This window comes from Ruditapes philippinarum, unplaced genomic scaffold (assembly GCF_026571515.1).
Source record: "Ruditapes philippinarum isolate M1 unplaced genomic scaffold, ASM2657151v2 ctg5582_1_1_1_1, whole genome shotgun sequence".
Lineage (NCBI taxonomy): Eukaryota > Metazoa > Mollusca > Bivalvia > Venerida > Veneridae > Ruditapes > Ruditapes philippinarum.
This window is the reverse complement of record NW_026867056.1, coordinates 2,734-74,822: the sequence shown is the minus strand read 5'-3', so window position 1 is coordinate 74,822 and position 72,089 is coordinate 2,734. Positions and strand designations below refer to the sequence as shown.

The 72,089-nt window shown below is 33.6% G+C and overlaps 4 protein-coding genes across 6 annotated transcripts in view; 2 read left to right on the top strand and 2 right to left on the bottom strand.

Moving 5' to 3' along the window:
* The window catches only part of LOC132734668 (uncharacterized), a 22,195-nt gene extending 11,965 nt beyond the window's left edge, over positions 1-10,230 (top strand). For all 3 annotated transcript variants that reach the window (XM_060721455.1, XM_060721457.1, XM_060721456.1), the window contains exons 3-7: positions 1-28; positions 1,929-2,086; positions 2,737-3,480; positions 5,968-7,359; positions 8,256-10,230. The exon at positions 1-28 is cut by the window's left edge and continues 80 nt beyond it. In XM_060721455.1, the coding sequence (XP_060577438.1) occupies positions 1-28; positions 1,929-2,086; positions 2,737-3,480; positions 5,968-7,359; positions 8,256-9,416 (3,483 nt within the window). In that variant the 3' untranslated portion in view covers positions 9,417-10,230. The remainder of the gene's footprint in view (positions 29-1,928; positions 2,087-2,736; positions 3,481-5,967; positions 7,360-8,255) is intronic.
* Positions 10,231-17,973: 7,743 nt separating this feature from the next.
* On the bottom strand, positions 17,974-39,099 carry LOC132734667 (traB domain-containing protein-like). Its single transcript, XM_060721454.1, has 10 exons — positions 39,081-39,099; positions 35,208-35,349; positions 31,314-31,455; positions 29,993-30,134; positions 29,457-29,597; positions 28,245-28,355; positions 23,492-23,631; positions 22,088-22,260; positions 20,432-20,534; positions 17,974-20,055 (listed from the first exon to the last, which is right to left on the bottom strand). Exons 2-10 carry the CDS (start codon positions 35,341-35,343, stop codon positions 19,935-19,937), a joined length of 1,209 nt encoding a protein of 402 aa, XP_060577437.1. The 5' UTR covers positions 35,344-35,349; positions 39,081-39,099; the 3' UTR covers positions 17,974-19,934.
* Positions 39,100-40,435: 1,336 nt separating this feature from the next.
* Positions 40,436-49,637, top strand: LOC132734665 (uncharacterized). The gene is made up of 7 exons (XM_060721453.1): positions 40,436-40,444; positions 41,162-41,875; positions 42,461-42,655; positions 43,316-43,459; positions 44,704-44,968; positions 45,574-45,719; positions 49,187-49,637. The coding sequence occupies exons 1-7, from the start codon at positions 40,436-40,438 to the stop codon at positions 49,481-49,483; spliced, it is 1,770 nt and encodes a 589-aa protein (XP_060577436.1). The 3' UTR covers positions 49,484-49,637.
* A 2,979-nt stretch (positions 49,638-52,616) lies between these two features.
* LOC132734664 (uncharacterized) lies at positions 52,617-62,269 on the bottom strand. Its single transcript, XM_060721452.1, has 8 exons — positions 62,195-62,269; positions 61,201-61,580; positions 60,316-60,484; positions 59,007-59,095; positions 56,513-56,580; positions 55,243-55,321; positions 53,921-54,022; positions 52,617-52,731 (listed from the first exon to the last, which is right to left on the bottom strand). The coding sequence occupies exons 1-8, from the start codon at positions 62,195-62,197 to the stop codon at positions 52,665-52,667; spliced, it is 957 nt and encodes a 318-aa protein (XP_060577435.1). The 5' UTR covers positions 62,198-62,269; the 3' UTR covers positions 52,617-52,664.
* Positions 62,270-72,089: the final 9,820 nt, after the last annotated feature.

The window sequence follows — 72,089 nt, the reverse complement described above, 5'->3', positions numbered from 1 at the left end:
CTTAAACAACCACTTCCTCCTGTATCAGGTATGTTCTATATTATAATAAATTATACTACAAGCGACAATGCTTGCTTTGTGAACATCTAATTTTTAAGATATATGAAGTAGTAATGCAAACGATGAATGAACAGTCTTGTTTCTTAAAGCATCGGTTGCTTCTCTGCCATACACAGTTTTTGTCACACGATGTAGCAACGATAGCTTGGTGAACATACGCTGTATTAACGTTAGCTTGGTGAACATAGTTCTTGTCAAACGCTGTAGCAACGTTAGCTTGGTGAAAATGGTTCTTGTCAAACGTTGTAGCAACGTAAGCTTGGTGAACATAGTTCTTGTCAAACGCTGTAGCAACGTTAGCTTGGTGAACATGGTTCTTGTCAAACGCTGTAGCAATGTTGCCTTGGTGAACATCTGTAACAACGTTAGCTTGGTGAACATAGTTCTTGTCAAACGCTGTAGCAACTTTAGCTTGGTGAACATAGTTTTTGTCAAACGCTGTAGCAATGTTAGCTTGGTGAACATCTGTAGCAACGTTTGTTTGGTGAACATAGTTCTTGTCAAACGCTGTAGCAACGTTAGCTTGGTGAACATGGTTCTTGTCAAACGCTGTAGCAATGTTGCCTTGGTGAACATCTGTAACAACGTTAGCTTGGTGAACATAGTTCTTGTCAAACGCTGTAGCAACTTTAGCTTGGTGAACATAGTTTTTGTCAAACGCTGAAGCAATGTAAGCTTGGTGAACATCTGTAGCAACGTTTGTTTGGTGAACATAGTTCTTGTCAATCGCTGTAGCAACGTTAGCTTGGTGAACATAATTTTTGTCTCAGCTGTAGCAACGTTAGCTTGGTGAACATAGTTTTTGTCTCAGCTGTAGCAACGTTAGCTTGGTGAACATAGTTTTTGTCTCAGCTGTAGCAACGTTAGCTTGGTGAACATAGTTTTTGTCTCAGCTGTAGCAACGTTAGCTTGGTGAACATAAAGGATCCGGCAAAGGATAATCATTTATTGATCCATACTGTGTTATGTTAAATCGGTCTATCTTTAAATGTATGAACACAGATAAACAGAAATTTATTAACATGATTCATTGTGTCTATAATAAATCATTAAAGGGTGACATTGAAGTATAGTCTACACCGACTGAACCCTTACCATTTCAGACAATCATTGCCACAAAGCTAATTGAAAAATTGTCCCCCTGAGAAATTATGATATATAGCTTTTGTCTATCTTGCATATGACATACCGATATTGCATTCACAAAATACTATTTCTTAGAAATATACATAGAATTTCTTAAAACATATAAATAATCCCAGTGTTTTCTTGAGATATATATATATATATTGTTTAAGACAATGAGAAGTATCGCTTTAAGTAAGAATGTCAGACAGTTTTCAGTCATTGAGGTTGTCAATAAGAGAGGCTGTATCGATGAGGTTGTCAATCAATCAATCAATCAATCAATCAATCAATCAATCAATCAATCAATCATTCAGCCATTCAGTCAATCAATCAGTGAGATTGTCATTCAGTGAGGCTGTTAACAAGAGTGTTTGATTGTGTGGTGTTTATAGCATGTTTAAGGACATTTCCATCAACATCATCGATATTCGATGTTTGACACACCTGAACTTGCGGCAGTAAGAAATTATCAAAAGAATACTACTCAACTCGTGACAAGCTATGAAAGGGTTACTGTCGTTGAAAAATAGCATTTAGATTTAATTGTTCAGTTTATATTACAAAATTAAAGTAGCTCAAAATCGGGAAAACTCACTACCAGAAACCCACACATTTAGCTGTATCTAAAGCTCATTTCGGTGATCATATAAGGTTGTTGTACTACAGGATGGAGCATACTAAATTACTCACTTTATGCCAGCTAGGCATTTGCTAATTTCAATATATCTTTCTTTTTACAGGGGTTATTTCACAGTCATCCCAAGTCATCAATGATATAATCAGACACAGTTTCGACTTAGTTCATGTTGTCATTGACAACGGTGCTGTGGTTACAGAAGATAGGGGAGAAACCGATGGACAGTTTTATATTGAGCTTGCATCCAAATATAATATTGAGGTAAGTTTGATAGTAATTTGATATGCTATACATGGTAAGTATGGAAAATCATAATAATAGGTCACTGCATGGATTTTGACTGAATTATAGCGTTTTTCATATTTGCATGCAAGATCGGTCTTAACATTTTCGTAAGTAATTCTGTTGAATATTCACACATTTCTTTAAATCTAGCATGGTTAAAGTTGTGCATGCAAGATCAATCTCCACAACTTCCAAACAAATTCATTTGAACTTCAAACGCATCTTTTGGAATAAAATTAAGCATAAGCATATAACTAAAACCGTAGTATAAATAAAACTGTGGTATAAGTCAATGTCAAAGACTCATAACTATAACATGATTTTTGTTTGTATTATAGCAATTTGTGTTCTTAGAATATTATTAGTTAGAGTTCTGCATGCAAAATTAAGTTCACAAATCAAATTTAGACGTGTCTTCAGGATCATAATTGAAAGATTGCAAGTTTCTAAGATTTATATATTATGTACTTTGAATAAAATCTTCCCCTTAGTGAATTTGTACAATATCCGACGCATTGTTTCACCATTAATTAAGCACTGAGACTAGTCGAGCCCTCTGTTCTACTGGCAGCTCTTGTTTTTTAATGATGTAGTCGCTTTATTCATTTTATTTTATTTTTTGACAGATACTGGCACACATTCTGAAATCACTGAATTGGACATATGTAACGACTTTGTCAGACAGTCACTCACAATCTCAAGTTGAACATGAAATGTTTACCGGTATGGCAGACGATATTAACATATGTATCCAGACCTCACAACTAGCAACGAACCTACCAATGGCCGGTATACTTAATCCTAAAACAAACGGTGTTGTTATCTTTACCAATGACATGAACAATCTGAAAACCATGATGCAAAAATTACCGAAATCCTCGCCCGTTGTCATAGTTACGCATGATAGAAGAACTAGTGAATTAAGTTTTGTCCATGAAGGGATTGTTTTGTCTGATGCCTTTCTCTACAATGTACAATTTACTGAGTACATGACTACAGTTTTGTGGAACCAGACAGCACTTGATGACCTTTCTATTGATTACTATGTTTCCCATCACAATTGCTCTTTCAAGAATCAGTCTGCTCCAGATCTTATATCATGCGAAAATATAAAAGAAATGGAATCATATTTTAGAAGTGTTTCATCAACAAGACTGATGCATGTGTATCAGGAAGCTTTCACATTTATTGCAAATATTGGAAACAAGATGGCGGAACATAACTGTACAAACTTCAACACAAGTTGTGTTCCTTTGATAGACATAGATGCAATGTCCTCCTATTTCAAGGCCGGCTACAATCAGACACTGGTTCCCAGACTCCCTTTTAGTACATCTATTTCCTTGTTAACGGCAGGAACTGTGCAAAAGGTAAACAATTGTTCACTGTATTTACTCATTGTTCGGTAATCTAGGGTAAGGGAATTATCATATGTGTCATAAAATAATTATGATATCATATACCGCGATAAAATTTAATTCAGCGGACACCATTGGACATGCGTTGTTGTTACTATGCTTTTTATTCTGTTTTTTCAGTGTTATTCTGAATTTTGTTATAGTTTTAAGCAGGGCAGCAGCCCCCAATAAGCATGCAAGTGTGCTAAATATTTATCATCTAGGATCCGCTAAACTATATGTGTTCCCATATACCGTATCATAACATGATTGTCATATCATATACCGTATCATAACATGATTATCATATCATATATGGTATCCTAACATAATTATCATATCATATCCTAACATAATTATCATATCATATACCATATCCTAACATAATTATCATATCATATACCGTATCCTAACATAATTATCATATCATATACCGTATCCTAACATAATTATCATATCATATACCGTATCATAACATAATTATCATATCATATACCGTATCCTAACATAATTATCATATCATATACTGTATCCTAACATAATTATCATATCATATACCATATCCTAACATAATTATAATATCATATACCATATCCTAACATAATTATCATATCATATACCGTATCCTAACATGATTTACATGACATCAGTTTACTGTTCTCATTTTATATATGTGATAAAAAGAATATTATATTCGTGTAGGTTCAATACTAAATTTATTGAACTCGTTGAGCCAGAGGCTCGCATAATATGATTTTATTCAACTCGTTCAATAAATTTACTATTAAACTACACTCATTCAATATCCTCTATATCATATCATATACCGTATCATAACATAATTATAATGTCATATACCATATACTAAATAATTATCATATCATATACCGTTTCATAACATATATTATCATATCATATCATATACCGTGTCGTAACATAATCATTGTATTAAATACCGGATCATCACATAATTATCATATCATACCGTATCATACATAATTATCATATCATACCGTATCATACAAAATTATCATATCATACCGTATTATAACATAATTATCATATCATAATTATTATAACGTATCTTAACATTATTATCATATCATATTGGAAAAAAGTATAATGTAGACATTCAACATTTTTTTTCTTTTGCTTATGGTAATATCTCTACTTTATCACTAAGTCAGCAATATTGTCTGTGATTCATAGATTCTGATATAAAATTTCTGTGTTTTTATACCCCCAAAAACGAAGTTGGGGGGGGGGGGGCTGGGTATATAAGAGTCACCCGGTGGTCGGTCGGTCGGTCGGTACAGAGGTCCGTTGCATTTTCCTTGTTCGGAGCATAACTTGAAGACTAATGGTTGGAATTCAATATAACTACATACAATGGTCAAGCACCTTGAGAGGACGTGCAGTGCACAAGAACCATAACTCTATCTTGACTAATTACAGAGTTATTGCCCTTTGTTGCTTTTCCATTGCTTTTTTTTGTCCGGACCATAACTTGAAGACTAATAGTTGGAATTCAATATAACTACATACAATGGTCAAGCACATTGAGAGGAAGTGCAGAGCATAAGAACCATAACTCTATCTTGACTAATTACAGAGTTATTGCCCTTTGTTACTTTTCCTTGTCCGGGGCATAACTTGAAAACAACTGGCTGGAATGCAAAACAACTTCATACAATTGTCAAACGCAATAAGGGGAAGTGCAGTGCACAAGAACCATAACTCTATCTAAAGTAATTACAGAGTTATTGCCCTTTGTTACTTTTCCATTGCCTTTTTTGTCCGGACCATAACTTGAAGACTATGGTTGGAATTCGATATAACTTCTTACAATGGTCAAGCACATTGAGAGAAAGTGCAGTGCATAAGAACCATAACTCCATCTTGACTAATTACAGAGTTATTGCCCTTTGTTACTTTTCCTTGTCCAGAGCATAACTTGAAAACTACTGTTTGGAATTCAATACAACTTCATACAGTTGTCAAGGACATTAAAAGGAAGTGTAGTGCACAAGAGCCATAACTCCCTTTTGCAAAATACAGAGTTACTGCCCTTTGATACTTTTCGTTGTCAGGAGCATAACTTAAAACGTACTGGTTGGAATTCAAAACAACTTCATACAATGGTCAAGCACAATAAGAGGAAGTTCAGTGCACAAGAACTATAACTCTATCTTCAGTATTTATAGAGTTATTGCCCTTTGTTCCTTTTCTTTGTCTTTCTGGACTTATTACAGAGTAATTCAATTAAACTTCATCAATGGCTAACCACATTGAAAGGAAATGCAACATATAAGAACCACAACTATCTTTAATTGCCCACAACCATGACTCTATATTTCAATTCTTTTACAAGGTATTCTGTTACTAGTAACATCCTCATTTCCAAAGCAGCCTTGTGGGGGTATTAATCACATTTAGTGATAGTTCTAGTTTTTTTTCCAGAGTGACGTTTATTCAACAACAGATTTTACTGACTTCACATCATTTGTAAGCAACTTCACAGACAATGCTTCATTTCCTTCAAGTACCTGTACAGAATGGTGCCCATCTTGCCAACAATCAACATGTAGCACGCATTCTAATACAATGAATTTTAAAGGAGATTATTTTTATGTTCCTGGAGATATTATAATAACAGGAATGTTACCATTTTCACAGCAGTGGAATAAAGTGCCGTCAACAGGAAATGTGTGTTCGGGAATGAGACTTGATAGTAATTTAGATACTCTGTCGGAAGCATTCCTGTACGCTGTAATGTCTGTACATGACCGATTTTCGGACCTGTTACAAAATGTAGAAATAGGTGCGCTTTTGCTTGATACCTGCAGTGATAGCGATAGAGCATCCCAGATTTTGTTAAATTTTGAATCCTGCATGTACAATTTTAAAACCGAAGGTAACAACTGGAAACCGTCTCCTGCTATAGTTCCAGCTTATATTGTAGTTGGAAATAATGAGAAATTCATTGGTGAATCGAAAGCAGTTGGAAAATTGGCTTTAGGAATACAGTATCAAGGAGACTTGTATAGAAATGAAAGAAAGATTTTTGATAGTTCTTCTTTTAACTTCGAAATTCTTGCAAACTTTCTGCATACCATGAATTTATCTTATGTTGGTTTAGTGACGTCTTTTGCGCCTGATGACGTTAATATAATCAATTTGTATGAAACGGCAAAATCTAAAAACATATGTATAGCTTATAATGCGGATATTTTACCCGAGAACACTGATCTACTCAATGCTGTCAGGAAATCTACCGCTGAAGTTGTCATCATATATGCCAGATCTGCAGACGTTGCAAATTTCTTCAGGATGCTTACCACTAAAAGTATTATCAAAACATGGATCCTGATTGAGACTCGTGAAAACTGGCTCGATACCTCAGCGTTTCCACTACCCCTTGGTTCAGTTATATTTAGGCCATATGGACAACAAAATTCATACTTTAACGAGCATATGAATAATCTTTTAAATAACCAACAGAACAATATCACTACAAATAACCCCTGGATTGATAGTTACAGACAAGCAAGGTCTGACGATAATATACAAATAAAGCCTTTCACTACAGATATAACAACACGTATGCAAGCGTCTGATGTGATTAGATCAGTGGACATTTCTCTGGAGGCTATTGCTCAAGCATTGAAGTCGGTTTGTGGTAATGAAACGAGGGGATTGTGTCCAAAATTTGTATCTAAAGGTGGAGAAGAAGTTCTGCGAGCGCTTGATCAACTTTGGTTCATAAATAAATCCAGTGAGCTGTTGTACCCATCAAACCCTAAACACCAACATTACGTGATCAAAAATCTGCAGCAGGAAGGGCTAGTTGAGGTAAAACAAATAAATCTTTACTAAATTGTCAAAAGAAATAATATATTCTTTGTTAATAATGAAACTCGGCATCAATGTACAATGTATATTATATTATATAAGGAAATGATGCTCATTATATACTGTCAAAATCATATTGTGCAAGAAGTAAAATCCAGCCTATTGAATGTCAAAATGACATTACCTAATGCCAAAGTAATATTTTTAATCTCAATATATCTTAAAAGAGTTACGTCACCTTTACTTTAAAAGCTATTTTGCTTGTCACTACTTGTTGTTTGTCCTTTATCTTATAAACGTAAATATAAGTAAATTTTATACATGTATAAGGTCATTTTCTTTCACATTCTGAGGTATTTAATACTTAGAAACTTCAGTCAAGATAGATGTATCATAATGTAGGGGATATTGATTAAACGAATGAACTTGTGTCATCCTTCATTCGCTGATATTTCAAGTAATTTACGTGGAAAAAGCAAATAAGTACATGTACTAGTATAGAAACATGTGTTGGCAACTTCTCGCCACTTGTCGCCGATATTTGACTGAAATAAAATGTTAAAAGTGTCACTTAACAAACAAAAACATTTACAGTACAACTACATGTGACAAAATTATTAAAGAAGTCTCAGTATCAAAGAGAAATGTCACTAAACAAAAATCGTGTAGAAAGAGCATTGATGCGCAATAGTTTAATTATCATGTACCTCATATATTTTACATCTTTTCATTATCATACCCATCTAAAAAGTGTGCATGAGTGGCAGTCGGTCGGCCGGTTTAGTTGGTCGATCTAATGAATAAAGATGAAACATTTCTTTTCGACACCTTCTGTAAATTTGGCGCGTGCGCAGCAGCGTGACTTAGAGAATAAATGCGTTTTGTTGTAATTGCAGGTTGGAAATTGGAGTGAGCGGGGATTAACACTGGAATCAACAAAGCTTCGGTCATATGACAGCAAGTTTAATCAGCTACCAGAATTCAGAAAGTCTTATTGCTTCGTAACACCTTGTTCCTGCTTTAATATTAACACGACGGCAAACGAGTCCGAAACGGCCAAAATAACAAGGCTCGATTATGAGATGGGTTTTAAGAACTCGTCTGCTAAATTCCAAAAGGATTTGTGGGTACTGATAGTAGTGATTATTTCGGGAACCGGAAGTCTGTTGACACTACTACTAATGATCTATATTATGTGTAAAGTTTGCTCAGGTGCACTTGTTCGGAGGTACCTAGCCCTCGGAATTCTTTTGCTCATTGCAATGATATTGTTATTTTTATCAGTACTGCCGTTTTTGTTTTCACCAAGTGAAAGCGTTTGCGGAATGAGATATTTTGCTCACGGATTTTCATACGCATTTTGCTTTGGAATTATATTGACAAAGATGATGACTCTTCGTAATTACAAATATATCGGCCTTGGTGGAGAAATATCTCGAATAAATCAGATGTTGACGGTGTTCTTCATTACATCAGTGCAAGTTGCTGTAGGGGTACAGTGGTGGGTTCTAAGGACACCAGTTGTTTTCACTGAACGTGTTCTTGAGGCGGGCGAAAACGATGCTTTACGAGAAACAACTTACTACGCATGTGATTTTGTCAGAAAGGATTTCGTTGCGTATCATTCATATGTGATTGTTCTACTGGTTCTTTGTTGCTTTTATTCTCTAAGTGTTAGAAAAGAAACAAAGAACATGAAAGAAGCAAGGTTATTGCTTATTTGTACTTGGTTTTGTTTAGTGCTGTGGATTGGAATCATTGTGACAATTATGGTGTTAGATAGGAAGTATTTGGAAGCTATCTGTGCTATAGGTATCCTCGGTAACGCACTCTCAATGGTTGTATTTATTTACTTACCAAAGCTTACAGCCATCTCGCGTCTGAAGTATGAAGTTTCAGAACAAAATGCACACAAAGAGAATGGATACAAAGTTGATTCCGATTTTCATTTTGAAAGACCCTATTCTCTGCCAGGTACACTGCACAGTTCGATCACTGATAAAGCTCTCACATACCCACGTAGCCTTGCCACGTTTGACACCAGTCTTAGCTATTGAGAGTTCCAATCACAATCTTGTTATACATTTGTCAAATCTTCCGAAAGCAGTGATATTATTTGAACACCTTTGCAAATCTATATTCAAGATATCTCATATGAAAACAGTACTCTTGGATATGTCTCTATGCAAGTTTTCTTCTAATCTTTAACTTGCTGAAATTTTGTAATGGATTTGTCCTGCTTTGAATTTGGAACAGTCCATTCTAAATTAAAGGGAATTCAAGACTTAATTAAGCTACCTAGAGTATAGAGTCTGGTCAGACTGCATGGTGTGCTTACAGGCCTAACTCTATACTGGTGAAAAAGGCAAATCACTTTTGGTTCCAGCAGATAAGGGTCATTGTAAAGGTCACATCAGCTGTATACATTTGTATTTACTTGTAGCTTAACACAAATTTGAATGAATTCCTTCAGTAACAAAAAAAGTATGATTCAGATTATATAAATGGAAACTTTAAGAAACAAAAACTTGAGCCCTTTTTGATTGTGAACACAGTTGATTTGAACATTACTTTGGTGATATATACCATATTAAAGCAACTGGGATGTTCGATTTATATCATCATATGCCTTTGTTTTGGAGTCTTTGTAAATGCTACATCATTCCATAATTTTATTGTTGATTTTGTTGTTGTTTTTACTAACATTGATATTATAATAGTTTAGTAATCAAGTTTTAGATTAATCACTGAAATCCACTGCTATTGTTTCAAAAAAAAATCTATTCCAGATATAATGTATTCATTTTATAACAATTATTATTGTTAAATATATATATACTTTCACATTATTAAAAATGATAGAGAACTTTACATGTTCACTGTGTTGTTGTTGTTAGCCTGTTGATAGTTTATGTTGTTATCTCTAATGTAACACTGTCCGATCGTACGTGTTACTATTGTGTCATGTTAATTTGATATATTTAGGGGCGTCCGTGGCTGAGTGGGTAAGGTCGTTGACTTCAAACCACTTGCCCCTCACCGCTGTGGGTTCGAATCCCGACAGGGACTTTGGATTCTTTCATGCGAGGAAGCTATCCAGCTAGCTTACGGAACGTCGGTGGTTCTACTTCAAGGTGCCCGTTCGTGCCTGAAATAATACACGGAAGGGCGACTGAAGTCTTCCTCCAACAGAAAAGCTGGAACGTCGCCATATGACATATACTGTGTCGGTGCGTCAAACAAACTATCGAGTTTCAGAGGAATAAAATCAAGAGAACCCCTAACGACTTATTCTAGAAAATTTCATGAAAAACATGGTGAAACGTAAAATTTAGGCAATTATACATGGATACGAGGGTGAGTCATATATATATATGTACTGAAATATGAAGTATATTTTCTGATTTAGCTCGTGATTCTTGTGTTTATGTAAGCTATGCTATGCTTTAAAGCATCTGCTTTCAAATGATGCCAAAATCATGTGTGAAGTCAGCTGATTAAGAATTTTATTCGCATTTAAAAATACCTTACACCAGTAATTTCATTTACAATATTTAAATAAGTGTTGACGGCAAGTCTCCATAGTAACTGAAAAACATAAAGTCAAGTTTATCATTGACAACGATGACAGACTTTCACTAACCCAGATAGCACATATCACAGGGATATCAAAAGGGTCAACTCATACAATTCTGGTGAAAGTTAAATAAATATCCCATTTGCTTACATCAGACCAGAAAAAGGATCGAGTTAAATGCACTTGAAAATGATTGAAAATAAATAAATTTCTAAATATGACAGTCGCCGTTTATCTAATATTGTCACTGGTGATGAAAGCTGGTGAACTATTGCACGCCAGTTCGCAATTGTAACAATAATAAGATTTGGGCCACCAAAAATGTTCGTCCACCATGCATTGTCAGGCGATTGACAAGCCCAAGTGTCAAGAAAGTTATGTACGTTATTTTTTCAAAACTTTTGGAACTGTTGTTTAAATTCCTGTTACAAGAGGCCGTTCTTTAACATCCAAGTAATATAGAAATGTCGTGTTAAGAAATGTTGAAAAAACACTCCTTCGACTGGTATGAAAAGTCTATATTTTCTACATTACAACGCTCCTGCTCACATAGGTGCTACTCTAATTGATGATTGTCCTTAAACATCCATCGTATTCTCTAGATGTTGGCACCCTGTAACCTGTTCCTCTTTCCTCAGACTGAAAGAACAACAACTTACAGGTCATCGCTACAAGAGTAGCAATAGACAACTTTTATTAAACTTTTGTATTTCTGTAGGGAGAGATTATTTTGAAGGGTTGAAATAGAAAATTGTAAAATATTTCCTCTTTTAAATGTATTTGCCACATGGCTTTACATATTGACCTACCCTCGTAAAAATGTAAGGTTGGAAGAAAAAATGTATTCATATGCTTTTCAAAAATCTTGTATCTCTAAGAAACCGTACCCTGTATCTACTTCTTAGTACGTTGAAAAAAAGAATTGGGATTCAGGACAGACCAACATAATGTGTTTATAAATGTGCATAATATCCATTCAACTACTTGTAGTGCTGCAAATCAGCTTATTTTACTCGCCAAATTAAAGGGGTAACTGGTCTATGTTAATAGCCAACACCAAAATGTTCGTCTGGATCTTTAGTTTCTGGAACAGATATATTCATTTCGCTCAACCCCGATGCGAAGTTGAGATATCCAAGATGGCGTCAAAGACGGCCACCAAATCCCTAAATATACAAATGCTCATACCGGGTTATTTCTGTTCTCTGTTTTGTATATTGGTTGAAATTTTACATTCAATTTAAAATTACTCCACATTTAGTGATAATTTCTTTAGGTAACAATCTTCTATCTTGTTCTAATAGCTGGGAAAAGTGATCACACAGAAGCATTAAAATCAGCAAAACTACATGAAAAATGCAATCTCGGTTTGATTGAGTCTGCACATTGGGGATAAAGAAAAGGTGCAACATCTGTCACGCCCCCTAGCATCGGCTTAAGCGGTACTCAATTTTCAACACTTAAAAGTGCTAGAATCAATGATTCCAAAGGACCAGAAAAATATAGCAACACTGGAGCGAAACCAGTTTTTAAACCTTAAAAATTCACGTCAACCATTTCTAAAGATTGAAATCAAAGTTTGTTCATTTCTGAGGCATAATTTATGTGCCTCTAAGATTGATTAATGGAAAATACTAGCATTTTTACATATCACCCTATACTTTTGTGCTAAAATACATTTTTTCCATATAAAAAACCCATTTTTGTTTCCTTGCGGTGGCTGAACTGTGCTCTGGTAAATTCAATGTGGCTTTCTGTCGTGATTCGGAGTGAAAACTATCAATACCACCACCACTGACTTTTTTAACTTCTCACTTCCCCTCGTTGCATGCACGTTGCTGAGAAGGCACAGTGCATCCACTGAAGATTTGAAGAACTTGGGATGGCTAAAAATAAACATGTCAAGAACTTGAACTGCGGAAGATGCTGTCGGTGTCCTTACTACAGGCCCGTCGTCACGATTTTGTGATTCGTGCGGCCAATTTGATGGTTCTAGGGTGAAGGGGGCATGCTCCCCGGGATTTTTTTTATTATAGGATGCTCTCTGGAGCGTTTCTCCTAGTATATGGCACAGTTTAAAGTCTGCCACTAGTACATATTATTTTGGCATATGTCACTGATTTTTAGCTCGACTATTCGAAGAATATGAGAGCTATTGTAGTCGCCCCGGCGTCGGCGTCGGCGTCGGCGTCGGCGTCAGCGTCCGCGTCGGCGTCTGCGTTGGTTAAAGTTTTTTGTAAAGTCAAATATCTCAATTATTACTTGTGATATTCAATTGAAACTTACAATAGTTATTTATAGTAACAAGGTACATCAGATTGACAAGTTGGATAACTCTGCCTACAATATTGACAGAATTATGCCCCTTTTTAACTTAGAAATTTTGGTTAAAGTTTTTTGTAAAGTCAAATATCTCAATTATTGCTTGAGATATTCAATTGAAACTTACAATACTTATTTATAGTAACAAGGTACATCAGATTGACAAGTTGGATAACTCTGCCTACAATATTGACAGAATTATGCCCCTTTTTAACTTAAAAATTTTGGTTTAAGTTTTTTGTAAAGTCAAATATCTCAATTATTGCTTGAGATATTCAATTGAAACTTACAATACTTATTTATAGTAACAAGGTACATCAGATTGACAAGTTGGATAACTCTGCCTACAATATTGACAGAATTATGCCCCTTTGGAACTTAGAAATTTTGGTTAAAGGTCTTCAAAGATATTTACTTTACACATGCACGTAGGGTCATAATTGGAGGGTCATAATTGTATGTCACTGACCAAGTTCCATAACTCTATCTTGCATTAAGGCTGATTCATATCCCCTTTTCTACTTAGTCTCTTGGTTAATGTTTACATGCAAGTTTACATATCTCAATAACTATTAAAGATATTTATTTAAAACTTCACATATGCATTTAGAGTCATAATTGTAGTTCACTGACAAAGATCCATAATTCTATCTTGCATTTAGGCTGATTTTTCTCCCCTGTTTTAACTTAGAAATTCATGGTAAAGTTTTGCTTGTAAGCTGTTATCTCAATAACTACTGAAGGGTTTGTGCCTTTTTTGGGACAATTTAAGCATTAATAATAATAAAGCTGTGATTTACTTAATAAAACATCTTAATAACAAGCCTTTGTACCTTTTCTGTCAAATTTATGTATTCATAGGTAATTAGTATTATTATACTCAATAAAACACCCTTGTGACATTACCTTCCGAATAGTCAAGCCAATACTGTATAATTAGACTCTCTCCAAGGCCTATAACTTGAATTTATAAAAAAAAATTAGCCCTTTTGTGAACTTAAAAAACTTAACATTATCAAGGCTCTTTTACTATCAAGCACTTAGAATAGTCGAGCGTGCTGTCCGTCCGACAGCTCTTATTACATAGATCTGATGTGTGCCGTAAGTGTAAAGAGTAAAAGGTTGACTACCGATCGCATAACAGACGGTACATAAAATATGAATAATTGATATTTGACACATTAATTGATGTTGTTATAATAATAATAATAATAATAATAATAATAATAATAACTTTATTTTGAGAAGGTGACATATTAAGAGTACATAATAAACATACAACTTATTTCCAATATGGCCTTCTATACATATATAAACAGAAAACAGAAATAATTCTTCATTTTTATCTGATAATTACAAATAAATTAATACAAGAAATACGAGCGTATTACAGTACGCAGATTGTGTTCACAACGGTTTTAGCTTAATTATCAATTGATCAGAGTCTGTTTTGGAAACGAAAATAATGGCATGACTTGTGACGAGTCCGTGGTCCGTAGGCTACTTTTCGTGCCTTACCGGCGGATGACCGTCATCAAACATAGAGTACATATATACATGCATACATGACAAGTTTTATTTTTCTGCGGTTAACTTGCCGATAGACAAAAGTAAAATGATATTGAAAAATCATATTCAGATGTCCGTTCATTGGTTCATTTATTTTGTGGTTTCATATCCGGACGACAGGGAAACTCGTACAAATTAGATAGCCTCGTGTTTCGATGCTCTGTCTATTGAAAACTAAGTCCCTTTAATATAACTATATGGATATGAAAATCCAGATTTCCAATGGATCGTCACCAGATCCTAGGTTAAGGATCTGGATTTTCATCCGACTTAAATATGTGTAACCACTACAATTATCTGTGCACCACGTTAGTTGATCAATGGGTAAACCTTAAAGTCACATTACGCCCATCCCAGAACATAATTGAGTCGCGTCATGACAAAACCAACATAGTGCGTTTGCGACCAGCATGAATCCAGACCAGCCTGCGCATCTGCGTAGTCTGATCAGGATCCATGCTGTTCGCTATCAGTTTCTCAACTTGTAATAGGATTGGTCAGAGGACAGCATGGATCCTGATCAGACTGCGCGGATGCAGACTGTGTTGGTTTTGTCATGACGCGGCTCATATAGTGATTGAACAGGTGATTATCATTTGCCACATGATTCCTTTCAATTTTATCATTTTCTTCGCATAAACAATAAATAAACCATGTGATCAAAGGAAATGCTTGCAAGTATCCATTGGGATATAACTGTAAAGTTCTTTTTATTACATTTTAGGCAGTTCTATATTTTATCCTTAATTACCATTTTCCAAAACCAAATGTTGGTCGATCACCATTGTAACCATCAGTCTTTATACATATATATATTCAAATTAGCTCAACTTGACAAAAATAACACAATTTCAGTATCAAATGTATTATATAATATTACACTCACATATCTCACTTTAAAGCTTCTTTTCCATGAGACATATAATTGAATATAAAAATCTTATTAGTAATAAAATGCAATTCTGAGATATAACAAAATGAATTAAAAATCGTTTTCTATTGTTACATGTATCTGACTTTATATATTTCACCTACATGTACTTCATTACTTATTTTTAGTTAACCATTCGTATTAAACTACGTGATATTATGTTAAAATATCACTAAAATTCATTTTAATGGAATTTATTTTAATGATCCTAAAGTGCAGTCGTTTGTCTGATGTTAAAGATTGCATATGTACAGGTGTAACGCACTTTGGGGTCGGTCGGACCCCAAAGTGCGTTGTTACAAACATGAAAACAGGCATGTCCTGTATCTGGCTGAACTGCCCCGTAAATATACTTAACTATGGAACTCTTCGATGAAAACGCAATAATTTTGGAGTATATTGCATTGATTGTAAGATAAAAGGTACAACTAGCTAGTATTTGGCCTTAAATAAATCGACGTTTAAACAACAACACGTACAGTTTTTCAAAATATTATTATTTAGTTATCGACGCGTTTTGGGTTGTTTGTTCTTCAATAAATAAATAAATTCTGAAAGTTTTGTAACATTTTCTTAGATTATTTAGTTATTTGCAAATAAAATAATTTACTTTATCTAGATGCGTTATATCTGTTTACACAAACATACTGTACAATGTTTTGCAGTTCATTTCTAAAATATAAGTAATAAGAATTATGTGTCCATTAAACGACCAAAGCTCAAAATAAATATAAAACAGTGATTTTCCCAATTGAAGTGATATTTCTATGAGAAAAATGACATCAACTTGCTTTGATTCGGACTACTGTTATTGTTAATTCTAACTTTAAAAAAATATATGCTTATCTAGGAATTTTGTTGAACTTTTAAGACCATATATACGCTGTATTAGTTAATTTTAACCATTTTCAGTTTAAACATTGTAAATATGGTCCAATTTGCCATAAGATTATCTGCTCCACTTAATAAACAAATATAAGCTAACCTTAGGAGTCCTTATCAAATTGTCAATATTATATGAGATGACGTAAATTATTTCACAGCTGAAATATAAATTAAAGTATTCGTCAGTAACAACACATTTTCTTACTTGTCTATTGTATAGATATGTAGTGTTTGTAAGATTATTCATTTTGAAAAAAAATTTCAGCTTATCCGGTATGAAATGCATTTCCACCCGTTTTAAACACAGATGTAGTTTGTGTAAGTTCAATAATCCCATTCCAAGATGTTCATACACTATTATAGTTACATGATAAAAAGGTAATTCTTAGAGACCAAATAAAAAAAGCCAAAAAATGCAAGAAAGGAGCGCAAGGCACTTCCTATCTGTTATTTTCCAAGACAAAATTAATGTATACTTTTAACATTACATGCATTGCCTCCCTTGGGTCATTTTCAACATGACTGTATATGCTGATGATAACATAAAAATTCTATTTATGTTTATGTAAACTGATAAAATCCTTCTAAAAATAGATAAAATATTTTTTCTTCACCAATTTGATTATTCAGCTAAAATAACTTTGCTAGCCCTTTACCACCCTTAATTTATTAAATTGATTTGCCCATCTTCAATCTGGACACAAAGCTTGGGAGAAATTCAAAACATGTACTGACTTGAACTACGATCGGACAGCACGGTTGTGTCAGATAATAATACATTTTGGACTGCACTGGTCACATGGATACATTCAGTCCCTGCCAGAAGGCTTAAAGTAATGAACTAAAGCCATGTATTTTATATCATTAGCTAAAGATTAAATCCACTTCCATATCTAGTCATTTTACATAGCAAAATGAACAAAAAAGCTGTCTCCTTCATCAAAGATGCTAAACAGTATTCATTTATAGAAGGTAGATAATTCAGGAAGCAAATTTGACAGCGTTATGGTTCTAGCTTACTCCAAGTCCTTTCGATGTATACTATTATAGTGAACACTTCGCCATTATGCCAAACGATGAGTGTGTTTATAAGCTAATAGCTTCCTACACAATCGAACTAAAATAAATTCTGTATACACCAAATGATGAAATTCGTTAAAAGGACATAGCTCTGCAAAATTTCAATAAACCAGAACATGTTGCTATAAGCATATCTCCTCTTGTATTGGTAGTGAAGGTTGATATAAAGTGTTGATAAATTCTCCAGTCAGTGCTTGCTGAGAAATTGTCTCAACAACATTTTGGACATCAAGATATGAAGCAAAATAAATAAGCAGAAATATACTTTTATTAGAGTCACTTTGTGTAGAATATAGCTTGTAAAATCAACAGATTAGCACTTATGTGGCTTGTTAAGTTTTATACATGTATTGTGTAGGCTGTAAAGTTTCTAGGAACTTATTAGACCATATTTTATAACAGGAATAGAAGATATTGAATGAGTGTAGATTTCAAACTATATTTATTGAAGGAGTTGCATAAAATAATATTATGCGAGCCTTTAGCGAGCATACTATTGTCTTACTCAATGGGTTCAATAAATTTAGTATTGAATCTACACGAAAACAATATTCTTTTTATCACATATTAAACAAGAGTTGGTTGAACCGGGTGATGCTCCCCGAATAGGTTTTGGACACATGGAAGGTATACCTCTTGTAGTGTCAGAGTTATGTCAAAGTCAAAGTTCAAAGTGTAAAAACAACCCAAATGTTGCGTGCGATACATTGTCTCAATATGGTGATCATTTCTGTGAAATAGTTGTAAAATCCGACTTCAAATAACAAAGTTATGGCCCAGACACGATTTTCTGTAAGGTCATGCTGTGACCTTGACCTTCAAGGTAGCGACCCAAATGTTGCGCATGACATGTCGTCTCAATATGGTGATCATTTCTATAAAATAGTTTTAAAACCCAACTTCAAATAATGAAGTTATGGACCGGACATGATTTTGCTGCAAGGTCATGCCGTGACCTTGACCTTCAAGGTAGCAACCCAAATGTTGTGCCCACCAGTTGTCTCAATATGGTGATCATTTCTGTAAAACAGTTTTAAAATCCAACTTCAATAACAAAGTTATGGACCGGACACGATTTTGCTGCAAGGTTATGCTGTGACCTTGACCTTCAAGGTAGCGACCCAAATGTTGCGCATGACACGTCGTCTCAATATGGTGATCATTTCTGTAAAATAGTTTTAAAATCTGACTTCAAATAATGAAGTTATGGACCAGAAACGATTTTGCTTCAAGGTCATGTTGTGACCTTGACCTTCAAGATAGTGACCCAAATGTTGCGCGCGACACATTGTCTCAATATGGTGATCATTTCTGTGAAATAGTTTTAAAATCCAACTTCAAATAACAAAGTTATGGACCGGACACGATTTTACTGCAAGGTCATGCTGTGACCTTGACCTTCAAGGTAGCGACCCAAATGTTGCCCGTGTCATGTCGTCTCAATATGGTGATCATTTCTGTGAAATATTTTTAAAATCCAACTTTAAATATTGAAGTTATGGACCGGACACGATTTTGCTGCAAGGTCATGCTGTGACCTTGACCTTCAAGGTAGCGACCCAGATGTTGGGCGTGACATGTTGTCTCAATATGGTGATCATTTCTGTGAAATAGTTTTAAAATCCGACTTCAAATAACGAAGTTATGGACCGGACACGAATTTGGGACGTACGTACGGACGGACGGACTGACGGACAACCCGACGACTATATGCTCCCCCGAAATTTTTCAGTGGGAACATAATAAGAACAGTTTACAGTTAAAAAGTTATTTTGTTGACAATGCCAACATTAGCACACTTTAAAGCTATATTTGTTATATATCGCAAATGACATCAAGTTGAAGTGATATTACACTAGTGTAATATCGCTTTTATTCAATAGATTGATAACACTCCTGCTCCATGGTTTATGTGATAAATGTGTAGTTTAATCAGATCCCAGTTTATATTTAAATACACCTCTATACTTGTCAATGAAGCATATATAACATACATACGATGATCATAAAACTAATAGAGCTCTCAATGTATGGCACTATAAATATATTAAATGTACCCCAAATATTTAACAATGAACAAAAAGACACCTGCACCTTAAATGATAAAGTCAAACAAATCCACAGTTTGTAATTTGAACGTTATTTTAAACCAAGACAGTATGTTGACACACACTTCACTGCAATGTTGATCCAACTTGTCCATTTCATACATCAAGTTATCATTGGTGTTGCCCATCTATATACTCGCCAACAAGCAAATGTCAATATACTTATCAAACTGAGTCTAACTCCAAAACGAAATATTTTTGACATAAACCCTTCTTCTGGCATTCTGAAAAATAAAGAAAACTTTATATAATTAACTTATGTTCCTATTTTACATGCAAAACATGGACCAAAAGGGTGCTGCTATATGCCAAATATCTAAACTCAGAGTAGTTTCAAAGAAAAAGATTTTTTTCAAAATTCCATTTCCTTTAAAAGTCAATGTAACAAAAGCGACCAATGGGTAGTGCCAAATTAACCCTAAAGGCATGATTTATATACCTATCTGTATATTTCCACATGGTGATGCTACATATTAAATATCTAAACTCTCAGACAAATTATTTCAGAGAGTAAAATTTTAATTATGTTTTCCAATAAAACTTGACAACAGCTTGATTATTTCTCTACACATTCAAAAACATAAATTGCTTTATACTTACGTCATAATATCTTTAATATCATACTGTAGTTCCTCCCAATTGTCCTTGATACCAGGAACATGGCCCATCCCAACAACACCTACAACTACACTCGGTAAGTAAGCTGAAAAAAAATGTTCAAAAACAATATAACAACTCATAAAGCACATAATGGACAGTCCAACCATCTGGGGAAGTGAACAAGAGGAATATGAAGGCATTTATATTACCCATTTGACTGAAAATTACAACTACTTTTTAAATAAGGCAAATGCCTGCATAAATTTCAAGCCAAAAAAAAACAACTTATTTTTTCTAGCTTTTCTGACCTTCATCCGAGCTTTCTACAATGTCATTTAAAGGTAGACATTCATGCAAAGTACTTAAACAAAACCTCAAAACATAATCAGTCAATAACGGATCTTTGCAAAAATAACCAACAAGCCTACTTTTAGGATGTTGAAGAAAATTATATCATACAGATGGGGACAGGTTGTTTTTTAAATGTTTATAAGTGCAACAAGCAGATACAGACTCACCAATGATTGACAACAACTTGTGTAACAAACTATGAAACAGATAGACCAGTCATGAACAGTAATTTGTGTGATAAACACAGTGACTCGAAAAATCAAATCTATGAAATTTTAACGTACTAAGTATTCTTTAAATTGACTTTGAAATAAATCAGCTCTGTGCTCAACAAATAAACTATTTCACAAACATAATCTGATTACTATATTTAAAAGAATGACAATAAGTTTTAAACTCACTATATTGTATGAATGAATGGGTGGATGTGATTTCAAGTATATGTTAGTGTCCATCTCTGCTGTTCTACAGAAATTAGAAACTTCGACGGTAGTGAAAGCAACCAGAGAATGTTTCTAATTTGTGTAGAACAGCTACAAATGAATACTAACATATACTTAGTGGCAAGCTTTATTTGACTTCATTAATATTCACTTTTTTAACGTCACTACCAATCAGCTGGATTCAACAATTACCTGAATGTGTGGTTTAAAATTGATCCTATAAATATGCATGATTTACATCACTGCATGCTAAGACATCTACCCTTGTGTTTCAGTTGATGGCAATGCGGCTCATTTGCTTGATATTGAAATAGTATTTTCGGTAACATTTTTGTCTTGTCCAGACAGTGGAACCACCATCAATAACACAGTTATTAACAATCAATAGAATATCTATATATTTATTATTAAGGTTGTAGAAACCGAAAGTACACAATGTCTACCTGTTGACATTCATTTGGATTTGTTTATCATTGTACATCAGTGGGCATTTTATTTTATGATTGTAATACATATTTTCAATCCTAATTTTACTGAATTAGACTTTATTTTCCTTTGGATCTCATAATTATACATTATCAAAGATTACACCCTCTGTTTTTGTTTAAATCTAAAATCTGAACTGCAAGTATATCCTTTATCCATGAATATAAAATTAATGTAGGTTGATCTTTTGATGTCATTTTAACTTAATATTCAAAAGCGGCCCACAAAAGCCCATGAGCAAATACGCAAATGACGATTTTTACAATAGCGTGTCTTTGAAAATTAACACACAGAATTTGTTTAAGAGATACAGTGTTTTCATTGGATGACAAATTAAGCTGGACCTTAATACATAAAATTGCATTATAAAACATACCTCCTGCTACAATTGGGTGTGGTAATGGCTGGGCTGCATGCTTCAATGAATGTGCTAGAAATGTGTCCCTCTCTTTCACAAACACTTCACTAAGACCAGGAAACTCTCCAGTCATTTCCTTTAACATCTCCTCCAATAAATCTTTCTGTTTACACTTTTCTACATCTTCTTTACTGTGATCAATAAACAACATGGAAAATTAAAGTTGACATGTTTGAAATAATTTGATGAATTTACAAGACAGATTATGTAAAGAAAAAATTATCTTATGCTTAACTTGCAGAATCTTTGTAACATACTTGCTCTGCTCTAAATTTTGTAGGCATTTCAATATCAAAATATAGAAAGTGAGCTTGTAGGCATTTCAATATCAAACTACAGAAAGTGAGCTTGTAGGCATTTCAATATCAAACTACAGAAAGTGAGCTTGTAGGCATTTCAATATCAAACTACAGAAAGTGAGCTATCAATGATATAGAGCCTGGGCAGACTGCATAGATGTGACTTTAGCTAATCACTTTAGGTTCAAACAAGTTAAGTGTTCAACAATGTTGAATCAATTTCAAAGTGAAATACTAACATTTAAGCAAACATGTATATTGCCATCTAAATTACTTAAAATCCAGATTTTTGCAAAGATTGATATGAGATTAAAAACAAACTAATGGACAGCACATTTCTTAATTATGATAAAGTTTTCAAGGGCATTCTTGTAAGGTAATAAATGTTTTGACATGTATATAATTTGTTAGATATTAGAGGGTAATGATGACTTTGCATCACTCACCACAATAAATGTTATATTTCAACATTAAAACTGATTGAGTACAGTCAATCATAAGACAGCATGCTCAACTATTTTCAGTGCTTGACAGTAAGAAAAGGGACATAACTCTGTAAAAAGGTAACATCATAGTTAAGGGACCTGTGCCCATCTAGTTAAATAACAACAGAGAACAAATGTTAACAGTTTCAACCCATTCCCTTCAGTAGTTTTGGAGATTTCAACTTGCACACAAAATTTAACCAAAGTGTGACACCGACACCAACGGTGGGTGAGATGAATAGCTGTTCCTATTCTTCAAATAGTCTCGTTAAAAATTTCAGATAATCCATGCACTGGTTCATGAAAAGAGGAGGTTAAAAGGTTACCAATATTCTAGCAATGTTTTATATACCCTGTGTGTATTAAAGTTTATAATCACAGTTAAAAAGATCCAACAATGCAGAGAAGACATCAAGACATTTGAGAATTTTTGAAATACATGTAGACCATTTCAGACAGCAATCCATACAACAGATCTTCCATCTACCACTAAAGGTAAATTAAAGAAAACATTTCTCATTTGACGTTTATAAAACATGTCTATCTAACAACTATATTGTCATTATAAAGTTAGTTACCTGATAGGATCATTAGAAGTTAGAAGATACCAAGCAAGTCGTATTTTCTGCCATACAGACAAGGATGACAGAGCTCTCCTTAGTGTTACTTGGATAGGACGATCACCCAACTGCAGTCTACAACCAGGAATTTTCTTTGCCTGAAATATTTGTAATTCTTATGAAATATTTGTATTTCTTAAGTTAAAGAAAATTAACATAATCTAGAATTATTAATAAACAACTCAAGCAATCACAAATAATTCAGATGTAGAATGTTTTATATGCTTTTATACATGTATTTAAATAGTATAGGACTTAAGTGCAATAAAAACAAGAGCTGTCGGTAGGACAGCACGCTCGACTATTCTAAGTGCTTGACAGTAAAAGAGCCTTGATAATGTTAAATTTTTTAAGTTCACAAAAGGGCTAATTTTTTTTTTATAAATTCATGTTATAGGCCTTAGAGAGAGTCTAATTATACAGTATTGTCTTGACTTTTCTGAAGGTAATGTCACAAGGGTGTTTTATTAAGTATAATAATATCAATTACCTATGAATACATAAATTTGACAGAAAAGGTACAAAGGCTTGTTATTAAGATGTTTTATCAAGTAAATTACTGCTTTATTATTATGAATGCATAAAATTGTCCCAAAAAAGGCACAAACTCTTCAGTAGTAATTGAGATAACAGCTTACAAGCAAAACTTTATCATGAATTTCTAAGTTGAAAAAAGGGGAGAAAAATCAGCCTAAATGCAAGATAGAATTATGGATCTTTGTCAGTGACCTACAATTATGACCATAAATGCATATGTGAAGTTTTAAATTAATATCTTTAATAGTTATTGAGATATGTAAAACTTGCATGTTAACATTAACCAAGAGACTAAGTAGAAAAGGGGATATGAATCAGCCTTAATGCAAGATAGAGTTATGGAACTTGGTCAGTGACATACAATTATGATCCTCCAATTATGACCCTAAGAGCATGTGTAAAGTTTCAAGATAATATCTTTGAAGACTATTAACCTGTAACCAAAATTTCTAAGTTTCAAAGGGGCAAATAATTCTGCAAATATTGATAGCAGAATTATGCAATTTTGCAAACTGATGTACATTGTTACTATAAAAAAAGATTTTAAATTTCAATTGAATATCTCAAGCAATAATTGAGATATTTGACTTTACAAAAAAACTTTAATCAAAATTTCTAAGTTCCAAAGGGGCATAATTCTGTCAATATTGTAGGCAAAGTTATCCAACTTGTCAATCTGATGTACCTTGTTACTATAAATAAGTATTGAAAGTTTCAATTGAATATCTCAAGCAATAATTGAGATATTTGACTTTACAAAAAACTTTAATCAAAATTTCTAAGTAAAAAAGGGGCATAATTCTGTCAATATTGTAGGCAGAGTTATCCAACTTGTCAATCTGATGTACCTTGTTACTATAAATAAGTATTGTAAGTTTCAATTGAATATCTCAAGCAATAATTGAGATATTTGACTTTACAAAAAACTTTAACCAAAATTTCTAAGTAAACAAGAGGGCCATGATGGCCCTGAGGTCGCTCACCTGTATATAGCCCCCCCCCCCCCCCCGTGCCAATTTTTACCCAAGGGCTTTTATTTGAAGATAAGAAGATGTTTCATGCTAAACATCTAAGTTCTAGCTCATTGGGTTTTTTTAAAAGAAGATTTTTTTAAGTTTTTACTATATATATACACATGTAGTTAAAAACAATGACACCCCTGGGGCAGGGCCAGTTTTGACCCCCGGGCTTTTATTTGAACAAACTTTGTAGATATTTACTTAAAGATGTTTCATGTATAATATCTAAACTCAAGCTATTTGGGTTTTTTCAAAGAAGATTTTTAAGTTTTTGCTATACACGTATAAGGAAAATCAATGACCCCCGGGGCGGGGCCAGTTTTGACCCCAGGGCTTTTATTTGAACATACTTGGTAGACACCCATTAGAACATGTTTCATGCTAAATATCTTAGCTCTAGCTCTTAGAGTTCTTTAAAAGAAGATTTTTTTAAGTTTTTACTCATAATATGCATATAGGGAAAATCAATGACCCCCTTGGGCGGGGCCAATTTTGACCCCAGGGCTTTTATTTGAACAAACTTGGTAGACACTCATTAGAAGATGTTTCATGCTAAATATCTTAGCTCTAGCTCTTTGGGTTCTTTAAAAGAAGATTTTTTAAGTTTTTACTATATGCACATAGGGAAAATCTATGACCCCCTGGGACGGGGCCAATTTTGACCCCAGGGCTTTTATTTGAACAAACTTGGTAGACATTCACTAGAAGATGTTTCATGCCAAATATCTAAGCTCTAGCTCTTTGGGTTCTTTAAAAGAAGATTTTTTAAGTTTTTACTATATGCATATAGGGAAAATCAATGACCCCCCGGGGCGGGGCCAATTTTGACCCCAGGGCTTTTATTTGAACAAACTTGGTAGACACTCACTAGAAGATATTTCATGTCAAATATCTTAGCTCTAGCTCTTTGGGTTCTTTAAAAGAAGATTTTTTAAGTTTTTACTATATGCATATAGGGAAAATCTATGACCCCCTGGGGCAGGGCCAATTTTGACCTCAGGGCTTTTATTTGAACAAACTTGGTAGACACTCATTAGAAGATGTTTCATGCTAAATATCTTAGCTCTAGCTCTTTGGGTTCTTTAAAAGAAGATTTTTTAAGTTTTTACTATATGCATATAGGGAAAATCAATGACCCCCTAGGGCGGGGCCAATTTTGACCCCAGTGCTTTTATTTGAACAAACTTGGTAGACATTCAATAGAAGATGTTTCATGCCAAATATCTAAGCTCTAGCTTTTACAGTTCTTTAAAAGAAGATTTTTTAAGTTTTTACTATATGCATATAGGGAAAATCAATGACCCCCCGGGCCGGGGCCAATTTTGACCCAAGGGCTTTTATTTGAACAAACTTGGTAGACACTCACTAGAAGATGTTTCATGCCAAATATCTTAGCTCTAGCTCTTTGGGTTCTTTAAAAGAAGATTTTTTAAGTTTTTACTATATGCATATAGGGAAAATCAATGACCCCCTGGGGCGGGGCCAATTTTGACCCTAGGGCTTTTATTTGAACAAACTTGGTAGACACTCATTAGAAGCAGTTTCATGCCAAATATCTAAGCTCTAGCTCTTACGGTTCTTTAAAAGAAGATATTTAAAGATTTTTCTTTCGGTTGCCATGGCAACCAGAGTTCTGCATGAAATGGAATTCTTTGAACAATCTTGATAGAGCTTCATACAAAGAGTATTCCTGCCAAGTTTCATTAACATTGGCCTTGCGGTATCATAGAAGATGTCCTTAGAATATTCAAAATGTGGACGGACGACAGACGACGGACGCCATTTGGTTGGCCATCCTAAAAGCTCACCTGCACTTTGTGCAAGGTGAGCTAAAAAGGGGCATAATTCTGTCAATATTGTAGGCAGAGTTATCCAACTTGTCAATCTGATGTACCTTGTTACTATAAATAAGTATTGTAAGTTTCAATTGAATATCTCAAGTAATAATTGAGATATTTGACTTTACAAAAAACTTTAACCAACGCAGACGCCGACGCGGACGCGGACGCGGACGCCGGGGCGACTACAATAGCTCTCATATTCTTCGAATAGTCGAGCTAAAAATGATTGGATCATTGATTCATTTTTAAATGCAACTTAAACTACTACTACAATTCATAGCTAAAGCAGTGCAAAATCATGACTTAAATCAATTTAAAGGGAAACTTAGATTCTTAAGTCAAGACTAAACATTTCTGAGGCAAGTTTCAAAGGAGAAACAGTTTATATATATTGTTGACACCTGATGTAGGTATTGGATCTTAACTGGTTGCTCTTAACATAACATAATAGCTGACACCTTATGTAGACACCACACCTTATCTTAAGAGCTAGAGCAAAACATTGCCTAATACTGAGTTTAAGTAAGAAAACTAACATTTTAATGAGATAATTGAAGACATCTCTAACTTTGAATGTATGTCAATTGCTTATACAAATTTACAGATTTCTGAGTAGGCTTTTTTCCTGTAAATGTATATGTGTTTAATTGTTGAACATTACATCACTCCAGTTATATAACATGTAGCAGTTAGCAAGCAAACCAACAACTTCCTACTGCATTATCTATGCTTGCAATTTTTGGATTAACAATGTAACTGAAATCTGGAAAGGGGAGATTCTTTGGAAGCAATGAAAACAACAAAATTACACGAAAATTGTAGACTCTGTTTGACTTAGTCTGTTCTAGAAGGAAAATGGAAAATTGCAACAACTCTTATACCCCCTATTACCAGCTTGAAGGGTATTCAATCTTCAATGATTTAAGGGAACTCCACTGACATAAAAAAAGTCTAAAAACATAAAATTGCAAATTCATACATTTAAATAAAGCAAATAAATTGAAAAATCTATGAATGATAATAAATATACAAAAATTAAAATGAAAACCAATTTATTTGCAGTTCTAAGATGAATTTGAGCAAAAATCATTAAGGCTCTTCATTTTGGTGCCATTTTTCACAATTAAAATGATTATCCTGGAAAAACGGGGTGAGGGAATGATCTTGAAATAAACTGTCACACAAATTTCTGGTCCAGACCTACATCAAATGGTATACAAATTATGCTCGGAAAAATGCTTCCAGTGCCATCATGTTAAAAAAAGCTAAGTGGATCAATGAATCAAAAGGATAAAAAAAATATAACAAATTTACCTCTCGGAATGCTGTCCTAAATTCTCCTCCCGGAGCCATACCAAGTTGTTTTGTGAGATGAGCTGACATACTTAGAAACAGTAAGTGCATTATACCTTGACTTAACCCACTCTGGAATATGTACAGATTATTCAGAAAAGGAAATAATAAAATAAATAAAGTAATTTTATTTCCAGCCTTAACACATTAAAAATAACATATATATACAGTAACTTTATAAGAATAATCTACCTATGAGTGATAATTTTTAAGGGAAAACATGAACATGAAAACTTCTTTCTTGCTAGATTGTTTTGTTTTTTTCAAAAACAGAATAAGTCCACCAATAGACCATCTTTAAATGATTTAGGTTTCAATAAAAAAAGAAACTGCTATTACGGTGGAACCTGTCTAATCTGGACCAGAAAAGCTCGGATTAGAAAGGTTTCTAAATTAGAATTATTTTCCTGATATTTGTACATGTGGAGAACAGAATAGTTTATGGAAAGAAAACGGAAATGCATATGAAATTGCAACATAAATATTTTATTTATTAGGCTGAGACATGATTAAATATTTGTACCCAGATCGGCGATTATCCCAATTCACTGACAGTTTTCCTGAATTGCCTTTATGTAATCCCATGTCATTAAATTCATTACTTAAGATTCATAATTAGCTGTGTGCATAATATCAAAATTTTTATTGAAAGTGTTGAAAATCAATCAATTATAGTCGCTATCAAAACAAGCTAAGTGTAATTTTCATCCCTTTGCCCATCATATGTTTCTTGTCAGTTTGGTGTATGTTTACATCTGCAAGATTTGCGATATTTTTTTATTTTGAATGAAAGTACAGGCTGTAGGTGTGACAATCTGCAAACTCTGTTCAGATACCAGAGGTTAATTTTAGAGTTAATCAAGAACAAAATTTGAAAGAACATCCAGAATTCAGAGTAAACAGGTTCCGGATCCGAAAGATTTTTTACTATTAGAATTAGAAGGAATAAAATTGGAACCAGACAGTTTGGATAAGAAAGGATTCCAGATAAGAAAGGTTCGGATTAGCAAAGCTCCACTGTAAAAACCTTTAACAATAGTAACTAAGATTAGCTGTTATCACTAAATGAGTTTCCTTATAACTTTATCATTTCATTATTGTTTTTCAACTAGTACGAATCAAGCATAATTTTCTCAATTATTAAGTTAGAGATGGTCAAAATAGAGATATCACCTGTTTAACTGCTAGTCTAATTTTTTCCAGATTTATATCTTTTGCTTCTTCTAACAATCTTTCTTCATCTAACTGTAGTATATTGAGTCTACTATTACACAGTTCTACCATAACTACGTCAGGCTGAGTGGCTTCTATTGTCTACAACATAATAAATGTAAACATGATGATAATGTTTATAAAATTGTTACATTATCAAAAGGTTTTATATCATTTAGATGAGAAGATAGACATATAAATGTCAACAGCAGGTATTACTATATATTTATGTAGATAACAACATTTTGCTGACATAAATTTATAAGGTAGCTCTGGGGCCTTTACCTGCTGGAACAGAAAGTGATTAGACTTTGCCAACAGTAAAGAGCCAGTTTTACTGTTGGTAAATGTAGTTCAACTTTCATATTTTGATATCAAGATTCCTTAATTTATAGATGAACTGTTCCAAATTCAAAGCTTAGAAAATTCATTACATAAATTCAGCAGGTTAAGGTTGACTCTATTATTACAGTTATAATGAACAAATGGCATTTTACCTTTACAACATCATCCTGACTTTCCTGGCTGAAATGTGCAGTACCTACAACATAAACCTTACTCCCCCAACTAGTTTCTAAAGTTGTTACTGTAGATGGTAAAGTAGGATTCTCAACTCTCTGTTTCAGGCCTGGAACACCACTATAATTGGAACCAAATTCATTCATAGAAATAAACTATCAATTATCAATATATTTAAAATTATTGGGTGGTCAGAGGGGAAAAAAAGATGGGTGAAGTAATTATAAAAAGGACATTTTCAAAACTTAAAATATGTAGCCTTAAGTGTGTATAGTCAAATGTTCTATGTTGAAGAATATTTTTTGGAAAACAGTTCATGTAAATATAACTGTTGATAAAAGCTTTCAATAAGTACATCTTATTTCTTTACTTTTAAAATTTGGATTTTGAGTTTCACAGAATCTGTAAAGGTCATATTGCAACTTTCCACACTGACTGGTGCAGGCAGACCTCAGGTACTGTGTGCATTATTTCAGGCAAAATGCAGGCATTCTTGTAGAACCATCAGCCCTCTGTTTGCTAGCATGACAGTTTCCTCACAGAAAAGAATCTTAAGGCCCTGGCAAACTACACAATCATGGTCATGTACAAACAATTCCATCCTACAACCTTGTATATCTTAGTTATGCACAATCAAATGAACACTACATACTAGCAAATATTAATGTGAGTATCCCCTTGCTAATGTATCCCTCAATTTAGTACAAACATGACTTAGTTTGTCCCGGAAAATTCATCTGACATGTTTAAACATGATCCTAAATGTAGTTATGCCCCTTCTCATTATTCACATTAGCATAATTGGTTATAGTCCTGCAAATTATTCCCAACCCATTTGTATAATCCTATAATAGTTATTGTCCAGCTAATTCATTAATCACCTTAGCATAATTATTATAGCCCTTTACACTCAAATTGATTTGAAATTTCAATCTCAGTACCATGTTCATGCCCTGACCACATGTTTGTACTTCCTGAACTAGCCTTGTAAGTTCCTAGTTCATCTTTTTATCTTAGCTTATGAATCTTTAGCCTACATCCTAGTATACCATAGTAATGCCCCCAGAAAATCAAACCTTCATCCTAGTTCAAATCAAAACTTGGTAATACCACTGAAAATCAATCCCACATCACGGATGTAAAAACTTGGAAAAAAATAGTTGTATATCCAGAGAAATTTATGTAGTCTGAACCCTGAAATGCTTATGAAAATTTATCCTATACTCTAGTGCAATCTTTACTTCACATTTTATATATACAGAAAATGCTTCTTGCATCAATTTTATTTCCTAATCGTACCTTGCTAAATCTGCAGCAAGTTCATCATTGTCATCTATATCTGTATCTTCATCATCACTCTCAAAATCATCAGAGTATACATATCTGTTCATATCATCATCTGTATCTTCAGTCTCTACATTCTTCACATCTTCAACAGCATCTAATGTTACAAGTATTCTTACAGAACCTCCTCAACAAATCACTTTAACCCCTTACCACACTAAATATCCTCAATGGACTTGTCCATCTTTCAATCTGAACAAAACCATTTATCATATTTAGGGGAAATTTCAAAATAAGTACAGGCTAAATAGCAAACAGTGCAGACCATGATAAGAGGGCATAGTATATGATAAGAGGGCATAGTAGTGCCAGCTGATTTCGATCTGCACTGATTGCCTGGGCAAATAAAGTCACACCAGCAGACTAAAGGTTAAATATCTCTTTTGATACAATTTAAAGCAAGTGTTGTAAATTGCTATCAAGTAGCATACATAAATAGCATAATTTTCTTAAACATTAACTCTAACTATCATACATTAGATACAAGAGGGCCATGATGGCCCTGAAGTCGCTCACCTGCATATAGGCCCCCAGAGCGGGGCCAGTTTAAACCCCAGGGCTTTTATTTGAACAAACTTGGTAGACACCCATTAGAAGATGTTTCATGCTAAACATCTAAGGTCTAGCTGGTCAAGTTTTTTCTTTACACATATAGTTAAAAACAATGACACACCTGGGGCAGGGCCAGTTTTGACCCAAGGGCTTTTATTTGAACAATCTTTGTAGACACTTACTAGAAAATGTTTCATGCTTAATATCTAAACTCTAGCTATTCGGGTTTTTTCAAAGAAGATTTTTAAGTTTTTGCTATACAGTCGAAACTGTACTAACGGTCACCTCTTATCGGCGGTCACCTGACCTTAACGGCCATTTTGTGACGCTCCCGACGAAAACCACTCTATTTTATACATCTGTTCAACGGTCACCTGCTGTCCGCGGTCAAACGGTCACCTAAAGTGCTTCCCAAATCTTAAAGTCGGTCATCTTAAGCGGTCAGCCAGGTGAAACGGCCAAGCAATCTTCTGCGGTCAGCCAGGTGAAACGGCCAGACAATCTTCTGCGGTCAGCCAGGTGAAACGGCCAGGCAATCTTCTGCCAGATGACACGTGTCACGGATTAACAAAAGCTACTTGTCAGGTGCTAGATATTAACACAAACCACAACATTTCAAGAAGTTTGCATAATTGCTCATCCGTGTCGTAATTACAAACGTTTGGAACGTCTCCAGGCACATGCAATTCGTTCTTTTGAGTTATTGCACGCTACTTTTTTATTTACCGATTTTAAGAAAAAAAGAAAGAAGAAAAAAATGCATTGTCGATGGCAGAAAGAAATTTCAGTTTATCCCGATTCAGATAAATTTTGTGCGTACATGGTACTTACCAAAGAAATGAAAATGAATTACATCGCCGATTGTCTAAATTCCTCAGTAATAAATTCATAAAAACACTTGCTCCATGTGTGATAATAAAATTGCATAAATATAATGAGGTCACTGTTAAATCACACCCATTAAGTTTACACACTAGATGACCTCTAAGAGGTAACTAGCGGTCTCTTCACAGAAATCTTTGATGTTTTCAAACCTGTAGCCTGCTGTTTCAATCCGAAACATCAAAGGAAATGCCGACACTTAGATGACGTGTACACAATATTCTATTGATCAAAAGTTAGAAAAAGAAACTGTCATACTTTTTTGTGAAAAAAATATATCGCATTTTAAATTATTGTGCAAGAAGATATTTTTATGGGATAAATAGTTTCAATTATTGACATAATAAATCGTGAGTGCATTAATTTGTTTATCTGTGTTACATTCATGTAAAGCTTTATATGTTGGAAGGATTGTGTACATGTTAAACCATTAAAGCATACGTTTGTAAATGGTTAAAAACTGATGATGATGATGATGAATCAGACTGGTTTATTTATACTTAAATCAGATTTATTTTACAAAGAAATGAATAATTTATTTGGATAAAAACTGGATCCTCCATTCAGCAGCCACCTGTCTTAAGCAGCCAAAATGACTGCATCCCTTGGCTGGCTGCTTAAGACAGTTTCGACTGTACACATATAAGGAAAATCAATGTCACCGGGTGGGGCCAATTTTGACCCCAGGGCTTTTATTTGAACAAACTTTGTAGACACTCACTAGAAGATGCTTCGTGCTTAATATTTAAACTCTAGCTATTTGAGTTTTTTCAAAGAAGATCTTTAAAGTTTTTGTTATACACATATAAGGAAAATGAATGACCCCCGGAGCGGGGCCAATTTTGACCCCAGGGCTTTTATTACAACAAACTTGGTAGACACTCACTAGAAGATGTTCCAAGCTTAGTATCTAAACTCTAGCTATTTGTTTTTTTCAAAGAAGATTTTTTAAGTTTTTGCTATGTATATAAGAAAAATCAATGACCCCCCGGGCAGGGCCAATTTTGACCCCAGGGCTCTTATTTGAACAAACTTGGTAGACATCCATTAGAACATGTTTCATGCTAAATATCTTAGCTCTAGCTCTTTGGGTTCTTTAAAAGAAGATTTTTTAAGTTTTTACTATATGCATAAAGGGAAAATCAATGACCCCCTGGGGCGGGGCCAATTTTGACCCCAGGGCTTTTATTTGAACAAACTTGGTAGACACCCATTAGAGGATGTTTCATGCTAAATATCTTAGCTATAGGTCTTTGGGTTCTTTTAAAGAAGATTTTTAAAGATTTTACTATATGCATATAGGGAAAATCAATGACCCCCTGGGGCGGGGCCAATTTTGACCCCAGGGCTTTTATTTGAACAAACTTGGTAGACACTCACTAGAAGATGTTTCATGCCAAATATCTAAGCTCTAGCTCTTTAGATTTTTTAGAAGAAGTTATCTAAAGTTTTTTCTTTTGGTTGCCATGGCAACCAGAGTTCTGCATGGAATTAAATTCTTTGAACAATTTTCAAAGGTGACCACCAAAGGAACATTCCTGTGAAGTTTGGATGAAATTGGCTTAGTGGTTTATGAGGAGATGTCATTTAAAGTAAAAGTTTACGGACGACGGACGGACGGACGCCGGACGAAAAGCGATCACAAAAGCTCACCCTGTCACTTTGTGACAGGTGAGCTAAAAATTGGTTCTATTTGCATATTTCTTCATTTTATAAGTGTGAAAAAAGATTATTTTCTGAATTATAGAGCATTTTAGTTTCTGAAGAAAAGATTTCATTTTTTAAAGGCACACTATGCCTCATTAATCAAGTTTTCATTCTTTAGAAAAGACAAACATGAGCTTTATGATATTAAAATTATAGTTTTAGAGCATTTCATATACTTATGACCTGAAGAAAGAAAGGCCAAATGTGAAATAATTTGTTTAATTTATAAGCAGCAAAATGTAAGCAAAGTACATGTAGTATAACACTAAATCACCAATTTTCAAGAATTGCCAAAAAGCAACAGAAGCAAAATATGGTTTAGATAATTAGCCAGTGAGTAACTTTTCAGATACAAAAAAGAAGAAGCTTCTGAGAAATGAAATGGGGAATAATTGGCCTTTAAGACTATGACCTATGTATGCATCAGACAGGAACCATTTCTATATTACTTTTGTAAAGAATCACCTAAGAATCATTCCTGTGAAGTTCGGTCAAAATCTATTTAGTGGATAATGAGAATGATGATATTGTTTTAAGTATTCTGAATAATGACACACAGAACAGACAATAGAGATCAAACTATCACAAAATCTCTGAAAAACTTTGTGCTCTATGGAGCTATGAAGAAAATTTGCAAAATCAATCAGTTGTTACTTTTTGGAAATAAAAATTACTTTCTTATTTTACATAGAGATATAAGTTACCTACCAGGTATATTCAAATCCTCTTTATCAATGACAACCAAGGACTGGGACTGGGACCCTCTTCCACTATCAAAGTCAGATAATGGAGATTCTTTCATCTTCCCATCTTGTGCATCTCCACGACCAGTTACTGTGGACATCTTTACCTACATGTACATAAACATAAAATGATGAAAGCTATGTTTTGCATAAATTCAACCTTTTTTCAAAATTATCCGATAAAAATTTCAAATCAAAACAGTAAGTTCTGTAAAAGTTGATTATTGATGGAAATATATCTTTTAAGTAGCAAATGTAGGCAACTATCCCAAACATACACATAATTTCCAAAATAAAGCAAAAAAACAGCTGAAAAACAATGTGTATCTAAATTTTCAAACACATTCTTGATTCCTTGTGGTACATATAATTCTTATTAAATGCCCCCGGGGGCTAAACATTTTCCAAAAGGGGGGCTATTATTACAACACAGTTTTTCCTAAATCCAAAAATCATTGTTAAAACATTTAGTGTTAGCAAGTGTTGGTAATAACATTAACAAGAGCGATCAGTGATCACATGTGTCGCCTCATGATGGCCAATTTCTTGTTGGGACAAGTTTTGTGACAGATGGACAGACAGACGGACAGTGCACAACTAGACTTGGTACTGATCATTCCTGTAAAGTTTGGATAAAATTGCACCAGTAGTTTATGAGGAGTAGTCCGGACAAGCTTTTGTTTATCTGGCAACACACAAAAAAAAAACACCTTTTTATCAAACGGCCATAACTCTGCCAAAAATCATTCAACCGGAAAACCTGTGCAACATGCGCAAGGACTTGAGCTACAGATCAATCATGTAAAGTTTCATTGAAATTGCATTAGTGGTATAAGAGAAGTAGTCCGGACAAACTTTAAAAATAAAAATTATTAAAGGGTCATAACTCTGACAAAAATCATTGAACCAGAAAATGCTGACAATATGCACAACAAGACTTGGTACTGATCATTCCTGTAAAGTTTGGATGAAATTGCACCAGTAGTTTATTAGGAGTAGTCCAGACAAGCTTTTGTGTATCTGGCAACACACAGAAAAAAACACCTTTTTATCAAAGGGCCATAACTCGGCCAAAAATCATTCAACCGGGAAAACCTGTGCAAGATGCACAAGGACTTGAGCTACAGAACAATCCTGTAAAGTTTCATTGAAATTGCATTAGTGGTGTAAGAGAAGTAGTCCGGACAAACTTTAAAAATAAAAATTATTAAAGGGCCATAACTCTTACAAAAATCATTGAACCGGAAAATGCTGACAATATGCACAACAAAACTTGGTACTGATCATTCCTGTAAAGTTTGGATGAAATTGCACCAGTAGTTTATGAGGAGTAGTCCGGACAAGTTTTGTGACGGACGGACAGACGGACGGACAGACAGACGGACAGACAGACGACGGAGAAGTGTTAAGATTTCAAAGTTCATACTATAAAATAAAATGAATTCTGAATGATTTGAATGAAATTATGGATTTACTCATGAGTTCAGCACTGATGAGTAGATTGTTTTTCTTAACAAAAGGCCTGGGGGCCTTTATTAGGGGAGGGGCGTTTATTAGGAATTTTACGGTATGTTTTTCCCATCTATCCCACTCATTTAACATTAATGTTGACTTATTGATAAGGTGATGAAATGTGTATGGACATTGGTTAACATTACTAGAGTATATCAATTTTTAAATTTCAATATGTGTATGTACACTGAGTAAGTTGATTTATATCTAAGCATTTTGTTGAATATTATGTTGATGTTGTCTTTGCCTGGGACTCAATGAATCTCAAAAGAGGCTAAACCATGGCCATAGAGGTGATATGTAAGCCTCTTGCTAGGGTATGTTTCATGGAGAATATTGTCTTTGAATGATTATTGTTCATTCATGTTGACCAACGGAGCATTTTCAATTGTATTTGATGTCACACACTGGTAATTTAATTTGTGTATATATGATATGAATGTAATTTGTATGATCCTTGGTATACCTAAATATAATGTGCATATACACTGAACTTTGCTTGTGTCTTTTGATATTAAATGAAAACTTATGATTTCCTTGTAATTTAAAACTTTTCCCCAGGATGACACACTAAAAATAGCAAGAATGTTGAAAGGAGTTGTGTATAAGAGGAAATAAAAATGTAAAACCTGCAGTCTCCTGGATGTAATCTCCCTATGTTTACCACAGTCTATATTTCATACAGTAATACACTACAAATATGACCTCTGGGTAGGGCTGTCATTGATCAATATATTGGGAGACAAATATCAACAATACATGTATATCGATATATCGACTTTGACTGTAGATACAATAAAAATCTTTTAAATAAGTGTTATAAATTGGGATCATTGTGTTATGCATGCTTGTATTAGACATTAGTCATTACAAATACTGCAAACAAACAGAATGTTTGTTTTTTGCGTTATTTATCATCATTAAATTTATGCCACTGATATTTCAAAACTGAGTTTAAAGTTCAAGATAGCCAACAAAACTGAAAAAAATGACTTCTCTTATTAGGCAAAATGGAGAAGTATGTATATTCACTAACAGAAATAAATTAATTTTAGCTTGTATCGATAGGCCTATATAAAAGTGTGTATCAATATTGTATTGGATGATGAATATTGATGATATATCGATATTGCGAAATTCAATGACAGCCCTACCTCTGGGTCTTATCCAGGAAATAGTCTTGACCGATATTACATTGATGTCTGTCTTAACAAGTCTGTCTTACGAGGGGTGACCGTAATGTGTTTCGTCGGGTCATGTGTTTTGACGCTCATCTATTTTGACGCCATTTTTGTTTTGACCTAAAAAATGACGAAAACGACCTCGTACGTATGACGTCATAATTTGCTGTCTGCACTGCAAGCATGTATTTACAACATATAACTAAAACATGTGGAAAGACATAGATATTTCACTGAAAATACTTCACCTTTATCATATGTACTGTATTTTTTCATCTTTTTTACTAATGCAAATTCAATTGATGTTTATGCAAGCCATAATTTTGCAAATATAGCCTTTGAAAAATCTTGACCTGCCCTTTTCTGTTTCTATCCTCCATTTTAAAATGTCTAATGAGTGTCATGTGACCAAAACTTTGCAAAGTGTCCTTAATATTCACTGTATCATAAGGTGTACAGCTTATATTGTTTGAAAACGTTAATTGGTTTTTAATTGATACTGAGTAAAATTCATAATGGATTAATTATTGTATATAAAGTTTAAAAAAGAAAGAAAAAAAATCATTTTTCAAATAAACATATACATATCTTTACAACATCATTCATTTTAGATATATTTTTCAGCCCTTTAAGCCAAATACAGATGCTATTCATCAAGATTAATGGTAAATACATTCAAGGTTAAAGAGACAGGTGCACCTAATAAGACCACTGCCAGGGTGTATGACATTCCTAAATAATGGATAGTTTTATATGAAATATATTATAATTTTAAGTTTTCACGATGTTGTTACATTGCAGGTTTGCTCATTTAAAAACTTCTTTTGCTGTTCATACTTCATTACAGTGAAATATCCTTTTAAAATAACCACCAAATGAAAAGGCGTCATTTCATATGACTGTAAACAACAATGGATGCCTCCACAGTCTGTTACACAAAACATAACTGATTTTGAATTTTAACAAACATAAAAATGGTTTGCAGTGACAAACAACATGCCATAGTTACTTTATATTGTATATTATTTAATGATCAGTTCAATATAAAGAAATGCACTAGTTAAACAGCTTAAGGGCGTCAAAACTAATGACTCTAGGATATATGTATATAATAAAAAGCCAGGCACATGATTTTTTGGGCTTACATTATCTAGGATAAAGCCATGAAACCAGGGTCCTACACAGTGTAGACACTAAAGGCAAATTGTCACTATTTTTACAGTGTGAATTGCTGTATTGTCTCCCAATGCCTAGTACACTTGAAGGCGCTCATTGAAAAAATGGCTTTCCTTCACATGCAAATATTTAATGGTGTTCAACCGAAAAACTAGTGACAAAAGTTAAGATTCATGTAAAAGCTTACTGATTTTACTACTTTGTAAGTTTCCCGTAACTATATATTCAGCAACAAACAATTGTTATATCAATGCCAGTACTTATGGACATTCTACGACTACGAAAGTTCAAAAATATGTTTGACAGCTGAAACACTTGAGCCATGTAGAGACTTCCGTTTGTGTACACAAATACCCGTGACGTTTTACACATTGCAGTCGTGTAAACAGCTGTCATCTCGATATAAGTGTACAAATTCACATTCAAATAGTCATGTCATTTTAAAAGAATATACATAGACATAGCAGATAAACTTTTGCATTTATTTCACAGTGTAAAAAAGTGTGTAAGTACCTCCGTTATTCCAACATAACTATATCTCAACTGAAGTTATTTCGGATATGGTACCATAATTCGACCAATCTGTTGCATACAATCATGTGGCCATCTACAATTGTCAGAAAGATGACACTATGTTTTGTTGACAGATGGCCATACACAACATTGAAAGAAAAATTACTTTGGGGTTAAATGTGTAAATCATTCAAATTTACAGTAGATAAATGATTTATTCCTTAAATTAACTGTTTAATACAATATATTCAAGCACAGGAACCTGAAGTTTTATCAAAGTAAAACAGTGAGAATATATAGGGTTTGTTAAAAGTGTTTAACCAGACTTCTTTGTACAGTTTGTATCTGAACCATATGAGTTTGACTATGTGGGGGACCAGACTTCAGATGCATATAATCTAATTGTGGATAAACTAGAGCCTTAAGCAATTGTCCTAAACTCTGAATGGGTTTTGAGTTAACTTTTATATTACAGCGTAAAATTTGAAGCCAAGGGTTTGGTTTGCCATATTACAGAGTAAGAAGCCGAGCAAGGGTTTGGTTAACATGTTCTTGTGCTTGTCTGGAAAGTTGTTCCATGACAGATTTTTGATCCATGACAGCTTTTTGATTTATATATATGTGTAATATATATACACTCCAATATATTTAGCAAATGTTACCGCCTCAAGAATAATTCCATGAAGAGAATATTATGTTGGTATTATAAGGATGTTTACTTTATCCTTCATGGATTACTTGACATTTGAATGGGTTGAACTTTTTTTCACAATCTAACTGAATTTTCTAAATAATAAATTTGTATAAGATTATGTCACTTGTAATAATTATTATGGCTACTATAGACACAATGTACAAATAAAGTATAGTGCTTATCAAGGGCACAGATTATAGATGTTTATTTTTTTTGTTTTTAAAATTACTAATATTGATTTTTAAAGATGAATCCTTTTTTTCATTTTTTTTGACAAAAAAAAAACCCAGACCCTATAGATAAAATCTGACATTTTCCTATAGGACCCCAGTCCCTAATATGTCGGTTTTGAGAAAAAAGTAGGTTTGGGGCCCAAATGTTAAATTTTAAAATAATTTCCCACCAGTCAGAAAAAGTTTGAAAAAAAACATCTAAACTTATCGGGGGGAAGCTCAATTTAACAGAAAATTTTATTCCCGAGTAAGACAAATTCTCTTGCTATAAAAATGTTTTAGTACATATTATCAGGATATTTATTGGCCAATATTATATTTTGTAAGAAGTATTTCAAATCAATTTTTTATTTTTTGAAAGGTTGAGATTACACAGTTCAACTCAAGAATGTTAAGATTAGTTATTTCTACTTTTTGTCAAAGAATAATGCTTCCTTTTATTAGACTAAGAGTATCCACAGAGATATCACAGCCATCTTGTTGTCAAAATGTAACATAAATCTTTCATACAATGAAAATTGTCAGAATATTAGATACTTAAATCAACAAATTTTACTTTTAGCAAGATGTAATTACTGTTTTATGATGACTTTGATATTATATATTGTAGCATGTTGAAGGGAGACCAAGTGATGGATGTTTACATGAACTGCCATGGACTATTCGGGACTCACTCTCTCTGTATGAACAGATGAGTGTTGCATTTAATGCTTTAACCGAGCTTCCAAATGAGCTGCCTATCCGACTGCCTCACCTTAATTATCTAGACCTCTCCTACAACCAACTAGAGACATTACCTGATACCTTCGGTCTACTTTTTCATCTAGAAACACTCAACTTAAAGTTCAATTGTATCAAAACACTCCCAAACTCATTCTATCGCCTCATAAAGTTGAGTAAGTTTGATATTTCACACAACCGTTTAAAAACACTATCGAATGACATCATCTATTTAGAGAGACTCACCAAATTCAATGTCTCATTTAACAAACTGAAATCTTTGCCTGTTCCTGTAGGAGGATTGAAATCTCTCAAAGTTTTATTAGCTAATAACAATAGATTTCCGGAGACTTTACTTACAATTTGTAGCCATGGGTCGGATGAATTGTTATCACATTTAAGAAAAAACTACAACTTACACACACAGTGCTCAGAACAACTTCCTTCGTCTAACCATAATGTTTTTGCACGTGTGAGAGGTAATCATCTGCTTACATCTGTACCAAACCCACACTCTGCCCAGGTAGAATATATACAGTGTCAGACGCATACAGCAAACACTTCAAGCCGCCATCAAAAACCCACCACCTGCTTCCACCACAAGGTGCATTTTACATTAGATTGCTTAATGATCTAAAAAGATAAAGGATATAGGGTTAGGTTAAAAATTTTATACATTCTGGGTTTTACTTTTGTCAACACATCAATTTTCTTAACTGAACATATAAATCTGATTAAATGTATTTTACTTAAATGATCACCAAACAAAATTTTACTATAATTGAATTTTATAGGATTTTTTGATTTTAAAGCTATTGTTCTGCCGTTCTCTCTCATTTTTCCCCTACTGGCCAAATTTTCGAAATTACGGTTTAAATTACCACCTAGTATTTTGGATTTCTTTCATTGTGAGGAAATTTTTGCTCAGCTACCTTTACAAAAGTTTGGCTGTTTATACTCAGTGCTGCCTTTTGCACAGAGGTGCACCTTTGCAGGTTTTTTCCTTCAACAAGTAAAGCTGGAAACTTGCCCCATTTGACCTTAATAATGCAGGTGTGACTTAGAATTCCAACCAACCAAGAAAAAGAAAATATCAGGTTCATCCATCAAGTGTTGAACTTTATGGTAACCCTGCCATGCTTTCGGTGTCATTAAATAACTGATGTTTAAAACATGAAACTAATTATGATTTATGTATGTATCTAAAGGTCTGATATATGGGGCAGCTATAGGAGATGCTATTGGTCTGTCTACATGTTGTATGTCATCAGACGAGTGTCTGTTTCATTATAACAAGGAGGGTATTAATTACTCGGATATAGTACAGGACGAACTTCGTGTACGCTGGAAGCAAGGTGACTGGACTTCCAATTTTGATACCATGGTAATGCTCTTGAAACATTTGTGAACAATTATTTCAGTGCACAATTCATTTCCAAATATATGTATATATGCTAGGCTTTATTTAAGTCATATAACATACTTATTACAAACTTTGTACAAATATAGATCATATAGTTTACATATGATTCCTTAACACTGCCAGAGTTTATATATATGTAAATACTGTGCTATGAATAAAAGTGTTTTTTGTTTTTTTATCAACAACACAAGTCAGTATTCTTAAGGGCTTATGTCCTATTTTATGTGCTATAATCTAATATATTTTCTTATATTTATTTGTTTGGTGCCTAATTTTCAGCACATTTTTTTTGTCAAATCTCGGTGGTCAGTCCACCCCATTATTTCTTGGATAACTAACTAGTAATAACGGTTTTCTCCACAAGTGACAGACTACAAATCCAACCTAATATCTTAAGAAAAATGAGAATTAGACTTAATGTCAGTGATAAATTGTCACAGAGAAGTTTGCCTTGCCCAAGAATCAAACCTGCCACTGTGCTATAAGCATAATATATTGTTTTCAGTATATTGAATTAGATGTATAGTATCATTACTTTATATGTTTATATTATATGTACATGTATTACTATTGTTTATAATGTTCTTTTCCAGGTTAATTCTGTGTAACTTGTATTTTCAGGTGCTATTACTAGATTGCATAATATGCTGGGCAGGTGTTATAGATGAGCTGGAATTTGCCAAACGTCTAAGAACATGGTGTGATACTGGCTTTCCTGAGCTTGGTGATAAACAAGGCATTATTCTCAGTGAGACAGTCAAACAGGTTAGTGAAACTTAATCAGAAGTTTAAAAGAAGACAATTATTTACCTGTAGTAAATGATTGAAATAAACAGCAAACTATTAATTGACGGGTAACTTAGTAAAACCTTAAGTCAGTCTTAAAAAACTAAATGACACTATGAAACCAGTCAGTTTATAGATTAGATGATGTAATAAAAGAGCAGATATGTTTGTTTGTGTAACAGTTTAATGAGACAAATGAATCAGCTCAGTACAAAATAAACTAATACATGTATGTAAAAAAAACAGGTCAGTAACTTTGTAATTCAGTGAGTAGAAAAACAATTGCAGATGATTTTTTTTCTGAAATAACACCCATTACTGAACTCCCTAAGTTAAATGTACAAAATGAAGTTGCAAGTCCACATATTTTAAAAACACAAATGTACATGAAGATTTGACATAATCATATGATTCATTAAGACAGGATTCATTTATTCTAAACCATTATGTAGAAAGGATTAGTTAAACCTTTAATTTTAGCGACCTATATTGTATCTAAACCAGTAAGACTGATGATAATCTTTGAATATTATAATTTGTGAAGTTTCTGCTTGTCTGTTGTTTTTATAATCAAGCACTGAGATAAGATTAAAGAGCTGTTTATCTGATTACTTTTTTGAATGTAAAAGAATACAAATGTCTGAAACATGTACTGTACACCCAACTTGTTTTTGTTTTGTTTTTACCTTAATAATATTTTAGAAAAGAAATTTAATTTTTAGAAATATTGAAATGTCATTTTGGCTATCCTGTTTGAATTTTTTGTTCAGAAAGATGAAATACAATGTAAAAGAATAAAGAATGGTAAAGAAACATTCACCTGACAGCTCTTTTTTAATGCAAATGGTCCATTCCTTCAAAAGTATTTAGTAGAGGTAAAGGTGTAATATTCACTGGTGGTGTTTGGTAGTTTTCACTCTGGATCACAGCAGTAAGCCACATTGAATTTACCAGAGCACATTTCAGCCACGGCATCGTTCCTTGGCAGGCTGTCAAGCATGTACTAGTTGCCTCCACTTTCGCAAGGTACTTAAACTTCTGTACATGCCAGAGCAGAGGTACAGTGCGAATGACCAAAGAAAAGATTTCATGATCAATCACAACGAAAGTGACCTGACCTACACTGTCAGGGAATCGAACTCGGGTCGCCAGATTTCCAGTCCAATGCTCTACCTATTGAACTAACCGGACGGTCTTGTAATATTTACTTACCTGTGTTTCAGTTGATAGAGTACTCTGAATTCCTGATACATCCTCATTCAATAGCGGAGCAGGTTATTGAGAAAACTAGCATACATGTTATTGGTACGAGTGATGTTTGCAGTACTCTAGATGATGACACAGGTTCCGGCGGCAGTACGTGTAGTGACGTCAGCAGTATTAGTGACATCATCAGACAACATCAATTGTTTCCTAGTTCTCACCCTTCCATTCCTTCTAAAGTGTTTGGTACAGATAATGGAGCGATTGTTTCTATAGCAATATTAGGTATAAATGTTTGTTGACAGATAGAGAATTTAAAGTTTTATTTTTAACTTAATTTATGTATATTTCTTAGAAAGTCAGAAAATTCCTTGAGAAATATTTTCTTAGTAGGATTAAATATGGCCAAAGTAGGAACAAAAATGGGCATCAAAATGATGTATTCAGCAATTATCAATTTGCACATCATTCACAGAAAATACATTGAATAGTATAAAATTAACATCATTTAGTTTCATTTAACAGGTTATTACATCAAGAGCCTTATTAAAGTTAATGAAATTTAAGTGAAAATGTGTTAAAATGTTACCAAATGTAAATATTATATTCTAAAAAGTATGTACACATAGTGACATGTATTCTGTTTTATTTTGTATGCATTTCAGTTTTGATTTTTTTTTTTTTAGAGTTATGAACTCTTTAATGGCTTTGTTTTGTTTTTCAGACTTTTTCACAAAACAACAACATTTCATTCAGTATTTATTTGCATTTTTGTATTTTTATTTCTCGAAAGTTTGTAACAGGCTGCTGTCTGTTGTTATCTATAATTACACAACAGTGTTGATGTCATTACCTAGAAAATGGTTAAAGATATACATTTGTGATTTCAGGTGTGCCCAGTTTTCATCTATGTGAAGAAGTGGCAGCAAATACAGTTAGGATATGTAAAACAACACATAGCAGGAGTGTGTGTGTAGCTTCCTGTATCGTTATTACATCTCTTGTTTCACAGTTGCTACAGGTATCTTTTGCTTTATGAAAATTGAGCCGTGTATATTACAAATTTGCCAGCAAATACATACTTTTCTAACAAAAACATTTATAAAAGCCTGAGATATAATCAAAGTTTGCATAAAAAACTTAACAAAAGTCTTTACATAACAACATACATACTGATGCATGGTTATGAAGCAATATAAAAATGTCAAAAGAAATAGTGCCCATGGGATCTTACACATTTTCTGGTATTGGCTGACCCATTGCAGGTATACATTTTTGTAACAGGCCCAAACGAAATCAGACATTGCATTTGAGTTTGCTTGATTATATTGCATTGGTGAAGGGAATGTTGGGTTTTTACTCAATGTTTTAACCTTTTCCCTTATATAAGCGTGTTTCGACGGATTTTTGCCCCCCCCCCCGCGTTTTTGAGGCCTCAAACAGTGAAAAAATGTCCTAATTTAGGCCCCAAGCACTGTTTTCCGTTTGAGAAATTTTGTTAAAAAAGTGACCACTTTTTTCGGCGCCGTCCCCCATCCAAAATATATCATCAGGGGGGTTGCCAGAACGGGGATGTGCCCCCTTCTGTTTGGGGGGTTTGAAGGGGGCGGAGTCCCCCTCATCGCCAAGAAAATTTTGGACATGTGACAGGCTAAAAATGGCCTTCAGGTCGATCTTAGGGTCACTAGTTATCGACGCTGAAAAGCCTTTTACTCTATCTCAATTCATTGAGAAGTTGTCGCACTTTTGAAATCAGTTTTGATGGAAAAAAACAATGCAAAATAGTGATTTTTGGCAATTTTAAGACGTCCCCCCGTTGCCATGTTAACAGGAAATTTACCATTGAGCATGCTGTTACAGAGGCTATGGTGAAGTCAACATTTGTGCCAAGTTTCATTAGTATTGAAGTATTTTTCATAGTTTCATAGCACTTTGAACTTGTTACAGGAGGCTTTTCAATGAAAACGGCTATTTTTTCGCAAAATGCTCATGGGGTAAAAGGTTAATTCAAATTGATATAGATGAATCTTAGTTTTATAAGCAATAATGGATGTTGGGCTGTATTTTCGTAAGAACTCATATGAAGCATCTACCTTCTATTCTATATCTTCTGTTTTAAACAGCCATGGTACCTGTCTGGCCTGCACTTTTGTTATGTTCTTTGATTATTGCATCAAGTACCACATCCATTTGAAATCAAGGATGTCATTAAAATTCCCCTACAAAGAGACTGTCTTCTGTTGTAATGCAATCTAGCTATTCTCAGTTATTTCTTATCCAATACACTGTCCTCCCCTCTTCTTATTCTGTTTTGATACTTAAAATCAAGTTTCCTTGATCATTTTCTGGTTGAACAAGTTTTAAAAATAAACTTTCAAGTCTTGGTCGATGTCAAATTAGTGTTGCAATAAAGTTTCTAAACATTTTATAGCTTTGTCCTTGAAATAAACGTTATTTTTCATACATAAATGTTACAACCTTCAATGTTTCTAACCATTGTTAACCATTTGTTAATTAACATATGACAATCGTGATTTTCACCAGATGTCATGCAATGGTATCCTTTAATGTTGCATTAATATAAAAAGACTGTTCTACCACTGAAACTTTTAGCAAGTTTTCATTCGAGAAGATAATGTAATAAAGTCAAAGTGCTCTGTAAACCATTGTGTTACCCCGGCGATGGATGTTTTGCCAATATTACCATTATCGTGTATATTAATTTAGTAATATGAAGCAAATAGTAAGATACATGCTTTAGCAAAAACATTAAAACATCATATTGATATGACTGCTTATAATTATCTTATAGCCTTGTCTACAAACTTTCCAGACAGCCCTCATACATGTTTTTCATTGATTGAATATTACAAAGATAAAAGACTATAATTTCTATATATTTATCAGGGTCACACTGAATTGTAAACATTGGTAAAGCTTTTTGATGAAATGTTAATTTTAAAGCAGTAGTTTTTTTGCTTTAAAGTACTTTACAGACCCCCGTTTTCAACTTGAGGAAATTTATAAAATTTTACAAAACTACTTGTTTTTTCAATTTTAACTTTTAATGCTTTTATACTTTAACCCTTCTATTTTTTTTATTTCAAAAGGGGAAACCTTTTTCCATTTTTTCAGCCCTTGAACAAAATCATTCTTTTTAATTTTTTTGGGAAAAAAATTTTTAAAATTTTTTTATTGACTAAATAGTAAACATTTTGGAGGCAAGAATTTTGTTTTTTTTTTTTCACTTTTTTGGCATGAGAAATTTTTAAATTTCAGAAAAATTTTTTTTTTGATGAATTTTAAAATTTTAATTTTCATGAAGGGGCCATTTAAAGCTAAGGGGTTCATTTTCCACCAAAATTTTGTTATTTTTTGGTTTGGTAAAAATTTCACTTTTCTTGTTTGATGACCTCTTCCTGTCATGTTTTTTTCCCCTTTGAACAATTAAGCATTTCTTCTTGGTATTCTAACTTTTGGGCAGTTTTCTAGATGTAACTTTAGCAAATTAAGTATTGTTTACATTGCATGAAGGGTTCTATCATATGTTTTTTATTCAAATTAATTCATTTTCCATGCAAGAAGGGCAAACGAAAAGGAAACTATTTAAAAAAAAAGAATACAAAAAATATTGTAACAGGGAGGCCCTAATATCTAGAATAAATGTAATTCCCATTATAATGATTTGGCCTAATTCGTTTTGAATCTTTATCACTTCTTGTTTAAATGATTTTATGAATCCAAAGTTTAATTTCAGAATCATGTTTTGACCAGTTTTTCTCTCAATAAAAAATGTCATTACTTTTGACATTACTTGATGTTGGTTTAGCATTACTTTATAGATAACCTGTTTCATTTATTGTTTCGTGTTTTATAGCGTTGTAACATGAGAGAACAGTAACAATATGTCATATTAGTCTTAAAGCTATGTCACTGGTCTGATAGCTTTACGATCACAACAGTTCTTACAAGTACGTATTATCTTCAACTTTGTTTTCTTAAGTTTTTTAAGTCACGCTGAAAATGTAAAGGTCCCTTTATTATAGCAAGTTCTACCTGGTGGAGATAAGAAACTGAAGTCGAGTTAGATTTTATAGTTTAGCTTGCGAGGGATATCTTCCTCACATTATAAGATTTCAAAGTCTTAATGGGGATTGAACCCACAGTTGTGAGTGGTTTGAAGTAGGGGTGTCATGGTTAGGAAAAAAGTTGACCCGTTTTTAAACAGCGACCTAAATAACAGTGTTTAAAAGGTTTAACCGACCCATACTAATAAAATCATGTGATTTTTTCAACATTTTAACTTTGTTTTTTTAATGTACAAAGATGTGACATTTTGCTCTAAAATCATTTTTACTCAAAATGATTTCAACATGTAAATCAGTACTTGAATCTTGAATATTTTTACTTTTCTTAAAATCTTATTACTTTTTCTCAAGTTTTTTTCTTGAAATATTTCGACTCATCTGTAGTCATGCAACTTAAATGTAATATTTTTCTTCTTTATCTGTTTTTCCATTTACTCAGGTGATTATAAAAGATTCATTTACACTTCTTACTGAATACATACTTAACCTAATTATCCTGTTTATTTATCTACTTAACAGGTCATATATGATGAGTTTATTGATGGAGGGAGGTGACAGTAACAGCAATAGCTGTGTTGCCGGTGCACTTCTTGGTTGTAAAGTGGGTTATTCTCGTCTTCCACAGGAATGGATATTAGGACTATGTAAAAAGCAGACAGCCTGGCTGAATGTTAAAATTAACCATTTTCTTGACATGATGGGATTGCCGTGATAAAATCAGGAATTATGTTTATTCTAAGAGGTCTCCACTACTGTAATATTATACCAGAATTGTTGGCTGAGCCTAAATTTCCTCCTTTGCAATGTTTTTGATAGTATTAACATGCATTTATTTATAGCTCAATAGTAAAACAAATATTCTACTACTTTCTAGATGATCTTAGACTTAACAGTACATTTACCTACATCATGGACATGGTCCATTAATGGCTCAAATTGAAGACTCCCTTAGTGGAGAGGTAGGCCTTATTTAACATTTGAGCCGATGGGTTGGTCCTATTTTATATTCACACTGATTGGTTGGTCCCATTTAATATTAATGCTGTGGTACATGTAGGCCTCATTTAATATTGATATGTGTAATCAGCATTTCTTAAAAAATTTCAAAGAAGAAAAACATTTTTCAGAAGGCATCTAATAACCTCAATAATAGTACACATACTTTTATGCATGCTTTTTCTGTCCCATTCTTTTTTTAGCTTGACTATTCGATAAGAATAAGTAGAGCTATTGCAGTCACCCGAGCATCGGTGTCTGCGTCGGCATAACCACTTATGTTAAAGTTTTTGTAATACCTCAAATATTTTCAAAGTCCATTTGACATATGGCTTTGAAACTTTGCACATTTGTTCACCATCATGGACCCCAACCTGGTAGACAGGAGGAGGTAACTCTATCAAGCATTTTTGACAGAATTATGCCCCTTTTTCGACTTAGAATTTACGTTAAAGTTTTTTTTGTAATATCTCAAATATTTTCAAAGTCCATTGACATTATGGCTTTTGAAACTTTGCACACTTGTTCACCATCATGACCCCAACCTGTAGACAGGAGGGGAGGTAACTCTATCAAGCATTTTGAAGAAATAATGCCCCTTTTTCGACTTAGAATTTATGTTAAAGTTTTTGTAATACCTCAAATATTTTCAAAGTTCATTGACATATGGCTTTGAAACTTTGCACACTTGTTCACCATCATTACCTCAACCTGTAAACAGGAGGAGGTAACTGTATCAAGCATTTTTTTTTACTATCAAGCACTTAGAATAGTTGAGCCTTGCTGTCCTACCGACAGCTCTTGTTTAATAATCATTATTAACATTCTTGTATCGTTTTTGGGATCCAGTGCTTTGTACATGTAAATATTTTCATAAATATATATTGTTATCACATCTTGATCATGAATGCTGTTGATGGGTGAAACCTGTTGATATTTCCATCTCATTTTTATTTATAAGATTAGGAAATAAAAAAAAAAACTATGGAAAGTGAATAATTCTTTTTTCTCCCTACTTATCTATATTGTGTTATTATGATGAATATATGGTCACGTTCGTACAATAACTCAGTGAATCCTATTAAATTTAGAAGGAAAGTTTCTGTACTAAGATGATGATATACCTTCCATTTAGCCAAATCACCTCAAATTAGAGGATAAGACTTTAGTGTGCCTAACCCAGCAAGATGTATAAACAAGAGGGCCATGATGGCCTGAGGTCGCTCACCTGTATATAGCCCCCCCCCCCCCCCCCCCAACCCCAATGTTGCAGGGCCAATTTAACCCAAGGGCTTTTTTTTGCACAAACTTGGTAGAACACCCATAAGAAAGATGTTTCATGCTAAACATCTAAGCTCTAGCTCATTGGGCTTTTAAAAAGAAGATTTTTTTTTTAAAGTTTTTACTATACACATATAGTTAAAAACAATGACACCCCTGGGGCCGGGCTAGTTTTGACCCCAGGGCTTTTATTTGAACAAACTTTGTAGACACTTACTAGAAGATGTTTTCATGCTTAATATCTAAACTCTAGCTATTTGAGTTTTTTCAAAAAGAAGATTTTTAAAGTTTTTTTTGCTATACACATATAAAGAAAAAATCAATGACCCCCAGGGCGGGGCCAATTTTGACCCCAGGTCTTTTATTTAAACAAACTTTGTAGACACTCACTAAAAGATGTTTCATGCTAATATCTTAACTCTAGCTATTTGGGTTTTTTAAAGAAGATTTTTTTTTAAGTTTTTGCTATACACATATAAGGAAAATCAATGACCCCCGGGGCGGTGCCAATTTGACCCCAGGGCTTTTATTTGAACAAACTTGGTAGACACCTATTAGAACATGTTTGATGCTAAATATCTTAGCCATAGCTCTTTGAGTTCTTTAAAAGAAGCTTTTTAAGTTTTTTACTATATGCATATAGGGAAAATCAATGACCCCCCGGCGGGGCCAATTTTGACCCCAGGGCTTTTATTTGAAAAAACTTGGTAGACACTTATTAGAACATGTTTCATGCTAATATCTTAGCTCTAACTCTTTTGGTTCTTTAAAAGAAGATTTTTTTAAGTTTTTACTATATGCATATAGGGAAAATCAATGACCCCCTGGGGCGGTGCCAATTTTGACCCCAGGGCTTTTATTTGAACAAACTTGGTAGACACTATTAGAACATGTTTTGATGCTCAATATCTTAGCCATAGCTCTTTGAGTTCTTTAAAAGAAGATTTTTTAAGTTTTTACTATATGCATATAGGGAAAATCAATGACCCCCGGGGCGGGGCCAATTTTTTGACCCCAGGGCTTTTATTTGAACAAACTTGGTAGACACCCATTAGAAACATGTTTCATGCTAAATATCTTAGCTCTAGCTCTTTGGGTTCTTTTAAAAGAAGATTTTTTTAAGTTTTTACTATATGCATATAGGGAAAAATCAATGGACCCCCTGGGGCGGGGCCAATTTTGACCCCAGGGCTTTTTATTTGAACAAACTTGGTAGACACTCACTAGAAGATGTTTCATGCCAAATATCTAAGCTCTAGCTCTTATGGTTTTTTAAAAAATGATATTTAAAGTTTTTTCTTTCGGTTGCCATGGCAACCAGAGTTCTGCATGGAATTAAATTCTTTGAACAATTTTTAAAGGTGACCACCAAAGGAACATTCCTGTGAAGTTTGGATGAAATTGGCTTAGTGGTTTATGAGGAGATGTCATTTAAAGAAAAAGTTTACGGACGCCGGACGGACGCCGGACGAAAAGCTATCACAAAAGCTCACCCTGTCACTTTGTGACAGGTGAGCTAAAAAAGGGGGGGGGGGGGGAAGAGACAGGTATGAGGATCAAGAAAATACTATCAAGAAGCGTATTTTATTATAAAATAGATAAAGACATGCTAATTATCATTCTATATCATCCACCTCTTCATGGTATTCTGTCACAGCTGTTGCTTTTTGCTTTGCAAATTTCCTGAAAAATTAATATTAACACAATAACATTTACTGATAAAATTTTTCTGAGAGTAAATTACATATTAATTAAGTTTGATATATTTCGACAAGAGGCAACCAGTTTACCCTAATTCCTCAAAAGGGAAAACATCTGATTTGTCAGGGATGGCTGGTTTGATAGTTGGACATAATTTCTTTGTGACAATTTATCTCATGAATTGCGTCTAAACTCTTAATGTTCATTTGTGTCTCACAATTGATTCAGAAATCATGTAAGATGAGTATTTGTTATCTTGCGGAGAAATTGGTAACTGGTAAGTTATGTAGATCACCATGTACATTGCATAGATCCCTATTTATCAGATTAGTGGATACAATAAGAATTTCACCACAACATGTGTTAACAAAACAGCACATGTTTTTGTTTGTGGTTAAATCTATTGTTATTCAAATAAAAGGTCTATTATTTGTCTGCCATATTTTATTAAAGTCTATGATGTTTGGGAACAGTTGAGGTAAGGTCATAAGACCAGGGTCCAAGGTTATAAGAATCTGGAAACAAAGTGATTCCTCGGAAGCATCAATTACAACAAAATAAGAGCATTGCAGACTCGGTTTGATTGAGTCTGTACATGAGGTATATTGAATACGTGCAACATACCTCACGCCCCCTAGCACCGGCAAAGAGCGGCACTCAAGTTTCAACACTGAATAGTGCTGGAATCAATGATCCCGAAAGACCAGAAAAATATAACAACACTGAAGTGAAGTACTGGGCAACTCTTTACAGCTGCCACACAGCACTTGACACCTGCTGTTTGAAGTATAAAAATCTGGAAACAAAGTGATCTTTTGGAAGCATTAATTACAATAAAATTACAAGAGAATTGCAGACTCGGTTTGATTAAGTCTGTACACGAGGGATAATTAATATGTGCAACAACCCTCACTCTCCCTAGCACTGGCATAAAGAATTTTCCTGTGCTCGTACTCAAATCTCAGACATATGATAGGTCAAAAACCAGCATAGAATTTATGACGACATATGAAAATCCTGAGATTTGAGACTGATCTCAGAAAAAAGTTTTATAATCTCCAGGCCAGGAGTGAAATAAAGGTTATCTCATCAGAAAGTGTTTATTAAGCAACTTCATCTTAAGAGATTTTCTTTAAAAAAAATCTGAAAGTAAAAATTGATTTTTAATTACCTTTTAGCCATGACAAGGGCCTTAACTTCCATAAAGTTAAGTTCTTCTTGGGTGTGACCACTTGCTTTTAAAACACCATAACATGCCAACCCAGCTATAGTTCTGTAAAATAAAACTGTCTTTCTGTATAATAAGCAACTTTTGGTAAAAAAAACAAAAAAAACCATTTTCTTTTAGCAACAGATTCCAGCTTTTCTGGGGTAAAAGAAAACAAAACAAAGAAACTCAGGCACTAAATCTTTCACAAGCAGATATCTTCGTAGCAACGATGACTTCATGTTACCTAGCCAGATAGGTTCCCCATATGAATGAACAACCAAGTCCATAGGAAACAAATTTTCCCAAATTAGCTCCTCTTCTAGCTGGTGTTACTGACTTGATTCTTTGTTAGTTATTTTAGTAGCAACACTACCGTAATAGTCATATGGCAAGTTTGCAGTTTTTCTGGTGGAGGAAGACTTGTGATGGACTTGTGATGCTCTGTGCATTATTTCAGGCAAAAGTGGACACCTGCGTAGAACCACAGACATTGTGTAAGCTAGCTGGATTGTTTCCTAACATGCAAGAAACAAAGTCCCTGGCAGGATTCAAACCCACAATTTTGAGGGGCAAAAGGTTTAAAGTCAATGACTTTATCCACTTGACCATGGATGCCCCCTTACAGGACTGATAAAGAAACTTAAAACAGCATCTCATCGAAATGAACATGTGTTCTTGGTTCAGAAACTTTCATTGAAGAGGGAACAGTTAAATTTTAGCAAGTCAAGGGTCATAACTTTATGGTTTTTAAACTAGTACAAAATACAAGAAGTAAGACATATATACAGCATGACTATGAAACGAAAATTAGCTATAAGGCAGGGCTATTTCCTACCACGGACAAGCCTCAGGGGATGCCAACAACGACACCGCTGACAAAAGTAACCCCTCTATGTTGCCTTTTCAAAGCGACACAACAAAATAAACACAGAACAGAGTCTCTTATTGTTTTCTACCATTACCCTATTCCACATGCCTTATTCTTACTTCTTGGTCATTTGATTACAGACAAAAAAAAATGAATTTTTATTTGTGCAAGTCTATGAGCAACAAGGGAAGCCCAGAATGGGTTATTCTAACCCAATAGTGTCAGGATTTTATATATCATTGATTACTTGACAATGCACCACAGCAAATCTCTTAATTCTTGGCCTGTAAGTTTCTCATAAAAGGCTTTTAAAAATTTCATTTTAAAAAATCTTAATAAAGTTTGCGTGACTACTTATGCATTAGACTATGGCCTCATATTTTTTTTACTTCAAAAGCTGAAATTAGGTACTTACCCAAAAGCTGCACCAATTACGAAGCCAGAAAACATGCCTTTTGGGCCAAGACTTATTTTTCCCAAACTTCCTGTTGCACCTGAAGGGAACAAACATGAATAAAGATTATACATGTAATTAAATGAAAAAAAAAATTACATGATGATATTTAAAGCTCAAATGGTACTGTTTGAGGGTTAAATTAAATTTTAAATTAAATGTCATGAGAATTCTAAAATGCACATCTCCATGTTTAGGTGGCTTCTTGAGCATTGTTTGAAGAAAATCCTTCAAGTGGTACAGGATTTATAGAGCAAACATGTGGAGACAGCCAAATCAAGAAAAAGACCAACAATACAGTGATTCCAGTATACATGTAGCTCACATATAGCTCACATATCATCATGTTTTGGGGGTATAAATACTTAATCTCTAAACCACTTTACATGTTAAAGGTTTTGAAGAGTTTCAAAGTTTTTCCTTCATACTGCAACAGCATTTCTGCATGGAAAGGAATTATTTATACAAATTTGATATGATTTTCTGTCCCTGCCAATTTTCATCTACATTTGCCCACCCATGCTCTAAAAATCAAACAGCAAGTCATCTTCATAGCTCACTTACAGATATAAACAGTGCACATACAAACTGTGTGTAAATTCATTTGACAAAAGAAAAATTTAAAATGGATCATATGTCATTTACTCAAAATAGATCATACATACACTTACTCAAAATGGATCATACATACACTTACTCAAAATGGATCATACATACACTTACTCAAAATGGATCATACATACACTTACTCAAAATGGATTATACATACTCTTACTCAAATGGATCATACATACACTTACTCAAAATGGATCATTCATACACTTACTCAAAATGGATCATACATACACTTACTCAAAATGGATCATACATACACTTACTCAAAATGGATCATACATACACTTACTCAAAATGGATCATACATACACTTACTCAAAATGGATTATACATACTCTTACTCAAATGGATCATACATACACTTACTCAAAATGGATAATACATACACTTACTCAAAATGGATTATACATACACTTACTCAAAATGGGTCATACATACTCTTACTCCAAATGGACCATACATTACTCCAAATGGATCATACATACACTTACTTAAAATGGATCATACATACTCTTACTCCAAATGGACCATACATTACTCCAAATGGATCATACATACACTTACTTAAAATGGATCATACATACTCTTACTCAAAATGGATCATACATAAACTTACCAAATGCTACAGCAAATGACCATGGCGTTGTTTTATTCATGTAAATTTCTATGCATTGGTAAAAGAAGCTGAATTGAAAGAATAAAAAAACAATGAATTAAACTAGAATTGGAGATTTTAGTTTCTTTGCAATGAAATATTTTTCATTTTCTTAGCAAAAAAGTTTTCATACACAAAATAATTTTAAACCAACATAATGAACTTATTATTAATGTTTTTTTTTTGTTGTTGGATTTTACCTCACACCAACATGGTATAGGTTATACGGCAACTTTCCAGCTTTACTGGTGGAAGACCTCAAGGACCTGTCCCTGCATTATTTCATGGAAGAATGGTCACCTGAGTAGAACCACCGATAGCTGGATAGCTTCCTCACATGAAAGAATCTAAAGTCCCTGTCAGGATAACAAACTTACAGGGGCAAGTGGTTTGAAGTCAACAACCTTAACCATTAACCTTAACCAATGAAGTTATTGAGTGGGGCCAATTACATGTATGTTGTATAAAATAGGCTATGTAGTAATCAAGACAAGGAAATGACATTGTAAACAACAGGCAATGAAATTATTAAGGAGAGGACATGATGTTGTAAACTATAGGCAATGATATTTTTTACTTTAATGAAAGTCAATGATGTAAACAATAGGCAATGAAACTATCAAAAGGATATGATGTTAAAATCAATTGTTTAACATCATAAACTTAACAATGAACTTGCATTTTGTCACCTTTTGTTTACTGTTGTTGTTTTTTTCATTCTGTCTTTTTTATGCTAATTTAAAATACTTTGGTTATTTTCTGGTAATGGGCCCATCCTCCTGCCTTTACTTTATAACTAACTAGTAATTACCAATTCCTTCACAAGTGACCCAACTACTTAATTTTTTAATCAGAGGTGAGAGTTAAATTACTATTAGACTCAATTTCAAGTACACCTCTCTCTTGGATTGGACCAATCTTCCTAATAATCTACATATGAAGCTTAGCAGAGAAACTTGTTAAGTAGAATAAATGAACATGTTAAGTTGATGAGAGGTAGTGAATTTCATGTAGAAATCAATATAAGCAGACGCAATGTGGTTGAGGTGCCTGAATGATATTGATAGAGGTAGTGAACATATTGAGGAAAAATAATATGATTAGATGTTACAAACTTCCTTAGGAAAGACAATGGTGTTCATGATAGGCAATGACAGTGATGAGAACCAATGGTTTGATGTGAGGCAATGGTGTTGATGTGAGGCAATGGTGTTGATGTGAGGCAATGGTCTTGATGTGAGGCAATGGTCTTGATGTGAGGCAATGGTGTTCATGATACTCAGATAGGCAATGACAGTGATGAGAACCAATGGTTTGATGTGAGGCAATGGTGTTCATGTGAGCCAATGGTGTTCATGTGAGCCAATGGTGTTCATGTGAGCCAATGGTGTTCATGTGAGGCAATGGTGTTTCATGTGAGCCAATGGTTTGATGTGAGGCAATGGTTTGATGTGAGGCAATGGTGTTCATGTGAGCCAATGGTTTGATGTGAGGCAATGGTGTTCATGTGAGCCAATGGTTTGATGTGAGGCAATGGTGTTCATGTGAGCCAATGGTTTGATGTGAGGCAATGGTGTTCATAGGCAATGGTGTTTGATGTGAGGCAATGGTGTTCATGTGAGGCAATGTTGTTCATGTGAGGCAATGGTGTTGATGTGAGGCAATGGTGTTCATGTGAGGCAATGGTGTTGATGTAAGGCAATGGTGTTCATGTGAGGCAATGGTGTTCATGTGAGGCAATGGTGTTGATGTGAGGCAATGGTGTTGATGTGAGGCAATGGTGTTGATGTGAGGCAATGGTGTTAATGTGAGGCAATGGTGTTCATGTGAGGCAATGGTGTTCATGTGAGGCAATGGTGTTGATGTAAGGCAATGGTGTTGATGTGAGGCAAAGGTGTTGATTTGTTGATTAAAAGGCAATGGTGTTGATGATAGGCAATGACAGTGATGAGAGCCAATGGATCTGATAAGAGGTAATGGTGTTGATTGATGAGAGACAAAAGTTTCGATGAAAGGCAATGGCTTTAATGATAAGCATTGGTGTTTATGAGGCATTGGTTTTTACAAGAGGTAATGGTGTTATGGGGGAGGCAATTGTGTTATGAAGAGGCAAAGATGTGGATGATAGACAATGGATTTGATGATAGACATTGGTGTTTATAAGGCAGTGGTGTTAACAAGAGGCAATGGTGGTGATGAAATGCAAAGCTTTTGAGGAGAAACAATAGTTTTGTGGAGGCAATGATTTTGAGGATTGGCAAAGGTTTTGAGGACAGGCAATGGTTTTGAAGAGATACCATGATTTTGAAGATAGTCAATGCCATTAATACAGATCCTGACATTGATGAGAACAGCCAATATTTTAAAAACAAGTGAAGACATGGGAGAGATATTTAGCAGAGACAATGAATTGCTAAAAGAAACCTTCAATCATTGTTGAACAAATTATACTTACAATGAAGACATGCAAAAAAGGCCTCCTTTTAATGATAAAGATATTCCTTCTTTTAGTAAACATTTCATTTGGTAGCGTGCTCTTGTTTTCTGCAATGAAATATTTAATATTTTAATTTTAATTTTAGAGTCACATCAATCTTAAACATGAGGGCAAAAGATTGGTTTTTCAAGTAAAAATTCTACAAGTGTGTCAAAAGATCATCACTTTGACTATCAAATATTAATGTACAATTCCATACATAAAACTATATCCAATGTCCAAATTTGAGGACAACAAGTTAAAATTCCAGTAAAATAATTGTTTGAAAATGCAAAAGTAAAATTATAAATAATAACATTTTCTTTTGAGATTTTGCTCATTAAACAAGCCCATGTAACTATAATAATCCAAGAGTGTAACAGATCTAGACCAAAATTTTCAGAAAAGAACATTTAAATACATGTATGTTATTCCCTTACATGTAAAAGTGTATTAAAATAGGTGATCACTGGTTAAGGCCATGCTTGAGTCATGAAATTTGCAGTCACTTACAAAAAAGTATGATTTTTAGGTCCACTTTTCAAAGAAAATAAATGGAACAAATATCATTACCCTCTCTACTACAGTGTCTGCATCAAACCTGTTTATCCTTTTCATTATAATCCATTTTCTCAGAAACTATAAAAGCTTTTTACTTTAATCTTGGTATACATTCACTATTACATGGTTATTATCATAAAAGGATGCCATTTTAAAAGGGCAGATAATCCTTAAATTATTTTTTTTGTTAAGCTATGCCCGTTTTTCAACTTTCTTAAATAAATGAGCCAGGGTCAATCTAGTTTCATACACATTAAGGTCTTACCCTAAAATTTGTTGTGTCTTAATATGAAGTCAATCCATAACAAATTAATATATCCAAAAAACAGCCAAAAAAGAAAGAAATAGTATTACCATCAAAGTCATGGTCTGTATGGTTAACTTGGGGGTCTATCCTAAAAGACTGTTGTGCTCAAGTTTGAAGACAATCCATTTACAAATAACAAAGATATAGCCACTAACAGCATTAAAAAAAAACAAGCAAAAATGAAGCAAAATTTAGACATAAATTTGACTTTGAAGGTCAAAGTCATTTATGAATGAAGACCAAGTTTAGTCTAGGCTACTTGAAGGTTTTGTACCAAGGGTTATTATCAACTTAAAAAGATATGATTGACATTGAAGTTTGCAGACGGCAACAGCAACAAACACCAACATGACTGTAACAATACCTCTATTCATTTTCTTTGAAAAGAAGTTGAGCTAAAAATTATTACATTGTACTTACATGATATGTACTTTTTGTAGCAAACATAGTCATTTTGTTGCTTTCAAAAAATTCCTTTCGACCTTCAAAGAAACCTTTAAATCCACCAAAACAGAAGAATAGACCAAAACATGCATGCACCACAGTGTCAAAGCGTTGTCTCTGTTCTGTGAATGTTCCAGTCTTCACACTGTAAAATCAATTTCATTAACAATAAAAGAGCATTTCTAAGATGATTTAACATTACTTTGAAATTATCACATGTTTTATTCATGCATTCTTATAATGAAAGGGCCATGATTGCCCTGTATTGCTTACTAAGTTCTCAAGAAGAGTTTTTCTCTGCCCTGTATGTTCAAGCCTTTCAGATAATATTAAAATTCTCTACACAACACATTCCCTGTATGTTCAAGCCTTTCAGATAATATTAAAATCAAATAAATTGAACCATTCTGGTAAATGATAACGCAAGAAACATCAATGTGAAATAGAATCAAATGAAACTAACATTTTTTATGTTTTATTTATTCATTTTTTTTTTATTTTTTTTTTTCAAAGTTAAAAAAAATGATGGAATATTTTGTTAGCAAGTGAAAAATATGCCTGCATGTTGTATTAGCCATTGTACAGTTCATAACTCTGTTATACATTTAATACAGGATCAGTCCTTTCAAAGAAAGAATAGAACTCTGCTGGTGATACAAATTTTGTATCTGTAAAAGAGATTGCAAAATGTTTGGGTGAAATACTCTCATGGTATTTACAACAGTAATTAATATGCAGCCACATTGTGTCAGCTATATGAAAATTGAGAAAATTAAATCATAACATTATCATAAATGATACTATATATAAATGATACTACTTGTATTTATATATATATATATGTAATAATTACAGACTTACTTGAATGAAAATGTTCTTTTAATTCTGTCTATAGGTGACTCATTAGCTATAAAGGTTTGAATATCACTTTCTAATTCCTGCATTTCCTTGATTTTTGCCTTGGTTTTAAGTGAATCTGTACTGACCCCTTCATACACTGCAGCCATACATGACAGCTTCTTCGGTTGTAACATGTTAATGATCTGTTTATAAATTGACCAAGAAACTTCATTCCTAGTTATATTATTCACAGTAGGTAGAATGTCACCACGCTTCATTAGTATATTAAAATTGTGTCTTAGAGGCCTGCTTCTAAATGCATTCTGGCATGTATGGTCAGGACTTTTCTTGTCCAAGGCCAACAATGCATCAGAAAAACAGTTTAAATCTGTCATTTCAACCTGGAAAATAAAATATACAAGTGCACTTAACAATATGAAGCTTGGAGTTGGACCTTGATTTTTTGATAATTCTCAGAAATGGAATCATGGATGAAACTGTAAACACATTTGGTATTTTAAGAAATTGTTGATGACAAAGGACAGACAATGGCTTCTCAGACAGACGGGGATTGCAATAGCTCACAATGAGCATGTTTTGCCCATTTGAGCGTAAAAGAGGCAAAACTGTGTTTAAATGCAGCAAGATGTATGAAACTGTGTAACCCTGATCTGGTCACAAAAATTTAATAAAATTTTTAATTTAAGGACCGTTTTCAATGTCAAAAAGGGGCATAAAATTTGCAATAAGAGCTGTCTGCTTATCTTCGAGATGAAAAACCAATTTTATACTTTATTGAAATTATCTGCTAAACAGGTGGAAATCAATGGGGCCGTCTGATCTGCAAGGCGAAAATACAGAGGTCCGAAAACGGAAAGCCGACCTCCAAAAACTAATTCCAAAAGAAGGTATATTATCAGTTTAAAACAAGGTAAAAGTATGATGCGTATTTATAAACAGATCATACTGAAAAGCATTTTGAAGACTACAAGTCAATTAAATCTAGAATATTCACCATATCCAACAAAAAAATGTTTCTATACCTTGAAGTCTGATCACAGTTACCTCCCCTCCGAGTGTTGGGAAAATCCCACAGTTCGATATCCGGTCAAGTATGACTAAAATATGTACCGTAACGGATCTTTTTTGTGCAACGCGCGCTTGGAGCATACAGTACAAATATTGCACTTGTGTGAGTAAATGAAGAATATGCACACATTTTATAATTTCAAAAAATATATAAGCCTTGTATTTTTTATAATCATTACGAATCATTTTATAATGCTGTATCCATATATATATATAAGCACTGCCAGTTTTCAATCAACACCAATATTCAATCATCTGTAGAAATTCATTACTTTTGACCTTATTTGTCATGTAACAAAACTGTAAGCACATATTTTGTTTATTTATCAGCAACAATGTATATTATGTTGATAAAATGAAAATACCAGTATTTTAGTTCAAAATATGTAAAATATATACGATTTCCTTTACCCAGTTACAAATCACAATTATTTTCTAAAATATTTGATTTACAGACTCAGTTTTTTGTCAGTCTGCAAAAATGGATATAAAGTTGGACCTCTGTTTCACTATCATTAAGTCATAATGTATACTGCATTGCAAAAGCTATAATTTTGATATGTACATATTTTACTGTACAATTCTTAATCTGAACGTAATCCGTCATTAAGTTACAGTCACTTAACCAAAGAAAAACATTCTCTCTGATAACTTTTCAGTAAACTGTCACTAGAAGGGGGTCATATAGACCCTAATATCAAAAAAAAACTTTCACAAGAACATGTTGTTTTTTTTCCTGTTATGCAAATTGAGATGTACATCCATACCCCAATTGTGACAGCTTTACTACTGCAAATAGATATCAAAATTGAAAAATGGCTTTATAAATAGGTTGAAATTGTTTATTACCATTTATCTGAAGTTAATGTATTCAAAATTTCCTCAAAATACATAACTGGTAATATTTAATAATTGTATGTCATGTGGTACAGTATACCTGATTGAAAAGTGCTATTGAAATTTTGAAGAACATGAAAATGGGTTATAAATGGTTTGACTACGATGCATAATAATAATTCAGGTAAAATTTCAAGAAGTTGCTGCATTTGTTAGCCGAAATGATGATATTTGCAGATTTGTAAAAGAAATATATTATGTTTTATAATTTCACTGTCAGTTATTGTAGAAAAATCTGTTAGCTGATCAGAAATTAAGTGGCAGTACGGGGACACTTACACGGTTCCCATGACAATTTTGTTATTTTTAGGTACATATGTGTCATGGAATGCAAATATGGGGTTTCTTGACCAAATTTTTGATTTTCACTTTTTTTAATTTTCTAAATCTACGAAATATCAGAAGTAATTCCTGAAAATTTGAAGGTCGTGTCTTTCTTATTTACAAAGTTATACATAATTTTGTGAGTATGGTGTACAGTAAGTAATTAAAAATACACATAAAAATCTTTTTGATCTTGTGATGTTTAAAGGTGTATGAAGGGAAAACAACCTTTTTGAAAGCTAAAATGATTTTGTGAAAAAATTGTTTTAATGGTTTTAAGAGTTTTTTAAAAAAAATGGTTGTCGAAATATTTTTTGGAATAAGCCCCAACCCATCATTTTAAAGAAATCATTTACATTGTGTTTGCCTTAGGCAACGGACCTATTTCCCCCCCCTGGGTTTCTTGGCCCCTGGCCGCTTTTTTTTTCGTTGTAAAAAAAGTTATGTTGCTAGGGTTTTATTTTATACACCTTTTGCCCCAAGTATCAATTCGAAAATATTCTTCTTTCACATTTGCAAATAGTTTCTTTAATTGCATTTCTACAGTGCTAACAGGACATATTACTGTTGAGAGATATCATAATACAACTTCAAAAGAACTGAACACAGTGTCCATTTATCTTTTCATTTATTAACTTTTATTCAGATATTTACTCTGACAGCAGACAACAGTTTAATATAACAGTAATGAAAGATGACTCAAGTATAACATCATCAAAGGTAGTGACACTAAATATAGGGCATAATTACACAAATACAACATGAAGGAAGCTATATTTTGCTGTTACCTAGCAACCATGGAATATTTCTAAATTTTTGTAATTTATTTTGTAAATATACAAATTTCTTGGTAAAAATACAGCTAACATAGTAGCAGAAATAAATAAATTTTCAATAAAATTATAAACAATGCCTATAAATTACTTTTTCAATAATTTTCCATTGAAGATATAACATACAATTTATGTTCTGCACACTTGACTAGTGTTAGTAAGTCATGCAGATTTTAGCAGAACTCAGTATTTTTGCCATGTATATTGCTCTGTATGTTTTACAATAACCAATAAGCATTTGATCAAATCACTGTTACTTTCCATATTACATAAATAATATTTTTATCTGCTGTATAACTGATTTACATAATACCCTAAGCAATAAGTAAAAATTAGTCAGTGTTGCCAAGCAACCACAAAATCTTCCATAGTTTCCTTTTAAATTTTACAAATTTTAAGTTTGATTAAAAAAGATCTCAAAATACCATGAGCAAAGCAGGATGATTACAAAAAACAAATTACAACTATTAAAACTGCAAATAAAATCTTAATAATAGTTCTTGGATCAAAGTATCCTTAAACTCACTTTACTATAGGTTTTTGAATTTATATAGATATTATTAATATACATAATTTCATAAAAGTATGTTCAGTTACATCTGGTGTTAACTACACTGTTTCACAACAATGTAAGGACTTTGAATTAACTAGCATTATATTTAATTAAAATGACATAAAGATAATTCTTACAAAAAAATGTTCCTTACTTAAAACTGCCTCTGCATATAATTAGGTTGCTTAGCAACCAATGAATAATATTTTTTTTTTTTTATAAATTTCTAAATTTCCAAAATTTTACAGGCATACAGGAGATTACAACTTAGTTAAAAATAGCAATTTGTGCTATTATAAAAAAATGAAAACAATATCACAAATAATGTGTAACTGAACTTAATAAGGTATTCAGAGAACAGTCTGCCTCACCATTCCTTAATAATATAAATTAAAAATGATACTTCTAATATCATGCTCACAACATTTATTTTCAGGTACATTTAAGGTTCTCTGTTTTAATATTTTTTAACTTAGTGATGATTATTTTTCAATTATTTTCAATGTGATCAAACATATAAAGTATTTTTATTATGATGCACCTGTTTAAAATCCTTCCCAACTGAAGGGAATATTGGTTGCCTAGCTACCATTTAATATTCTTTGATTTTGCTACTTCTTTTTAACAATTTTAAGGATTGGTTGATAATTTACAATGTGATTCTACACTAAATATCAACATAAAAATTCAACTGACCTATCATTGTTATAGATAAAGTATTTTTCATATTCTACAACTAAAAAATGTTTAAAATTTGACAACAAGTACTGAAGCTTAATGTTACTTTACATTTTCATACAGTCATTTTCAATCTAGATTAAAGCTTAAGATCAGTTGACAGTTGATCAATTCATAACATGCATAGGTTCAATAGAATTCTATAACTTAGAGTAAAATGACAAATGTTGTATTACACTAAACTTAATCTAATAAACATTTTGTAAAAATGATGGAAATTAGTAACTTGTAAACTGACATGGGATCCAAAACATAATATAGGCAGCCTTTAAATAATATCTATGCATCAATGATCCACACACTTGTTAATATAGCATTAGTCCTTAGAAGCACCAGTTATGCAACACACTTGCAGTCTTATCTTTATGAAGCATCTACTTGTATCATAAGCTATATTTGAAATGAAGAAAATAATGACAGTCCATACATGACCACTATGTTATAGGAACTCCAATTATACTCAAGAGTAAAAAGACTGCTCTTTCTCTTTCCACCCTTTTTTCTCATAATTGTCAATATCCAACTTTATTTCTGGTTTTATAACTGGTTTTTGGCCACACATTATTTTAGCTATGTCAGATTTGAAGAACTGCCCAATTTGTTCAAATAGACACCTAATGTCTTGCTGCATCATTACTGTACTTCAGGTAAAAGACCTCTGGGAGGCAAATTGTTTCAGTAAAAAACATTTTTACCTCTACAGAGTTAATATATTCTTTACATGTTATAACACTTGGCTCCATTGCACTTGCACAAAAATGGTGGTATTTGGATAACAGTTTGAGGGCTTAACTTAATAAATGACTTCATAGGGATTTTCTGGATCATCTTTAAGCTGTAGGATATTGTGCCCATATCTTGATGACTTCAGGACAGTACACTTAGGCAACCTGTTGCACTGTTTTTTCACTTTCCAGATATAAAAGTACCAAGCATGTTTGAGACTGACACTTCCATGAAGTCCTAAAATACATATTAAATTGGAAATTTAAAAAGTTTGCATAGGATATAAATAGTACTTAAGTAAATAATACTTAAAATTTAGAATTATATTTAACTGAATATTCCTTTTTGCAACTGAAAATACTATAGCATAGGAGAATAAATTAATAATAAAATTCATGGCAAAGGAACACATCTGACAAGAAAAAAATATAGAAATCTAAACTTGAAATAATATTTTTTAAACCATGTTTTTTTTACAATATGCCACATGAAAAAATAAGTCAAAAAAATGTTATGGGGCAAACTAACCTGATCCCTCTACACAAACACCAAACACATGGAACATTCTTGGTGTCCCTAAAACATATTGGATCAACCGGTTGAGAATGATGGGAAAAGTGCACTTGTTGGGCATAATCCCAAAAAGGTTGGAGTTCTTTACATCAAAGTGCATGGTGAAGTGCCTGAAATGTACAGTATTAAATTTATAAATTATGTTTTTTATTGATATACAGTTATACAATTTATAGAACAGTCAGATCTTTCCTGAGGTCCTCATGTTTTTTTGCTAATAAGGCACCTGCAGATATGATTCCTTTAATAAGACTTGTCATAGGGCTGTGACTTTTTTTAATTTAATATATTAGTTTTTAATCCATTTTCAAACAAGTTTCAGGCTTAGGTATTCATTGATTGTGCTTCTTAAATGCTGAACAAACATTTTTTTGATATTTTGATGTGACATCATATGCCTTACAGAAACATAGTGGTAAATACATGCTAAGTGTAAGCGTTAACACTATAGTCTAGTTTTTTGTGTCCAATGAAAAAAATATATGTTTCTATGCACTCATTCAATACCTCCATTTATTTGAAGTCTGGTTATCGAGAAATTATGGAAACTGCAACATCTCCATATTTTTAAATTTTAAATATCTGAAATATTTAAACAGCTCAAACAATGGAGCCAGAGATATATTTTCACTTTAGGTATACAAGTTTTCAACAGCTCAAATCTTTATTCTGCTCATACATGTACTGTACAGTATGCATGGAAAGAAAGTAAAGATTAAAATTCTTGAAAATCTTGAATTTTCCTCACTTTGATGATTGTTTTATCTAAAGAGATTAATTAAATAAATTTTGTTTTTAATTCATTGAGTAAATAATTACTTGGCTGCCATTTTCCCATGTTGCTATCAACAAATCGTTGTCCAGGAACTGCAATTGTTTCTACTTCCGGGTGATAAAATACATTTTAAGCAAAAATACTAGAAAAATAAATACTCACCTAACCCGAATAACCCAGTTATATATAAGTTTTGTCAAAGCAGACGTTGTCAGTGTAAAAATATTCTTTAAAACACCGAAAAAACATTGAATCAATTCACCAATATTTTATCAACAATAATGTCAGATGACGTAATCAGTTGTCCCCTCGTAAAAAATCTTTTCCGTGATAATTTTATTTGCTGTCATTAGGATGAACGGTAGCAAAATTATTTTTTGCCGTTGATTACTCTGTATGAATCAGGACCCAATGTGCTGACAAGTCATTTATTATATAATTAAGCGCTGTTTTACTGCCAGATGAACGGAAAAATAATGAGGAAAAAATGGCGTCAAAGATCTCGCATTTTCTCGATAACGACGTCAACGTCAAGAAGCCCCATTTTTGCATTCCACTACACATATGTATCTCATCAAAACCGTCAAAACCATAATGAGCAAAATAAAAAACACAAAACACAGTAAGAATCACAATCAACTTTTTTTTATTTATTTATTATGTCCAAATCTGCTGGTTTAGAATCAAACCACGGACCAAATATCCATGTGGATCATGTGTTGCGAGCCTTTTAGTGCCCGATACACAAACTTTGGTATGTACATATGTAGCAACGAGTTCTTACCCTGGTCATATATATGTACAAATTGTGAATCAGCCAATCTTTCCACGCCAAGAAACTCCATACTATTATCTATTGAATCCCAAAAAAGCTTCTTTCGTATGTCTGACCAAACATTTTCTCCTACGCCTGTGACTGCTGTATACTAACCAATTTAATTAAATTTTGGAATTATTTTTTTATAGTTCCCGCCAAAAAAAAAAAAAAAAACGATGCAAATTTGGTCATCTACAGGTAGATAAGGCGGAGTATGGCACAAAAAAGAAATACCGTAGTACTACGTAGTCAAGCCTAAATAATATTGTGTGCTTTTAGGAAACCCGGCTGTACCTGAAGAACTTCTCTGTCGATCAAAAGGTTTTCAGTGGCGATCATTTACTATGAAGTCCTGTTCGTCAAAAAGATCATGTAAAATATATTGATGATATATTCAACCATGCACTACCCTGCCATACAAGCTTGTTGCCCTAAACATATATTTAAAATTTCAGCATAAAAAAAGCAAATAAGACAAAACGAAAATGTTGGGCATAATTAATAATAACAATGCACTTGTCATAGGGTGAAAAGAATGTGCAGCCTGATCATCGGGACTCGAATCCGTGTCCCTATGAATACCGTACGGCTGCTCTACCGACTGAGCTATCTGACCGCATACACATCTTCTCCCCTATACAGTGAACCAGTCTGAACCGTGACACACCCCTCTGCTACATGTGTATATTGAAATTCGTCCTCGAATTTTACAGAGATACAGGGCAACTTAAATTAAACTCTGGGCTATATGCAGTCACGGCCCCCGTTGGGCGCCATATGTCACAGGGTGAGAAAAAATTTGCAGCATAACCGGGACTCGAACCCGGAACTCTCGGAATACCGTACCGCGGCTCTACCGACTGAGCTATCCGGCCACTTACACTTCTCCCCTATTTAGTGAACAGTTCTGAACCGTGACTCACTGATGAGTGGCGTTCTAAATTATTTGTCAAGTCAGGTTATTGCTATATAAGCTGAACTGTTAGAACAAAACCTCTAACCATAATGTGTAATGGTTACACTATATACTATTAGTTCTTACGTTACAAGCATTTATTTTCTCGATACACCGTAGAAAACCCCTGTTCAGCCACATACATGTATATGAAAGCGAAAATTAGTCATTCACATGATAAATTTTCAATTTTTTCAACATTTTCATAATATTCAAAGCTTTTTGAAGAAAATCGAAATTGATTCTACCCTCCTGACTTTTACCTATTTATCGGATTTTCATGCAGTCTTCGTTCCGACGTGTGTTCTGGTGTGCCCAAAACATGCAATGCGTATATATGAAGAAATGTCACTTAACGAACTCAAAATACAATTAAAGTTTTCACAAAATCTAGATATCTGCACAATATGGTGGCTGATTTGTGCCATTCGCGTTTTCGCCCCGCGACCCCGCCAAGCGAAAAGTCGAGAATTAACAAGTTAAAATCACGGATTTATATTACAATTTGAATGTATATTTTGTATCTGCGCGGTCTCACGTGTGATAAGAAAATGATTCTGAAGAGGATAATATATATATAAATACACTGTAAATCTATTTTCTTTATCAACATTTATAAATGAAATTGAAAATAAACAACATAATTTGTATAGTCCTTTCTTTGAAAAATAATGAAAATAAACATATGACAAATAAATCATTTGACGTCAATTGTGAAGGATAACGATGAAAAAAATCTGTTTCAAAATAAAAAATAATATTATAAAACAGCTGTTCTGTATGCCAATAAAAAAATTTTCCTTGCCAATCTAATGAATTCATCTATATATGAACGCTTGTCTAGAATGATTTGAAAATATATTTAATACACTAATTAGTAGAGTATTTACTATATTTATACTAATATACAGGTAATCAAACAAAAAATGTACAAATCATTTGGAAATAATTCACAAAAATAAAGACACATTTCAAACATGAATTTCTTTAAAAGAATTTTAGCAATCAAGAAACAATTTTTTGCAATGCCACCATTAAACTATGTAAAAAATAATTATCTTAATCTGGATCGCGGTAATAATTCATGCTTGAAGTAAAAGGGCGTCAAAATGTAGAGAGAATGCCTAAACAATAGGCGAATATTTTTTAAATTAGGTACTTTTTAACTAAGCGTTGCAGCGTTCTATCGGCATATTTTCTTATATAAATACTTTAGCGACACAAAATAATACTGTATCAATACATTCATATGTGTATAATTTTTCACAAAGCTGCAATAACACCACATACTCTTGTGAAAATATGTTATATTTCGCACTCCGCGCGTTCCGCCATCTCATTCTGTCCACATTTATCCGATTCCGCGCATGCGCGCGACGGGACTTTTAGCTAAACGAAAGTGTCCGATCCCTGTAATATAAATCCGTGTTAAAATGGGCGCGGAGCGAAAACACGCTAATTAGCGGGGTCGTGGGGCGAAAAGTCGATATTTTATTGTAAAACCGCGGGGCCGCGAAGCGAAATATTTATTGTTATAGGGCGCTAATTAGCGTGCTGTTGTTCGCGCCCCCGCTAAATTATTCTTTAAAAACTCGACTTTTCGCTCCGCGCCCCCGCTAATAAGCGTGTTTTCGCTCCGCGGCCCCGCCGTTTTTGTAGTTAAAATCTCGTCTTTTCGCTCCGCGCCATCGCGGTTTTATTTATTCTTTGAACCTTGTTCGGCGCCTGCGCTAATTAGCGTGTTTTCGCCCCTCGACCCCGCCGTTTTATCTCTTAAATCTCGTCCCGCGACCCCGCGAGGCGAAGTTTTATTTCTTAAATCTCGCCCCGCACCGCCGCTAATTAGCGTGTTAATTTTCGCCCCGCCGTTTAATCCCTTAAATTTCGATCCGCTCCCACGCGGGCCGAAGTTTTTATTTCTTAATTTTCGTGTTTTCGTCTTCCACAGAATAATAGAAGAAAATATCTCTCAATCAAAAGTGAATCGATATCTATACTGTATTGAATTTTTGTTTTACCTGTTAAAATGTCACAAGTTTACAGATAGAATGCATCCATGCCTGTGTTAACACACTGTGTAAAACAAACTGCGCATGCCCCACCAAAAACCGGAAGACGAAAATTAAGAATAAAACTTCGCCCCGCGGGGTCGCGGGACGAGATTTAAGAAATAAAACGGCGGGGCGCGGGGCGAAAACACGCTTATAGGCGGGGGCGCGGGGCGAGATTTAAGAAATAAAACGGCGGGGGCGCGGGGCGAAAACACGCTAATTAGCGGGGGCGCGGGGCGAGATTTAAGAAATAAAACTTCGCCCCGCGTGGTCGCGGGACGAGATTTTAAGAAATAAGAAGTCGGGGACGCGGAGCGAAAACACGCTAATTATCGGGGGCGCCAAACGAGCTTTAATAAATGTATAAAGCGGCGGGGGCGCGGAGCGAAAACACTCTAAATAGCGGGGGCGCGGGGCGAAAAGACGAGATGTTAACTACAAAAACGGCGGGGGCGCGGAGCGACAACACGCTCATTAGTGGGGGCGCGGAGCGAAAAGTCGATGTTTTTAAGAATAATTTGGCGGGGGCGCGAACAACAGCACGCAAATTAGCGCCTTTAACAATAAATATTTCGCTTC

Excerpts from the sequence above, each read along its gene's own strand:
- LOC132734667 (XM_060721454.1), bottom strand. The coding sequence starts at position 35,343 with ATGTCCACAGTAACTGGTCGTGGAGATGCACAAGATGGGAAGATGAAA. Across the intron at positions 31,456-35,207 it reads AGAGGATTTGAATATACCTG|ATGCTGTTGAAGATGTGAAG; the intron begins GTAGGTAACTTA and ends TTGTAACATTAG. Across the intron at positions 20,056-20,431 it reads GATATTAAAGATATTATGAC|AATGCCAGAAGAAGGGTTTA; the intron begins GTAAGTATAAAG and ends TTTATTTTTCAG.
- LOC132734665 (XM_060721453.1), top strand. Across the intron at positions 41,876-42,460 it reads CCACCTGCTTCCACCACAAG|TTTATGTATGTATCTAAAGG; the intron begins GTGCATTTTACA and ends AACTAATTATGA. Across the intron at positions 44,969-45,573 it reads TGTTTCTATAGCAATATTAG|GTGTGCCCAGTTTTCATCTA; the intron begins GTATAAATGTTT and ends TTGTGATTTCAG.
- LOC132734664 (XM_060721452.1), bottom strand. Across the intron at positions 59,096-60,315 it reads CTACAAAAAGTACATATCAT|AAAACAAGAGCACGCTACCA; the intron begins GTAAGTACAATG and ends ATTTCATTGCAG. Across the intron at positions 56,581-59,006 it reads CTTTTTTGCATGTCTTCATT|CTTCTTTTACCAATGCATAG; the intron begins GTAAGTATAATT and ends CTTTCAATTCAG.